Source organism: Misgurnus anguillicaudatus, chromosome 2 (assembly GCF_027580225.2).
Source record: "Misgurnus anguillicaudatus chromosome 2, ASM2758022v2, whole genome shotgun sequence".
Lineage (NCBI taxonomy): Eukaryota > Metazoa > Chordata > Actinopteri > Cypriniformes > Cobitidae > Misgurnus > Misgurnus anguillicaudatus.
In genome coordinates, this window is record NC_073338.2 from 31,699,004 (window position 1) to 31,764,260 (window position 65,257).

At 36.6% G+C, this 65,257-nt stretch overlaps 2 protein-coding genes and 1 pseudogene across 5 annotated transcripts; 1 reads left to right on the top strand and 2 right to left on the bottom strand.

Annotated features, from left to right (window-relative positions):
• Positions 1 to 11,471: 11,471 nt before the first annotated feature.
• Positions 11,472 to 13,732, top strand: gadd45aa (growth arrest and DNA-damage-inducible, alpha, a). 2 transcript variants are annotated; one of them, XM_055202619.2, is made up of 4 exons: positions 11,472 to 11,668; positions 12,149 to 12,250; positions 12,342 to 12,561; positions 13,044 to 13,732. In XM_055202619.2, exons 1-4 carry the CDS (start codon positions 11,628 to 11,630, stop codon positions 13,155 to 13,157), a joined length of 477 nt encoding a protein of 158 aa, XP_055058594.1. In that variant the 5' UTR covers positions 11,472 to 11,627; the 3' UTR covers positions 13,158 to 13,732. The 2 variants fall into 2 exon arrangements, with proteins under 2 accessions (XP_055058594.1, XP_055058595.1); XM_055202620.2 differs by lacking the exon at positions 11,472 to 11,668 and adding an exon at positions 11,872 to 12,008.
• Positions 13,733 to 15,489: 1,757 nt separating this feature from the next.
• Positions 15,490 to 37,967, bottom strand: gng12a (guanine nucleotide binding protein (G protein), gamma 12a). 3 transcript variants are annotated; one of them, XM_055202622.2, is made up of 3 exons: positions 37,733 to 37,967; positions 16,920 to 17,028; positions 15,490 to 16,816 (listed from the first exon to the last, which is right to left on the bottom strand). In XM_055202622.2, exons 2-3 carry the CDS (start codon positions 17,010 to 17,012, stop codon positions 16,691 to 16,693), a joined length of 219 nt encoding a protein of 72 aa, XP_055058597.1. In that variant the 5' UTR covers positions 17,013 to 17,028; positions 37,733 to 37,967; the 3' UTR covers positions 15,490 to 16,690. The 3 variants fall into 3 exon arrangements, with proteins under 3 accessions (XP_055058597.1, XP_055058596.1, XP_073709549.1); XM_055202621.2 differs by lacking the exon at positions 37,733 to 37,967 and adding an exon at positions 36,610 to 36,650; XM_073853448.1 differs by lacking the exon at positions 37,733 to 37,967 and adding an exon at positions 30,327 to 30,357.
• Positions 37,968 to 39,310: 1,343 nt separating this feature from the next.
• LOC141349711 (protein wntless homolog) lies at positions 39,311 to 54,865 on the bottom strand (annotated as a pseudogene).
• Positions 54,866 to 65,257: the final 10,392 nt, after the last annotated feature.

The window sequence follows — 65,257 nt, forward strand, 5'->3', positions numbered from 1 at the left end:
AATAACTTTACATCTGAGGCGTTTAAAGACTCCATTTGTCCATTAATTTTTTCTAAAGAAACACGAAAATGTATAAAAAGCTCCATTACCATGTATCTTACGTTATGGCCCAGTAGAAGCAGTTTTTGTAAAAATAGGCTAACGATTGCGTCATAACCTGCGACTTTCTGTCGCACAGTAGAGAAATTACCGTATGCACTGGGAGAGAAGCTCACAGCCAATCTTTTACTATGAGGCAATCGGGTGGACGTAAGGGCATAAAGTCAAGGGAGATTATTAATCAGAATACTTACCAAAATTTGCTCCTGTTCATGCTCGCCGTCTCTGCAAGATTCAGTAGCTGATTCAGATTTCCCGTAGCGCGGCTATTAGAAGACTTACAGTTGTCAGACAGGTAGCTCACGTGACATCTACATCATTAAGCTCAGTTTGAGTCTGCGCAGTACGCTCGACACCCAGGAAGTGCGTGCTTCTAATTGACTTCACTAGTCTCCGTGGAATCCAATGGGGTCGCTGTGTCCATTTCTTTTACTGTCTATGCTTGGTACGAGCTTAGTTCGTCCCCTCTATCTCCGTTGGGATCTGCCCACTTTTCTTGCATTTTTCAAATATTGCCAGTGGGTGGAGTCAGGCTCTGACCAGGAGTTTAGTTACGCTTTAAGCATTTAGCCATACACCTTTAAATTAAACTATTTTAAGATTTCAGTTAAAACATTTGATCGGTATTGTACGTGTAAAGGTGCCTAAATATATGCCATAATAAACACTGTTTCTGTAGTGTTCCTGCATCTCAATTTGTAGAACATCATGTTAACAGCGCCAAAGGTCATGGGTTCGAGCCCATGTAAAATGTATGACCTGTAATTCACTGTTAAGTCACTTTGAATAAAAACATCTACTAAATGCATAAATGTCAAATGCTTCTTTATGCCGGATCTACCAACCAAAGACAACTTAAAGGTGCAATGTGTAATTTTTAGAAGGATCCCTTGACAGAAATGCAAAATAATATACAAAACTATATTATCAGGGGTGTATAAAGATCTTTTTATAACGAACAGTTATGTTTTATTATCTTAGAATGAGACGTTTTTATCTACATACACCGAGGGTCCCCTTACATGGAAGTCGCCATTTTGTGCTGCCATGTTTCTACAGAAGCCCTTAATGGACAAACTTTTTTTACTAAGTTGTCTCCGTCAAATACATGTTTTTCCGGTGGCGGCTACCGTAGCATCTCAATGCTTTTCAAAAGCGAAAATAACCCAGCATTTTGGGTTGAAACAAACCAGCATGGGTTAAATTACAACTCAACAGGCTGGGCTCGTCCCTTTTTGACCCAATTCTGGGTTGAAAATAACCCAGCATTTTTAGAGTTTACAAAATAACTAACAAGTCATGGATTAAATTATTGCGATGCTATTGATGATTTTCAACCTAGCAAAGATATATTCGTATACTTTAACTGAAGCAGGTGCTTACCGTAAACATCATTATAACATTAAAGAACTAAAGTCCAATTTTTGGAAAAAGAACGCTTACAGAAACTTTTATTTCCACGGCCCAGTACAGTGTATCATGTAATCAAGAAGACATTAAAAGGAATCTGAGGCTTACTTTGTTTCTCCAGCCTCTCCATCCTCAGTCATGGCAGTAAGCGTTACAAGTCTCTGATGCTATCCATTTGTCTCATGATGAATGTGGCAATCTTCCAGCCCCTTGCCCTGTCCAACTCATTTGTTATGATCTGACATGCCGGCTGCTTTCTGCTTCTTTCTTGCCAGTGGGGACCACTAGCTAAGTAGGATGAGAACTCTATAGCAGACTTTGCCAAACATTGCCTGCCAATTTTTCTTGTTTTTGTCATATCAAAAATGCTTTTGTAACCTCGTTTGCAGTTTTATCTTAAAGTTTCAGCAAAGGAGAAGTCACGACAGCCAGCCCGGGCCAATCAATGTTCAGGGATGGAGAAGTTTTCTCACGAGCCATAAAGGTGATTTGATGCTAATCGTTACTTGATCTTACATAGGCAGCACAAGGAAGAATTGCTCACAGGTGACTTTAATTGAGGGCCCAGCCTGAAGATCTGATCTTTCTCTTCTGGGCTAGATAAAGGCTACACTGTGTATATTAGCTGGAGGAGGTTATTTAGTCGTGGCGCCCTCGCTGTTAGTCCGACGCTCAAGCATGAATCACGCACTGTTGCGACAGCGAAATTTGTCACCTTTTCCAGCAGATCAATGATAATTACCTCCCTGACACGAGTTCAGTTATTACTTTACAGGATCAAGGACAGAGGGGAGGGAGGGCTAGGGGCAATAGGCAGAGTCTGATCGATACTCTCTGAAATATGGCTGCTACAGTCCTCAGCAGCTCAACAAACCATTACAGCCACTGTTCACCACAGCTTAGTGACTGGATCTGCTCTGAGTCCAGCTTTCTCTTCTCTTATACCGCTGCTCTGAGAATCAAACAAACCATAGATGTACAATATTCTCATATAATTGTCCATTTCCAGCAAAATGTATAAGGAAAATATTTTCAAGTTGTTTTACTTTCAACATTTTAATGTGTGAAGTGTTTAAGAATCATATAAGGTTGAGGTTTAAAGTTTATGTGTTTTTTCGATGCTATCTCTTATTCTTATCCCTGTTACTGTAAAAACTGTTACACTGAAAAAAATGATTCATTGAATTTAATCAATTTTTTTAAGGTAAGTGGTTGCAATCAATTTATTTAAGCTACATTTAAACAAAAGTTTTATATTTTATTCTGCTTTACTAATCTTTTTTGTTTAAATGTAGCTTAAATAAATTGATTGCAACCACTTACCTTAAAAAAATTGATTAAATTCAATGAATCATTTTTTTCAGTGTACTTGGATGTAACTCAATAAAATTAAGGCAACATTTTCCAACTACTTTTTGTAAGTTTATTGAACTAAATCATATTTTGAGTAAGGACAACTTAATATTATGGATTTCAATAAATGCGAAAAAGCTTAGTTTCGTTTGGGCAGCTTTAAAGCGCAACATACTTCAGTCATAGAATTTAATCAATTTTTTTAAAGTAAGTGGTTGCAATCAATTTATTTAAGCTACATTTAAACAAAAGTTTTATATTTTATTTTACGTTACTAATCTTTTTTTGTTTAAATGTAGCTTAAATAAATTGATTGCAACCACTTACCTTAAAAAATTTGATTAAATTCAATGAATCATTTTTTTTCAGTATGCACAAGCACCAGTCTTCTGAAGAATGGTAACTACAAAACTCAAAAGAAAAAAAACTCTTCCAAATCTCGAAGATAAATGAACATTAAAACCTAACAAGTCTTTCTTTTTAGTTAAAAACACATAAAATAGAGTTTAAATTCAAATTATACTCTCCAAATGCAGTCCCGTGCAAAGCTTACTGGGAACTACGAAAAAAATGATTCATTGAATTTAATCAATTTTTTTAAGGTAAGTGGTTGCAATCAATTTATTTAAGCTACATTTAAACAAAAGTTTTATATTTTAATTTACGTTACTAATCTTTTTTGTTTAAATGTAGCTTAAATAAATTGATTGCAACCACTTACCTTAAAAAAATTGATTAAATTCAATGAATCATTTTTTTAGTGTAGTTAGTTATGTTTAATAATAAAATCACGTAGTTTCAACACAAAATTATTAAGTTAATTTGCTTCTTACAGATTTAAGTGGATTATAGATAATAAAATGAAGTTGAATTTACTCGATGTGATCATTTAGAATTACTTAAACTATTCAAATTATTATGTTATTTTAACTCATATTTTGATTAAAAAAAAAAAAATTGTAACACAGTTTACTCGTTTTATTTAGTTAAATCTACTAAGGCACAGAAACACTTTTTTCAGTGTATGAGAAGGCAAAAAAGTGTAAGCTTGGCACATCATTACTGGTCCAACAAGGACAACACTTTCTGTTTGTTTAAACACGGAAACCTCTTCACCTTTTTATTCAAACCTAATCTAATGGTAGTATCTGAATAAAGAATGAAGATATTTTTTTCTGTGATGTTTGCTTGGTTATTGGGTAAATATTTTAAGTATTTCTGCAGTAATTTACATTTAAGAAAGATTTTTCGAAAATTCCCACATTGTGCCTTAATAAGACTTAGAAATCACAGGGCATTGTACGTTTTTTGATGTGATTTAAAGGGACACTCCACTTTTTTGAAAATACAAATTTTCTGGCTCCCCTAGAGTTACACATTTGATTTTTACCATTTTGGAATCCATTCAGCTGATCTTGGGTCTGGCAATACCACTTTTAGCATAGCTTAGCACAATCCATTGAATCTGATTAGATTGAATCTGATTGCGCTCAAAAATAACCAAAGAGTTTCAATATTTTTCCTATTTAAAACTTGACTCTTGTGTAGTTACATTGTGTACGAAGACCAATGGAAAATTAAAAGTTGTGATTTTCTAGGTAGATATGTCTATGAACTATACTCTCATTCTGGCGTAATAATCAAGGACTTTGCTGCTGTAACATGGCTGCAGGAGGCGCAATGATATTTTGCACTGCCCAAAAATAGTCCCCTGCAGTGTTGGGGAAAGTTACTTTTAAAAGTAATGCATTATAATATTAAGTTACTCCCTAAAAAAGTAACAGAGTCCATTATTTAGTTACTTCTCATGGAAAGTAATGCTTACGTTACTTTAAAGTTACTTTTAAGTTACTTTTAAGTTACTTTTTCTTACTTGACTGAGGCTTGATGTCTTTCAGGCTTTGCAGGTTTTTTTATGACAGAGAAGTTCATTCAGAAATTACATATTTCGCAAAAATGTCAAGCTCTGGCCTGCCATCTCCGTTTCTGTTCCCGCTCAGCCGCGACGCATGCGCAATTCTATGTTGATTTGTAAGGAAATATAAGAAAATGATGCACACCCAACACCACGTGTGGTCATAAGGACCAGAGTCAATTATTCCTCTATACCATGGTTATCACAAACAGCACTCTGGTGCCTACTTTTTAAGACATTTTACATGTTAGGTGTGCGGTTTACAGAAAAATAATTAACACCTATGGAACATTTCTCAACCAATCAGAATACAGCATTTAACAGACCCGTGGTATAAGTTCAGTTTAATTTAGTACATTTATTTTTTTAATCAAATTAATTAAACTAAAAAGTAACTTGCATTACTTTTTTAAAAAAGGAACTTAAATAATACTTTACTCTACTCGTTACTTCAGAAAAGTAATATAATGCAAGTTACTTGTAATGCGTTACCCCCAACACTGGTCCCCTACCATTAAAAGTTACTAAGGGTAACTGCATAATATCTGGCTGCTGCATAATATCATTGCACCTCCTGCAGCCATGTTACAGCGGCAAAGTCCTTGATTATTACGCCAGAATGAGAGTATAGTTCCTAACCATATCTGCATAGAAAATCACAACTTTTATTTTCTGTTGGTCTAAGAAACAATGTAACTACAGAAGAGTCTCGTCTTAAATAGTTTTAACCAAACTCTTTATTTTTTTAGGGCGATGCTAATGGTCTAATTAGATTCAATGGATTGAGCTGTGGTAGCACCAAACCCGGTGATCAGCTGAATGGATTCCAAAACGGTAAAAATCAAATGTTTAACTCTAGGAGAGCTGGAAAATGAGCATATTAAAAAAGGGGGAGTGTCCCTTTAACTGTGCTACTAAAATTACTTTTAAGCCTCACTTTTCACTGTATGTGTATATTTGAATGCAAATTACATGCAAATAAGATTTTTTTCGTTTTAATAAAAGCTACTGAACTTAATCACTCATCTAATGCCCTAGCAATGTTTTGACACAAATGCCTATGGATATCTGTATGTACAATCTTGCATGGTTTGAATATTATCCCACATGTCCAAGTTCCGTTGCACACTCATTTTTAGAAATTAGAATATTGATGAAAGATGAATGAAATAGGCCACATCGCTCTTTCAAAAAGTAATGTTTTTTTGAGTTTTCTGATTTAGAGCGCTGTATAAAAGCATATTGTATTTTTAGACTCCCGCTTCAACACACACACACACACACACACACACACACACACACACACACACACATAGTCCCCTTTCACTGCCACACTCTATAGAGTGAAGTCTTTCTCCCTCCCTTTATTAAATGACCTGTCTGCCTGTTTTTCCTGTCTGTCCCTAGTGGCGCTGTATGTTAAATTCTATCATTAAAACCCATTACTGAGCTATCAAAACCCTCTGTAATTCCAGCTAATGACCTCATTTCCCTAAGTGTCACCCATGTCAGTCAGCAGTGGGGCCGCTTGCTCTGGCAAGCGTTCAAAGTAGTGTCACATTCTTAAGGGACATCCCCCCACCCTGCTTTATTCGGAAAAGAAAAGGAAAAAGCTCAGAGGAATCAATGGCTTTGGAAAATGACAAAGTTCGGTGGTATGGAAACCCACGTGTGTCCGGATATACGGATTGACCTATAAGTCTAATACGTGCAGTAATCAAAGCAGAGACAGCTTTTGATGCGCTAAGATGCCATTTTACATTATTTCCTGGTGTTGCCTTCTAATGAACTGAAAAAATATACAAAGTGGGATAGTGAGAATTATTTTCCACTTTAATCTACATTCCTTTCTTCTTTGCCATGAGTTCCCCTACTTCTACATTGCCAGAAAGTGTCCTCCCGATAGGAAAAAGGACCCTACGGCCACTGGAGCACCAAGCCCCTGTTTCTTCAAGGGATGGATAATTGACTCCCTTCGCTTGGTAATTTATCGCTTGCATATGCCAGCTAATACATCAGCAGGCAAAACAGTGCTGACCTCCCAACCTTGTCCAACAACTCTACCACTACCAAAACAAGCCCAAATGCCCACGCATGCACACACCTTGCCCGGTCCACCCCCTTCAATAGAGCCAGCAGCCTAGAAGTGAATTGGAAAGAAACGCTGGCAGAGGAAAGGAAACCAAATGATAGATGGGGTGCATTGTGGCATTATGAATGAATTATGCTGGCCAAATACCTTGAGCAGAGCAGTGTGTCAGACAGTGTCTATACTAATCTTAGACAAAGTACGGCTGTCTCTATATTAAAGAGTGCAGCGCAGAGTGAGCTGGTGAATTAGTTGAGCAATCAATCCATGACAAAGACATATCTTAGGTGGCATTATGTAGTGGCCCACATTCATCAGTCTTACATTATATCATAGCCAGCAGTTGGTTTGTTGTTTTAGTAGTCTCTATCAGTGCCTGTCACCTGCATTGCCACCTTTACTCTAAACTACTGCACTGTTTATCATAACACCAACTTAAACAGATTTTTGTAACCAGTATTGTAAATTTATATGTGAGTTTATCTACTATATTTTCTGAAACATGACTCTACAATTAATGCAATTTTAAAAAACAGTTTTCTCTATTAACCTGAACCAAACGGAAAAAAGCATGTTAAAACAGAAACAAAGATAAAGATTAAAATAGCATTTTCAATCACAATAGCACATTTCAAATCACTGTATTTTGTGTTCAGCATTGTCCTTGTTTTTAACACGAAGAGTGAATTTCATTACGGCAAGAAAGAAAGAAAATGTTTCATATTAAATTTTTCAGCATACGTTTTTCTCCTGATTCAATTTTATTATGTTCTGTAATGCTTTAATTTAAATTTAGGTGTTTTTTTCTAAATAGACCTACATTTTATACTTGTTTTTTATTTTGAAATTCTAATGATCTAATGATTGATTTAATGGAAATCAATACTGTCTGTGTATTATGTGAATAATTAAGTTATTGTTGTTATTATTTATAACATAAGTAAAGCTCAGAATGCATTTAACTTCAAAAATTTGATTAATTTGATTTAAATAGCAAGTTAATTAATTCAATTAAATCTACAAAACTTTATTTATTTGAGGAGAATGGATTGGGGGAGGAGTGTCTAGTAAATAGGTATTTTAAAGTCAATTTCTGTAGAGGGACATACGGTAGGCTACTTTATACTTTATATTGTATAATCTTTATACAATAATTTTAACATTAATTAATTTAATTTAGTAATTTTTAATAAAACAGCAAAATGTGAAACATAACAAAATATTAAACCATTGTTCAACAAATATTGCTTTGCTAAACTGATTCATAACATACCAAATGTGACCAGGTGACCCAACCACAGATTTATGAAACATTTTTGTTTATTTTTACTTGTTTACCCAACACATATAATAAAATGTTATGATATTGAAAGATATTTTTATCATTTTTATCGAATGTAACAAATTCCTGCTGTGTATAACAACTAGCCCCAGCCTCCACTATAAAATATTTTACCTTTATTACGCATAAATGTTTTTATATACTGTTTATTTCCCATTTTTATTTATTACTAAATTATTATTAATTTCATTAGAGGCACGTGTTCAAATTTGACACTATATTTATTTAGTTAATTAGCGTTTTCATCCCTTAATTCGTTTTAGTATAAAGCAAAGCAATTATGTCTTCATGGGGAGTCTGAGAGTATCAGTGTCTATTAACGATTTTGGGAAAACTGAGTTACATGTTTTACTCCGTATCTTTCTAGCATAGACATTTGACACGGCAAATTTTTTTCTAGTCATTGGTTTAGACTTTGATGCCATCTAGTGTTTAATCGGTAAACTACAACTCTCAGTCTGACACAGTTCACCCAAAAATTTACTCAGCCTCGTGTTGTTTTAAACCTGTATGAGTTTCTTTAATTCTGTTTAACATAAAACAAGGTATTTTGATAAATGATGGTAATCACACAGTAGACTGTACCCATTGACTTCCATATTATTTGTTATTCCTACTATGGAAGTCAATGTTGGATTAACTATCCCTTTAAGCACAGTTTGACTTGATTATACGGTTTATTGGAAGAATTTAAGATATTTTTTTGTAAAGTAGCCTACATTCTAACAATTAAATGCAGCTATACAAGTGTGTGTGAGGGAAATGTTCGAGTTTACATCGTTTTTTTATGTAAGGGGATTTTAAGGAACATGAAAACAAAGACAACGTAGGTGTAACTTGATCAAAACTAACCTTTTCATTTAAGTAATTTTAAGAAAAGAGTCAGGAGTTTGAAATGTAAAAACTGTTGGTAACTTTACGGTAACTTATGTGTATTAAATGGTTATCTGTAATATTAAGTTTCACATCGACGGTTCAGAATTCATTTTTGTGGGAAAATTCAGAACGTGATTTGTCGTAAATTTCTCACCTCAGAAAATCACAGCACTCCTGTCTGTGTGCACCGTTCTGCTGGAGTCAAGAAAGCGATTTACCCTGCCCGAGCATAAACAAACTAGACACGCATTAGTGATGTTACGTTCGTGAACGAATCGTTCTTTTTGAACGAATCTTTTAGGTGAACGAATCGTTCTCGTTCACGCCATCCATTGACTCATATTTCTCGTTCACTGAAATTTTCCTCCCTTCTTGAGGAGCACGGACAAATGAAGCGCGGCTTTCTTTCCGCCTTCAAAGAGTGACAAAACTACGAGCCAATGGCAATCGAGTATAAGCTGTGGCCGAACATATAATTGGCTCAACGTACTGAATGAATACGCCCTTCACTGACCGAGCCGCTCTTTTGAGTCTGAACGAACGGGAGAGAGAGACAGGGATCTCGTTCGTAAACAAACTGAATGACTGGTACAAGTTACAACCTAATGAATGAGAGGGATCGTATAGAAAGCGAGAGAAACGTAAACAATATTGTGAAAGAATCATGTGGTTTTATTTTAGTAAAGTTATAGTAACCATGTTTAGGCGGACTATTTACCTTAATACAAATGATAATCAAGGTAATTACTGTTGAAAAATTTGGTATTTCTGTTTAATATAGTTTTATATATCTATATAGTTTAATCCACCCTTTCACTGACCCTAAATCAGTCATCTGCGTCTGAACGAAGTCTTGAACGACATGACCGAAATCATATGATTCGTGAACGAGGATCTGAGGACTGACTGAACCAGAGGAGGCATGCACGGGAGTCTTTATTTATTTACCACAAATCCAGATTAGATGTACTATAAATGTACGTGTGTCTTAATATATTCTGTAGCTTGATAAAATTATGCTTAGTATTTCACAATTTGAGCTTTATTAAAAACTAATGAGTTTTTGCAAGTCTTTCATTGTCTTATTATAACACATAATGACACACATCTTCGCCACCTATTGGCGTATTTGTGTAAAATTAAGAAATGGTCACTGAACGAATCAGTGAACGAGTCACCTAAATGAACGAAAATTTCCATCACTAGACACGCATGGTAACTCTTCGTTAAACTTTACCCTGGATTTCATATCTTAAGAAAAACTATTTGTCCTCAAGGTGTCACTGTTGGGTAACAGATCATACCAGCACAGCTGATAGCATAGATCAGGAATTTCAAACTTTATTATGACAAGGACCCCCAAATATCTTTTGTGAGAGACCCCATGCCTAATACATAATTTATAAATTGTATGTGTAACAAAAATATTATGACAATGACCCCCAAATATGACGAATCTTTTGTGAGAGACCCCATGTATATAATTTATATATTTTGTGTAACAAATATAATTGCCTATACTTAGAATAATACTAAATGTATAGAAAGACAAAACTTTTCAATTTATTTGTACTGCAGTAACTTTGACAATAGAAAATATAGTTTCACAGAATACTGCCAACAAACCAGTATGTGGTTACAGCAAACTGTAAGTTAAAAGTAAAACTATAATAGATGCAAAGCAAATATGAACAATTATTGAATATATGTAGCAAGATATCAAGGATAACACCCAATATATAAATGTGTATAATTTTTGTCTTTTCCTCTGGGGACCAGGTTCTGGGGAGGCCTGACCCCAGTTTGAAACCCCCTGGCATGAATGACAGTGAATTGCATCATTTACAACATCCAATAGTTTTGGCAAAAAAGAAATTGAGTTCGTTCATCAATGGCAAAAATGTTTATGAATTTATGTACGCAGGGAAGGAGGCCGTTTTAACAAACAGAGTAAAACGTAACCTTAAATTCTGGCAAAAAAAATTTAAACTGTAGCTGACTGTCCAACACCCTGAAAGCACGCAACTGTTCCTGATCATTATTGATTGACTGAGGTGATGTACGCTAACCAAGTTGCATGTTACGGGTTTTCCAATGATAGAATACCGAAGTTTGATATCTCCCTAATTTAAGTATATCTGGTTAAACCCATGCTTCCCTGTCCCTTCCCCAGTGTCAGCATGTTTGTGAAACTGAAAAGTTTTCAAGTCCAACAAGGTTATAACAACGTCACCCAGCGTGACTGGTAAGCGATTGGCCACGCCCTGACAACTTAGATGGGCCAATGCGAACTGTCGATTTTTCTTGGTGCGACTTAGGCAACCAATCACAAAGTGTTTTAATTATTTCGATTTGCATGTGTCCAATAAAGATTGGTTGGCATTGAGCTTTCACTTCTGTTCTCAGGACAATTAAATCTAATGTAACTCCGCGCAAACGTCAGATTTGCCGGTGACAGTCAGAGAGAAAGCAACGCGAACACGTCTGGATTTAATCTTTCAAAAGGAAAGCTATTACATTTCGTGCTGGATTTTACGTGCAACATGACTTTTGAAGACATTAGTGAAGTTTACTCGATTGAAAGGTAATTCGTCCGTGGCAAGTTTTTTACAGGACCAAACAATATTATAACTTGTATTTGCAAATAATTTAACATGATCCGCATACAAAAACACATGTAAAAGAAATTGAAAATATTTAAATGTAGAAAGTGTTTATTGATTTTTTTATTTAAAAATGTTGATTAACGTTAAATGAGTTTTGTGCATGCGTCAGCTGTCATCGTCAGGAGCTCGCTCACGAGATTCGAGTCTCTCACGAGATCCTTTGTGCTTTACATACCTTGATTGATCTCAAAAGTTTTTTTTGAAATGATATCTGCTTATTTGGCTAACTGTTAGTTAGTCACCATATTATAAGTAATTGTAAGTAGTAGTTTAAAAGTTTACTTATTATTTTACATCCTCAACGGTTTAAAACTGGATGCACGAGCCGTTGCCATGAACACGGAATTCTCCTTTTTTGTTAAAGACCTACGTTAACTAACTTTTTTTACTTTTTACAGGATGGATTCAGTATCTAAAGCTCTAGAAGAGGTCCTGCGCTATGCATTGCCGCAGGGGGGTATTACAGTTGGGGTCTACGAGGCTGCAAAGTCACTCAATGTGTAAGTTTTTAGGGTACACAATTCAACAGTAGCATTGTAACGTACTTATTAAAATGAATCAAACAAACTAAATGTCCACTGTTTTGTTTAGGGACCCTGACAACGTGGTGTTATGCATCCTGGCCACTGATGATGATAATGAGGTAAAGGACGTGGCTCTTCAAATTCACTTCACTCTCATTCAGGCTTTCTGCTGCGAGAATGACATCAACATACTACGGGTGAACAACACGCGCCGCCTCGCGCACATCCTAGGTGGCGTCGGCATGCACGGGAGTGAACAAATGGATCTCCACTGCATCCTGGTCAATGTACGTAATCTACTAGTTGCGTATATGTTGTTAGCGTCAAAACTTGTGCCTAGGGGTCTAAATAGGTTTTAAATAGAGAATGAAGCACGTTTATTGGTGAGGTCTCATTAAGCACATCCGCTTTTAAGTGGTGACAAAACATTTTATAACTACCTGTGCCATCACTTAGGAATCACTAAACAGCACGTGAGTGTCTCAGTTTAGAACTTGTCAAGACATGCCCAGGTGTAACTGCCACACAGCCACCTCCACATATCCTGCTTTGTGCTCATTCATATTCAAATAGAGGTCTTTTACAGATTAATTTACCTGGTTGATCATTACTCTTTTGGAAGAAATTTACATCTTTCATATAATGTGTCTCAAAATTTGTAATATTTTGCATTCTCCACAAATCCATTGCAAGATCAGATCAGATTAGTGTTTGGTCAGAAAACATGTTTTGTCTAATCCAAACTAATTTCCCCTTCTTACATTTGCAGGTTCCACATGCAGCCACACGGAAAAACCCAGCTCTGGGTAAAGTGAACCGCTTCTGCAGAGAGAGTCGCTGCATGGATCAGTGGGTGCCCTTTATTAACCTTCCCGAACGATGAGGATTACCTAAACCAAGAGCCAAAAACATGGATAAAAATATCTAAACAAAAAGATCATAAAAGCTAAAAGCGGTCACAGAAAGGACAGATAGTCGACACCTGTGGAACTGGGAACTTACCTTCAGAATGAAGTGGAGGAGGAACACATTTATGCAATCTGAAATGATTCAGCAGTTCTTGGCTTTGTGGGACATTTTAAGGATGTCAGAGGCTAATAGTGAATGGAAGTGAGCACTTGCGTATCTTGTGAGATTTATTGGTGGGTGGCATAAAGCACATCAGTTATTTAAGTGGTGACAAAACATTTGGTTCTTTTGAAAACCGGCTGCCTTGGTTTTATATCTACCCTTGCCATCACTTTAAATATTATCCTTACTTGTTTATTAATGTTGGAAAATAAATTATTTAAAGGGATTTGTTTCTGAACTACTGAGAATAGTTTTTACACACAAATAAATTGTTCCTTTGTGTTAAATTATTATTAAAAATATTTATGTGAAAACTTTTATACTATTACATGCAAACGTGAAGACAGCGATGTATTGTGTGCTGTAATAAAGGTCTATTGAACATGAGATGGAAGTCAAGTGAGTAGTCTTTCTTTTTAGAGATCTCTGGAAAAGCAGAGAGGACTAATAGAAAATAACACAGAATTGACCTGACAATGCCATACACCCCTGACCCCTCTCATTTCAGATCAGAGGGTTCACTCTGGACCCGGTGGCCTTAGTGACTCCATATTACAGAGAGACAAAAGCCATCCATGCTTTTCTTTGGCCTGTTTAGTTAGCGTGACCACTGCGTCTATTTATCAAAGCAGGTTCCTTTTACAGCTGAAATGAACTGCATAGGCTTACTGTACATGTGGCAAAAAATATTGAATTTTGTTTGTGCGATTTTTACATAAAACTAGTCTATAGCTGAATACTGTACCAAAAAACATTACACAAACCCAACTGGAGAACAGAACTGCCTAAAATGGCCTCTGTATTGTGTACTATTTTGGCCTTTAGTTCAGAAGGCACATGGCTGGCATCTACCATATTAGGTCAGTTTTCCAGAAGACCAGTTATCAATTGTGTAACCCGCTTGGCTATAAAAATAAGATGAAGCAAGGTTTGACTGATGTCAGAGTTATGCAAGGCTGGGAAACCCCAATCACAAGACACCAGTCATCTTTATACATATAAACATTCAATGGAAGTGTTGTTGTCTTTTGACACAGAAGCTTTGCATCAGCTGCTCACGTCTTTTAAGTCTTTTTAAAAGCTATTTTTAGAGCATAGGTATCACAGGAAGTATCAGTGATGTAATAGCGGTTTTGTCACAACTTACGTCAACACATACCACTCCTAACCCTTAGAATAACATACAGCCCACATAACTTCATCACCTTTCCTTTGTGATCGTTTTTGTCAAGCAGTCTTGAAAAAAATTATCTTTAAGAGAATATTATATTCAGGGTTATTTTTGATTTTTTATGTGTTACTAGTGTACTGTGTTATTCTAAACTACTTGATTGGTTGATTGATGGATAGATTGCTACAATACTTTGATCAGGGTTCCCACACCTTATTTAACTTCAAATTCAAGGACCTTTCAAGGACTTTCCAGGTCCAATACCCTCAAATTCAAGGACTAAATGTGGGGACACATTTCAAGTGAGTGCAAGGTTACATCGTGTTACCTTTTAAGATACATTGTTACAGTTCCCTTTTGATGGAACTCGCGCTGCGTCACTGCGGTGACGCCTCCAGGGGTAAGTGTGTCTGAATGTGTATATTAAAATCAACTAATGGTGAGACTTAACGACAAAGACAGGGTGATTGGGGAGCCAAGAAGTATATCGCTATCTGAAATATTGCCAAAGACGGCATTACAGGGACGCAGGAAGTATGGCAACAGACACACAGCGTCTCGTTCCCTTCTCAGGGAACAACAGTTACATACGTAACCCAAGACGTTTTCATGTGTCAAACACAACTATGCAAAAAAGCATTTTGGTATGAATCAAGATTCGCATAAGCGAACAGTTTAGCACATGTGCTCAAAAAGTCTAGAATTTTTATGATGTTATCCTACCCTACACGGGGAATAATATGGATTTTTTTTGCAGAAAACTTCTTGCATAAAATAGATTCAAGCACTTTCAATGACCTGTAGCTATGTATGTTTATTTTCAAAAACTTCCCAGGGCCTTGATTTTATCCCCCTCCAAACTTTCAAGGACCCGTGGGAACCCTGTTTGATGGACACATAACATTTCATAATAATGATCACAAACAGCACACACATTTATACCGTGGCAAACAAAACACACCGGCATGCAACATTTTTGAAGTTTTACTATTTCACAATTTTAATAAAATCTTTCAAGGTTCAGTACGTAAATAGTACATGTTATGAAGACTCGCAAAGGTACAGAATTAGAAAAAGAAAACGATCAAAAAGAAACTTCACAAAAATAAGGTCACAGGGATTTGGTTGTAAAGAGCAGGATCACAAATACTGCATAACTTCTCGGATGTCTCCAAAATAACAGACCTTGCAGCATCAAGTTCATTTGAGGTTTGAATGTTAAACGTATGTTTGTGACCATCCTAAATATGCATTAAATTCATATGCACTAGTGGAATCAAACAGCAGTGGTCTTCGTTTTGGAAAATGTGCCTTGACAAAGGGATCAAGTTTAAATCAAAGAATAGGTGCTCTTACATTGAAAATGTAAAAAAAAAGAAAAACGGAATAAACAACTTGGTCAGGGTCCATTAAGACAAAGCCTCATTGAATACATCTAAAACCAATGAGAAATGCTAGATCATCAATAACCAAAGGCACATAGGATTGAAAATAATAATAATAATAGTTATTATTATTAGGATTGAAAATGCAGGATACAGTATTGGAATCAAGTTTTTATCCCATTAAACAATGCAGCCACTCCAATACTTCTTCTGCAATGTGTTTACACATATAGTGGTGCTACTGCATTCCACTGAGCACAAATAGTATCACTTTCTATATTGCTTTATTTACCCAGCACGCACTTGAATTTCTTTGAAATACATTTATGTCAATCCCTTTGCTGTTAAGAAAATCTTATGTGCTACTACAGAAAATTGATAACCCACATCTACGTCTTGGATGTTAAGAGGCATTTAACCATATAGGCGGTGTAGTCGCAAGCTCTTACATAAAAACTGCTAAAGCAACAGTTTGGTAAAAGATCTATAACTATCTAAAATTAGCTTGAATTATGAGATTATGTTGTTGGAATGACTTTAGTTGGGCTCAAACCACCAAACAAACTGCAAGGGATGTTGGTAAAAACAAACTTCCAATAGCTGTGCATTGCTAATAATTACCAAGATGGCAATTAATTAGTACTGAATGATGTTTATTTACAGTAATAAATACTGTAAGAACTAGATATAGTTAAAACATGGCACAAAGTTATACTAAAGAGCTAAAATTGGACTTAAGGCAAAGTTGAGTAAAAGTATTTAAATAAGGCGTTTGTAGTGCATGTTCCACTACAATATATTGCAAGGCTTTTTGTCCTTGAAAGGGTTTTCTGATGTAGGGATGCCCATGAGCAGAGGGTCATATTTGGCGTGCTCTCCGCAGTACCGCATGAGGTCCGCTGAGGCTTTCGATATCTGGAAGTGTCAGGATGTAACAAAGGTTTTTATGATGCATGTGCATTATCATTGGTTTAACTCATTTAAATTTCTAATGTTAGAAAAACAAAATGAACTTTACCTTTATCCTCTCAATACTGGCCTCAACTCTCAGTTGCTGTACCATCTTCCTTGCATGTACCAGGTTGTTTGAGCTGGCCATTTTAGAGGACATTTTTAAAACCGTATAACTAGAAAGAAAAGAAAAAAGTGCAAAACATGGTCAATTACAACATTTACAGTCAATCAGGCTATTACCCTGTAACCAACCACAAGAGAACAAAACATCTTTGACGTACTGAAGGAAATTATTACAACACTGTATTGGCAAATCTTACTTGTATCTTACACTGACATATACTCCCTAAGGGGCGCGGTTTCCCGGACAGGGTTTAGATTAATCCAGAAGGAGGCCTTATTTATATTAGGTCATATAAGAAGATTTTACAAACATACATTTAAAAAAAAAAACACTACAGGTGTGCATATTGAGACAAAACAATGTCACCGATATATGTTAAAATTAGTCAGGACATGGTGTTTTTAAATTAAAGCAGCTCAAACATGCATTTTAGTCTTTGACTAGGATAAGCCCTGTCCGGGAAACCACCCCTAGTGTCTGATAACATTTCTTACACAAACTGTGAGTTTAAGTAGGAAATCTGCATTTAAAGGTGAAAAAGATATTTGCAGTAAAATGTCCTAAAACCACTAGGCCAGTGTTATATATTTTGTCCAGCTGATTACTATCAATATCTGTAATGTTTTCAACTACTTGTAAATCGTGAGAAAATTTCCATTCAAAACATTGACACGGGGCAGTGCAGTCTCCTGTCAATGACGTTAATATCCATGTGACTAACGTAAAAACCACATGACAACAGTGGTCGAGTTCGAAAAAATAAAATGGCGGCCAAGAAAGCGACTGAAGCACAAATTTAGTGTAAATAAAGATATATTTTCACTTTTTACACATCTTAATTGCATTTCTAGCGAGAAATTAGTATTGTAGTTTTCAAATGTGTGATTAGTTATCACAAAGGCGCTCTCTGTTTATATTTCAAACATGCTGCCTTTGAAGTGCATCCAAAAGCCTTTATCTGAGCTGCCTTCATGCCTCCGAAGTCATTTCCTCATGAGGCAGCGAGGCAACAAGCCTTGAGTTTTCGGATGCAGCCAGTGTCATGGACTAATGCGGAACTATGCGTTAGCGCCTTTCGGGCTACGTGCTTGCCATATGGACTATGGATTACTCTTTACCAATGTCAGCAAAGACAGCTCCCGTAAGCGTACGGGCCAACCAAACGACCCAAAAAGAGTTTGGAACAAAACGAGAGAAAGAATGAGGATCAATTTGGTGTTGCATCTGGATAGAGAGAGCTTCACGACAACATTTAACTAGACAGAGATTCTGATCCTGCTGTGTTTTACGCGATGGGTGAGTTGTTTTGATTCAAAAAACGTATGCTATTATATTGATCACAACATTAGTGTGTAGATTGTAATCAGCACGTCTTCCCGCGGACGATATGCATTATGCACATCAATAGGTATTGTACAGCAATATAAATGGTCATTTTAAGACACTTCACAATAAGATTTGTACTGTCAATACATTATGTGAAAAATCATTGTAGATTGTAAGTTGAAAACTTAATTCTGTGCTGTGTTAACCGTCGAATTGGACTAATAGTGGACTTTGGACTAATACTATGACTAACAATTTCGTTTTGAACATCACATATTAACTTACATAATGAAATAAACAATGTCATCAAACGCAACATTTATAAGACTTGATTACCTTATCCGTCAACGTGATTTCTCGTTCGCGTCTGATTGATGGCCATCAGCGGTTGAGTTAAAGACTACAAATCCCATAATTCCACACTGCTTCAGAGCGTCATTAAACAACGGCATTATTATTGATTTGATCTGGCGCCATCTAGCGCGCAGATACTACAAATTGCATCTTTAATGGATAAATCTTATAAAAATACAATTATGCAATATTCTCTGGAAGTAAAGTAAATACATTATAATATGACAGCATTATGTCAATGGTATTTTTTAACACTGTAAGGGAGCATCATTTGCATTTTTAAGGACACACCCACACGCGTTTTGCTCAGGCCTACAAAGTAGCATTTTTAACATGCTATAATTAACTATCTGTGGAGTATTTTGAGCAGAAACGTCACATACGCACCCTGGGAAAACCAAATATTTATTTTACATCTTTTAAAAAAATCTCATAATATGACCCCTTTAACACACACACAAAGTGATGGGTATAAGTTGATGCTCATATATTAACTGTGTGCAGTATGTTTATTAACAACACAAGCAGACATAATATTAATATGTAAGCGCTTTTCCAGGTATTTCAGAGCTATTGATGAATAACTTTCACACGCTTGCAAAATGAAACTAAAATGAAAGAGGCTGAAAGCAGTCTCTTTAGTTTTATCAATGATAGTCTAAACACAATGGGTTCGCACTAGATGTCAAGACCGATGTAAAAACATTGTCCTCGTACATCAAACATTAGATCAATAGGCGGGTCTTTTCAATCTGGTCGAATGCGTTTTTGACTACCTTAGAATTTGGTCAAAACAAACGTGGATGATCTGAAAGCGTTTTGCACCCCCTTCACACCTGTATTTAGTGTCATCCATTTGGGATCTGATCGACCAAAATGCATCATAATAGGGCTTTAAAGACACAAAAGTGATTCAAGTCTATAGCCTGTTTTCTGTCATGGTGCATTTCTGTCATTCCATGCCTACATTTCAAATATTTTTTGCTTGCTCATTCAAATCTATCCTGAAAGACCTGAATCTTTAAAGTTGTAGGATTAAATAAGCCAGTCAGACTGGACAAGGTTGATCCATCTGCAGAGTTAGTTCATTCAAATGTTCATTTTATTATTATCTATAATCAGCTTCCATGTTCCTGTATTGCCTGAATAGCAGTTGGAATGCGGATTATTGCATTACTTTACGAGCAAAGGACAATGTGGCAAACATATACTGTCACACCTGAACAATTTAATACATGAGAAAGCAGACCAAAAATAATGGCAAAAGGTTTACTGGAATGCGCGTAGACAAGAGGAAACATTACAGCATTATCCTCTTGTGTTTTAGGTTACTGGCCTAAAAAGCTTTTTGAATCAGAAGGGAGACGCCTGGTTTGGTTTGCTTTGCCTTACCTGCCTTGAGGAAGTTGGGTAGTGACATTATGTAACACACTGACAAAAGTATGTCATTGACCCTACATAGGGTCAAGTTACAGAAGCACTTTCCCAGAATATCCTGACCACAGGCTATGAAAGAAGTTGTTATTAAGCATATGACTACAAAGAAGAAATACAAGATGCTTTTCAATAATCACTGCTTTATGTAAACTTATTGCATGGCACTCAAAAAAATCTTGATTCTGATTGGCCAGCCACAACATTCCAACAACCGCTCAAAATGAATAACACATGGCTGCAAATCATTTTGACAGGTACAGTTTAAAGTGCACCTATTTCATTGCTAAAAACTAACGTTATTTTGTGTATTTGGTATAATACAATGTGTTCGCGTGGTTTATGGTTAAAAAAACACATTATTTTCCACATACTGTACATTTTTGTAGCTCCAGATATACCTCTCTTCCTCAAACGCATTGATTTTGTACAAAACTTATCAATCTGAAAAGCTCTGTTTCCCTGATTGGCCAGCTAATCTGTACATTGTGATTGGCCTGAATACCTCTGACATCAGCCGGAAATGTGACGCTTCTTACCATGTTTGAAAGATTCACTCACAATGCAATACTAACAGGAGTAAACTTACAGGCTGAGTCTAAAGCGGGAGGAATTTTGATCATGTTGTTCATTTCTACATCACCAATCCCAAAAGGTAAACTGTTGACTACAATCTGTGTGTTTGTTGTAGTCCAAGAAAAGAGATTTACGTTGGAAACGATAATTCGGTCATCTTTTACTTTGAGATTTATATCTTTGCATATCATTAACATGTACTAATACACACTTACACACCAAAGGAAATGTAAAATTATGAATCGGACCATAGCCGCTCTTTAATATTACCCAAAAATTAAATATGAATGTCTTTTAATAGCATATATTTAACATTATATTTACAAATGATTAAACCAAATAGTGAATGTCTTATCTTAAAATCGAAAGTAAACAGGTTTTCCTTGTGGAAGGTTTGCATTTGTTAAAATTGAGCCAATAAAATAATTTCAAATCAATATTTAATGTTCCTTACCTTGCTTATGGGCGTGTTACAGAGTATTTCTGTGCCGAATGCACTTCGTCAGGGTTCGTACAAGTTTTGGGAAGTTTTTTTTTTAATTACAGGTCCAGCTGACGTTTCTGGGGTTTCTATACGTATCACTTCTTTATATGGGCACTTCCCCCGGAAAACCCCGCCCACCCGTCAATCAGCGGGAGGGGCTAAAACTAACAAACATCACATCACGCGACAGCTTTGTTTAATTTCAAAACTCAACAATGGTATGAAAGAAGAAGTGTGTTTTTTATGTAAGGAGAAGAAAGCCAGCCTTATGGAAACAAGGGATATAGTTTATTATCCGGGGTAGCAGCGGAGTTTTGCGTGTATGTTTAATGCACTGGATTTCATTGAAAAGTTGGGTCATGAGTTGCATGCGGTAAGTAAGACTTCTGTCCTATGTTGGAAATATGTAGTGAATCATAAGTTAAACAGTGTTGTAGTTGCATGACTCGTACTCGCTCCTCCCGCGGCTCCTCCCGCGGTACTCCTCCTTTTTTATTTTTCATATGTTATCAGAAAGATTTGGTAAAGCTAATCTTTCTTTTATAAATCTGATTAAACTAAAGACTCTTCGGAGATATAGAGTAGTATTACATCCTTTATAGGTACTCCAAATTAACATCAGCAATGCAGAAACAGCTTGTGTTATGTGAGCTTTATAAATTAAATTTTTTAGCAAAAAGATTAAATAATTGCATTTTTGTGAAGGAATATTGATAGAGATCAGATGTAGAACGATTATCAAAACATACAAAGAGTTTAATATTAGTAAATAACGTTTTGGCTGCAGTTTTTTTATATATTGGGTAAGTGGATAATCGCAGTATTGCAGATTAACCAACAAAATTTATCAGGACACTTTTTTATGCAAATGTTTCTCCTTAATTTTCCACTGTTTCAGAGTTCAGGATTTTTTAGGCGGGCCTAAAATGGTGGCTCGATGATGCACTTGAGCCACTAAGCATAGCCCTGCCTCTAAAAAAATATTGAGCATCCATTTAGGTTGCAGCGGTACTTGAAAGTTGAGAGAGACGGCAGCTTTCCAGCGAGTGGGCGTGGATTCAGCGACGACAGCAGGCACGACAACAGCAGATGCGACAATAGCAGACGCGACGACAGCAGACGCGTCGTCAGCGCTTTAGACCAGAGAATGTGACATATTTTCCAAGATTTTGATAACTTATTTTATTTACATTGCATTCTTTCCATCATTCAAATTTGGTTGAATAGTTAACAACAAATTTTTCTGTGGTGTGACAAACTCAGAACACATTTATTATCTGACTTTACTTCTAGCTCTGTGCAGTAAAGTTTTAAACCAAACTGCTATCGTCTGCGTATCAGTGGATGCATATCAAAGATTGGGATGCATTTTTGCACTGTATATTTTGATTTGATTGGAATAGTAGCAAAGCAAGGTGGAGTATACAGATGCTACAAAAACAGTAGAAAAAAATCCATAGCATTGAGCCCTTTAATTGGAAGATTCTGAATAAAAGCCCCCAACAATAAAAATGCTCAATCAATACAGTCAATTTGCAATAGCATTTTTGACCTAAAATCGTATTTTACAGCCTACAATATGAGGTGTTAAGGTGATGTCATGCACTTGCCCAGCCATTATACTGTATTAATGGCCGAGTCAAAAATAGCCACAGTGTAGAGACTCCCAGCAGATGGGAATATGTGAACAATCCACAAAACAGCCAATCCATAGTGAAAAGCGCAGGGCTGAGGCTACAATAATGGGCCATTATCAGCCAGTGCCTGGAGCTTAAACAAACACTAGCTCTTGGAGATAATGTCTCATGTACGTCAGCATGCATGCGGCCGATAACCAGAAGCTACGTGTTGGGGTTTCACCCTTTGGAAACAAATGGCTTTGTTGTGAGGGGAAAAATGGTTCAGAGGTAATTCCCAAAGTCAAGCAACCCAGGAAAATTTTTGCGGTTTGTAGAGAAATAATTAAGGAGGATGCAGCTGCGGCCAAGAAGTTGTGCGTATTTGCTGGCATGATGCCAGATATGCTGGTGCAACAGAGGTGCAATAAAACTCGTAACCATTGTGTTCTCTGCCTGCCACCCCCTGCTAAATGCCTCCATTCATCCCAGCAGCTGAGAAATGCACAACTATTCAACTCTGAACAACAAACTCACACCAACAGTCCTCTGCGTTCAGGCTATGGGCCTAAAACAAAGCAGTCTTTATGAAAGCACAGGCACGGGTAGCTGTATAGGAGTACATCAGATTATATATCACTTTTCAAGGCCAAAGGTCTTGGTTTGGCTCCTCCCAGTTAATATGCTGGTGGGTTCAATAACAGGGAAAACAGTAATGTCACAGAGCAGTGCCTGGGTTTGTGTTTTTACGGAGGGTCTTTGTACAGTTTTATTACAGGGGGTTCCCTCTGCGGAAAAACAAGCAGAAGTTAAGAACGGGAACGTGTAAGACTTGAAAACAAGCATGCATGTTTTAAAAGATGGCCAGAAATTCAAAGCTAACTAATAGACAGTAGAAATAAAAATGAGAATAGTTTCACTCAAGCAAAATTGTACAGCAGGCATCTTAAAAAGCTACTAGAAAGGGAAAATAAACAATGCATTAATAGTAAGTGTAAGACTTGAAAATACATGCTACCAGTGCATTGTGGGTGGTTGCCAGGGTGTTGCTATGCAGCTGATTACTTGCTCTGTTCTGGTGAAGGATTTTAAGGTGTTGGTATCATAGATATGTATAATAAAGGCTAGATGTCTCGCCCGTGCTGCTGGCCAATTGAGTGGAACGTCTGCATTTGGCGGCCATCTTACCACAGGGCGCTCGCTCACTCGAAGCATTGCGTTTGATTGAGCATGTACTTTTAAATTAACATAATACTATGGAAGTCAATGGGGCTCATGAACTATTTGGTGACAAACATTCCTCAAAATATCTTGCTTTGCGTTCATCAAAACAAAGAATTTATACAGGGCTGTAACAACAGGAGAGTCAATAAATGATACATTTTCCTATTAAGTGATATTCTTGAAATGCTGGGTTAATTTGAACCCATTGTTGGGTAAAAAAAATTGATGAGCCTATAGCAGCTATGTTGAAATGAACCCAGAAAAGAGTTTATATTTGACTCAACAATGTGTTAAAACAACCCAGCATAGGTTAAATTATAAATTTTGTCCCAATGCTATAAATAAAAAAATACCCCGCTTTTTTATGTAGATATTGCTTAGACCCTTTTAATGCAAGTCACAATTTTTTACCTGTCTTCGAGGTTTAAAAAATGTAATCACTCATCTATCCTCAACAAGAGTCATACGATTTTAATAAGTGTTTGTTTCCCATATGAATATCATGGAATATCCCAGCAACCATGACTGAGTAAAGCCCTGATCTCTGTGTGGCAGGGCTGTCTGTAAAGTCATGAGAAACCAGAGAAGCTGACGAGGGTGATTTGCGTGTGAAATACCTGAATTGCCCATGACGTATGAAAATTAAGAGTACACATGAGAATAAAGAGGAGCAAAGACAGTACACACAAACAACCCGGCAACAAGCAATAACATGAAGTGAGACAAAGAGAGTCTGACATGCAAGACAGGCGATTTGCATGTATTTGCATAAACCTTTATATTTACCTGAGGTGGGGAACCAAAAGTAGTGCCCATACCTTAAATGGTAAAACTTAAATGAGTAATGTTCCATTTAATAACACTAGTTAAGTACATTATTTAACATGAAATAACGATAAACGAAGTTCTAAACGTCCGTGAGGAGCCTAAACATTCAAATCATTTTAAAGAGCTTATAAGCAGGTCAGTCTCCAGGCCTCCTTCATTGCTCTTTGCCTCTTTGGACATTTCTCCTACTGGTGGGTTGAGCTTCGAGGGCGGATTTGAGCCCGTTCAAGGACAGCAAGCCAAGTTTGTTTACCAATACCATAGCTAAATGCGCAGGTGAACAATACTTTTACAGCAATTATTAATTTCAGTATGTTCATTTCACCATTTACCAATGCATATTTAAAATCAAATGTTGGATCTGTTAACACAAGTTAATGCACAATTAACTATCAAGAACGAACAACGAACAATTGTATTTCTATTAAAAGGGGGGGGATCTATGGTATTTCATGCATTCTGACCTATTAACACAGTTATAGAGTTGTTTCCTCATGCTAAACATAGTCAAAAAAGCAGTTGGACGTGTTACAGAGTATTTCTGTGCCGAGTGCACTTCGCCAGGGTTTGTACTAGTTTTGAAAAGTTTTTTTTCGAATACAATTCCAGCTGACATGTCAGGGGTAAGCCATAAGTATCACTTCTTTTTATGGGCACTTCCGCCGGAAAAGCACGCCCACATGTCAATCAGCAGGAGAGAGAGAACTGAGGATGCCAAGTTACAGGCATCACTTCATGTGACACCTTTGTTTTATATATTATAAGTGTGTTTTTGGATGTAAGGAGAAGAAAGCCAGCATTATGGAAACAATGGATATAGTTTGTTTATAGCAGTAGAGTTTTGCGTGTGTGTTTGTTTAACGCTGGATTTCATTGAAAAGTCCCAACTGGGTCATGAGTTGCATGCAGTAAGAAAGACTTCTGTGTTATGTTGGAAATCGGCACGTAAGGGGGCGTGCACTCCAACGCTTTTACGCCCGCGTCCGGCGCATGTTTTTAATTCATTTCAATGGAAACTCTGCGTTTTTCAAATAAGCCAGCAGCTAGCGGTTTTCTTCCGCGCTGAAAACCGGCGCCCGGCGATTTTTCCGCGCTCAGTGCTGAGCGCCGAGAGTTGAGACCTGTTCCACTTTGGACGAAAAGCTCCGCTCGTCAATGTCCGTTCTCACACGGCCGTCCAATCACCGGGGAGGTGGGGCGGGACACGTATCACAGCAACCAACCGTCTCACAGCTGACGTATCAGAGCTACCAAAGCGGAAAAACCGCTGGCATTCGGCGTTGTCAAAGCGTTTTCAGCCGCGCTTAAAAGTTTTGGTGTGTCCAGCCCCTAAGTGCATATAATGTAAATGGCACGAACATGTAGTAAATCATAAGTAATCCAGTGTGTTGCTTGGCTCGTGACTCGCTCCTTCCAAATATTTTGTAAGTTATCGGAAAGAATCGCTAGAGCTGATCTGTCTTTTATAAATCTGATAAAACTAAAGACTCTTCGGAAATATAAAGGATGTATTACTACTCTATAGGTACTCCAGATTAACATCAGATATGCAGAAACAGCGTGTGTTATATGAGCTTTAACTAATATTAATAAGGAATTATAAATCCTCTAAAATTGTTTGCCCATTGTTAGTTAATGCATATAATAAACAAGAACTTATTTGTAACTGTGTTACCTTCTAAATTGGCCTGTAGACAGTGAATTAAGTCTATCTTTAACAAAATTCACACATTTAGTGACAATCATATTTAAGCCAGCTTTACACTTCTGCGTTGATTGTACGACGTAGCCTGCAGAGATGGGAACCATACGCAGTAGCCTACGGCGTAGCCTGGCGTGCACCTCTCCCAAAATGTAACAACACATCAATGCCCACAAGCACTGTGGTTGGTCAGCTAGTACCCCCTCCTGAGGCTTTTGCCTTGATACTGTACATGCCCGTGGACTTGGCCTTCTAGGGATCTGCATGTGTAATTGCACAACAACAATGCAGATATATGAATGAAAACTGAGGCATAGCCTAGAGGCTATGTTGTAGGTCCTACACAAAACTAGAAAGCCAGCTTAAGTTTCACATTTATACAGCAAGGTTGAAAACGTCTGAACTTCCCAATTCTCATACTTTGCAGGCTTTAGTATTTCAAAGAAATTCTGTGTAGCTGCCGTCCATGAGCACAGTTAGAGGAATTCCACACATGAACGCCTCCGGATTCTTTTGTGTGTCACATGAACTGTTGTGTCACCAGTGGATCAAAGATCCTTTCCATGAATTCATCAGCACATGACAACACCCTTATGATAAATCACACTGCTAGGGGTCAACACTGGTCCCAGAACACAGAATAAAAAGCCTAGAGGATAGTACTGTATCATATTTACCTGCATTAATGTGAGGGGATTTCATACATTTATTAAGACTCGCTGTGCTTTATTTGTAGATGGTGAGATCAGACAAAAATCTTTTTAATAGGCAAATGCTTTGCATTTGCTCATGTGGTTGTTTTCTGCCCCAAGTACATTATTATTACATGGCAGACAGTTTTATACAAGTTTTATCCGACTTACAGTGCATTCAAGCTGTACATTTTAGCAGTATGTGTGTTCCCTGGGCATCGAACCCACAACCTTTTCTGCTGCTAACGCAATGCTTTACCAGTGGAGCTACATGAACACAAGCCACAAGAGCTGACTAATAGTGTCAATGATATGCAATTTTATTTCCAGTGGCACAAAGGTCAAAGTTTTTATTTGATGTAGTGTGGAGCAAGTTTAAAATAGCCTTAGGAAAGACTACTAATTATTGGCTCTATGGATATGTGCCCAATAAAAGCAGCATGCATGGCAAAGTAAAGCAGTGATCTTGTGACTTGCTCATGGAAATAGACTGCTAATATTACACGCATACAAAACATATAATTAAAGGAAAACACCACCGTTTTTCAATATTTTTTCCTCAACTTAAAGAAATTAATACATACCTATTTTTTTTCAATACGTACAATTAAAGTTTATACAGCGCATCGTGAATGTGTTAGCATTTAGCCTAGCCCCATTCATTCCTTAGGATCCAAACAGGGATGGATTTAGAAGCCACCAAACACTTACATGTTTTTCTTATTTAAAGACTGTTACAGGAGTAGTTACACAAGTAAGTATAGTGGCACGGTTCCCACACCTTAGTTAACTTCAAATTCAAGGATCTTTGAAGGACTTTCCAGGTCCAATACCATCAAATTCAAGGATGAATTTGATGGAGAGCAAGGTTACATCATGTTACCTTTTAAGATACATTGTTAAAGATTCCTTTCGAGGGAACTCGCGCTGCGTCACTGAGGTGACACTTTGGGGACGGCTCCAATGGTAAGTGCGTCTGAATGTGTATATCAAATTCAACCAATGGTGAGGCTTAACGACAAAGGCAGGGTGACGCGGAAGCCAGGAAGTATATCGCTATCTGAAATATTGCCAAAGACAGCATTACAGGGACGCAGGAAGTATGGCAAGGGAGACGCAGCGTCTCGTTCCCTTCTCAGGAAACAACAGTTACATACATAACCTAAGACGTTTTTAAGTGTCAAACACAACTATGCAAAAAAGCATTTTGGTATGAATCAACATTTGCATAGCATTTAAAGTGAACAGTTTAGCTTAAATAGTCTAGAATTTTTATGATATTATTCTACACTAAACAGGAAATAATATGGACTTTTTTCACAGAAAACTTCTTGCATAAAATAGATTCAGGCAATTTCAATGACCTGTATCTATGTATGTATATTTTCAAAAACTGCCCAGGGCCTTGCATTTTTTTACCCAAATTCACAAACTTTCAAGGACCGGTGGGAACCCTGCTTTAAGAGCTTTGTGTGATATCAGAAAATAAAATAGACTTGGTGTCAGATATCTATAATGGGTCTTTTTACCCTTTATAGACAAAGTAATTGCAATTTTATGGTTGAAAAGGAAGAAAACTGACCTTTGGCATACTTTTGGTTACAGGTAAGAAGACAAAATCAAGGACAAATGTCGATGCATGTGACTGGGAGGAGCTACACAAAGACTTCAAGGACCTTCAAAGGGTGAATGAAAAGAGAAAGCACTGATTCTAAAGTGAAACTATATGGGGTGGAATGCAGTACCCAATATTGACAAGACAATATTAAACAGCATATGCTTCCCTGGGAAATCACACATAGGAATTTTTCTTATATCATTTTCTATTTAGTTTTCAAGAGAACTTTTCTTGCAATGTTGCTATAGAGGGCAAAAGGCCCATAAAATAATTTGTGGATGGTGAGACAAGACTAAAATGTTGTTAATAGGCACTTTGCTAATGTGTTCAATGTGGATTTTAGCATGTGTTGTCTTTGCTTTCCTAAATACAGCAATCTATAAAATCTTTATTACATAGAACCATTTTAGATTCGTGTTCCCTTCACATTTGAAGTAAGAAACTAATAATATTCTTGTCAATTTCTTTGACCTCTTGTTTTCAAATGCCCTTCAATCTATAATGAACACTTGCTTTCTAGCATCAAGTCCAATTGAAGGCTGTGCTGACAAAGCAGGAAGAGAAAGTGAGATGATCGTCTGGACACAGAGAGCACTTGTATAACTCTGTGCCACCTGCAAGCCCCATCCTGTTTAAAGAGGAACCAAGGACAAAACATAGTGGGGCCCAACGGCCACCCTGAGCTTTTCCCACACAGAATCTTTCCCACAAAACTCCCATCACAAGCATCCTCAAACCTCAGTTGTTTGAGGAAGCTACCCAAACTTCTCACAAACCCAGCATTGTCCCATCTAACAGTGAACTTCCCCTCCGGCTTACACGGAGCTTTGTTTGACAAGTTTGTCACTACACAGAATCCCAGGCACCTGAGACCTGTTTACTGCAACAAGCACTTTCTCAGTTTACCGCATGAGACACCTTGCAAGATCAATGTCTTCCATTCATCAGCTGACACATACAAAAGCCACTTCCTTGAATCTTACCCCTCCCGGCTCTCATGGAAAATCGATACTTTCCCTACCTGCCCAGCAGGAAGTCATTTCGGGAGAGAGACCGGAAGTTATGTCCATGTAAGTACAGGTAGGCTGTCATATATTGCAAGGTCATTGCAGGAAAGCCACACCTATTACTTTAAAGCAGGCTGTGCTTGGGTTACAGCCCTCAGGAATGCACAAAAAGGTGGAAAACCTTTTACTCATTTGCATGAAGTTTATATAGATAGAAGTGCCAAAAAAGCATCTCACCACTAGCAAACATAGCACAATAACCAAATCTCTTTCCATTTTGGTGAAACACTCCCCTATTGATCTCTTTTAAAAAATGCTCATGTTTAACAGATAAAGTTACACATACATAATTGTTCTTAAAGAGAACATCTGTGTTACTTAGAAATTTATCAGGATTGCGTGAGTGGTGGTGCCTGACAGCAAGCTGATATCAACCAATGTAAACTTTGCCCAACTGGTCTCGGTTACGTTGAAAAAGGGACATACCATTATCCCCATCTGTCCGTGTTAATGGGTGTTCATAATGTGCGTGCCACAGGTCTGACCCCAACAGACCCATCAACAATGGAAAACTCTTGTCAACAGGCAGCTTTTACACAATAATCTATGGCTTAGCTCTACAGCATTATTGAAAGTCGCTTACGCCATCTATTGGAGAGATATGGTCACAAATCTGTTAGCGTCAGGAGGACACCCACCTAAATACTATTTTGACAATCCAGAAGACCAGGTTAAGGTTGTCAAAATCAACTTGACACATCTTAGAAAGTCTGATAATCTAAATTTTGTTAATCGATACATGGAGTGCACAGCTGCAAAAGTTAAAGGGAACATATCATCAAAATTTGACTTTTTCCATGTTTAAATGGATAGTTCACCAAAAAATGAAAATTCTGTCATCATTTACTCACTCTCATGTTGTTACAAACCCGCATAAGTTTTTTTGTTCTGAAGATATTTTGAGAAATGTTTGTATTTTTTCTACTATTACAGTGAATGGGGTCCACGAATGATATGGTTACAAACATTTCTCAAAATATCTTCATTTGTGTTCATCAAAACATAGAAATTCATGCAAGTTTGTAACAAAATGAGAGTGAGAAAATGATGACAGAATTTTCATTTTTGGGTGAACTAGCCCTTTAAGTGCTATAATTGGGTCCCCATGTGCTTGAATCAACCTAGAAAATGTGAAAAAGATCAACCCAGTAACTTCGTTTTGGTAAACCATTCTCTGCAAGCATGTGAAAACAGTGAAAACTCAGCGAAATTTGTGTCCCGTTGTGACGTCAGATGGGGATAATACCGCCCCTTAATCTAACCACGGCACTGCCATTTGTTGCAAAGATCAGCTCATTTGCATTTTAAAGACACACCTACAAAGTAGCAATTTTAACATGCTATAATAAATTATCTATATGGTATTTTGAGCTAAAACTTCACATACGCACTACTCTGGGGACAACAAAGATTTATTTGACATCTTGCAAAAGTCTGTAAAATGTCCCCTTTAAGAAAATTCTGGTCTCGTGACATATTCACCTTGCCAATGCATTTTTATATTTACATTACAGCAGTGTTTCCCAACCACGGGGTCAGGGCCCACCAGCATTGCAATCAGGGGATTTTTTGCATTTACTGTTTTTGTCTTTTGTCTGTAAGAGCACAAACATCACTGAGCATTTTAAACCAATTACCCTATTTTACTACTGACATATTTCTCTGTATTACACTTACAATGCCTTTGTTATATGTATTTAATGTAGTAATAATAGTGATTATGTATAATTAAATGCAACTATCCCTAACCCCATAGTAAGTAATGTTGTCAATTAATATTACTTTGTACTTAATTATACAATTCCACTGTAACAAAGACACCTTAAAATAAAGTGAACTCGATTTCTCTAATAAAACTAAATAAATTAAGGTATTTCCATAAATACACTAACAAATCAATTGTAAAACAAATCAATATGGAGATGCATATTACCATTAGATGGCACCAGAGTGTTATAAGAACTAGGTTTACAAAAATCTGGCAAGGAATGTCCCTTTCAAAAACAAAAAACAAAACACAGAGGAAGTAAAAATATTATGCAGAGATCTTTCATTCAGATACAACAAACTTTATGACCTTTTCTGTATCTACAAAACAATTCAGTCTGTTATGCTAACGTATTTGAGACATAAACACTTCTGACAGTGGAAGCACATGACAGCTTCAACAATAAATCAAATTAAATTCAAATTATGCTGGGATACTGGACAACACCTTTACAAATGTACAAATTCTCATTAATCTTATATCCATTAGTCTTAGTCTAATCTTATGCACGGGCATCAAATTTACTGCACGGTGCAAACACTAATAACATGCATTTAAAGCTTAAATGATTAACCAAGTAGGTCAAGGAAAGTCAAAGTGTAACATAAAGGTTAAAACATTCTTGACTACTATATTTTCTTTAGTATTTTCCAGTTGACAGAACTGCCACAAGACTAACAATGACAGATGGACATGAAATGTTATGATACAGCTTATCTGCAGACTTACATTGTTCTAAAATTCTAGTGAAGTCATGAGAAAGATACAGATAATGGTACTGCATGATGTCAGCGATCAGGTTCACCTAAGTGGTGTCCTTGTGGCACAATCGCTATTCTACAATCTTTGAAATGTTTACAATGCCTTAAACAGAAGTTCATGAACTGATGAAACATTGCAAGAACAGATCTTTGCTTTAAAGCCAGCTCGCGGTCTTGTTCATTGATAAATGTTGATGTGAAACATGTGTCATTACAGTAGTACTCTTTTTCTCTATAGATCAATGTCTTCAAAAGGCCTCTAACACAGTGATATTTAAATGCAATACTGTAATTTTGTCATCATTTTTAAATATAGCACCAGCACATTTTTTGACTAATGGACAGTATGGACATGTTATGCATAAAAAGTAAACTGTGCAGAAAGTTAGACACGACAGAAATGTCCAACAGAGAGCAGCAGTTTCTAGACTATATTTTTTATTATTAGATCCAAACTTTGTAAGTTATAAAGTGAGAGTCATATTAAAGAATAGCTCAGGCAATAAAAAATGCTGATTATTCATAAAAATGAAAAGGCGGAGTGCATGATTTCTGAAAAATGCTTTGGAAAAGGGAGTCGGGGCGACTACCAAAACACACTTGTAGCCAATGAGCAGTAATGGGCGTGTCTACTAAATGACAATGTTGCCTGGGTTGCGTATGTGTGGGGCGGGTCTATCAAAAGAAGGTCCAGATTCTATTGGGGTGGGGGCGTGTTTGTTTAGATGATTTTAAATGTCAACATTGGCTTTCAGATATCATGGACCCTGCCTTTAAGTCATATGAAGTCCCAAACCGACTTGACCTTTTGTTCAGTGTATGACAAAATGAAAACTTTTAATATTGACTTCCATAGAATTAACATGAAGAGAGTCTGATAGCTTTGTGTGGAAAACAAACCAAAATGGGAAAAGGTAGCAATTTTCTCTCTGCGCACCAAACAATTTTAAGTCAGACTTTTTTAATGATCCGGTTCACTGTCGTTAATGAAATGAACTGATACATTTCTGTAGCCTATTTCAACAAACTGATCCAATTATTCCATTACAGCGGTTCATGGAGGGACCGACTACAACACACTAAAAATCAAAAAACTTCATTCAAATAGACCATATTATAAAGCTCCTGTATCCTTCCTGAAGATTAATCCACAAGTACAATTCTTTAGAATTTCTCATTATGTGTACAGATGACATACAGGCATATGAGTAAACCATGCTTTTAAATAAAGACAAATATGGGATATAACAGCTTGTTTGGCTTGTGAGGAAACCAAAAGGGTGCAACACATTATTTCTCAATCAAATTGAGAAAGGATATAAACTATTGCAACAATTGGGAACATAAAGTACCTAACTGCTAACAACTTTTTATGATATTATATTAGGATCTATTAAGAGTTTGGTTCGAAAAACGCAATAAATCCATTTTGACTAATTTCAGTAAAAATGTGCTTTTTATAACAAGAAAGTGACAAGATGAAAACCACTATTTTCTGTTACAAACTTATACATAGCTTCTTTGGATTATAATAACATTAAAAATTCAAATCCATAATTTGAATTTCAAAGATTTATTATAAAAACTAAAATAATTTTTCAGCAAAATGCAATAAATCCACTATGCAATGAATCTATTGAATAAATATATAAATGTGCATTCATCTTTGCCATGTTATATTCATTTAGTTGACTAGTAGTGTACAATGATTAAAAAAAAACATTAAAGGGATAGTTCTCCCAAATATGAAAATAATGTTATTAATGACTCACCCTCGTGTTCATCTTCGGAACACAGTTTAATATGTTTTATATTTAGCACGAGAGCTTGTTTACTTGTTTACTGTCCATGTCCAGAAAGGTAATAAAAACATCATCAAAGTAGTCCATGTGACATCAGTGAGTCAGTTAGAATGTGTCAGTCGAAAATACATTTTGGTCCAAAAATAACAAAAATTAAAACTTTATTCAGCATTGTCTTCTCTTCCGCGTACGATGCGATTGATGGTGCGCCCCAGCTGTTTTTTTTTTTGTACACCCGAGCTTCATTTACAGTCTAAGTAAGCTGTAAGTTTGAAAAAAACTTTGCAAACATGTCTGAGGATAACACATCCGCGTCACTGCAGTCACGTGACTTTAGTCTCGCGCATGTGCTTCACAACAGACACAAAAGAGATTACCTTTCTGGACATGGACAGTATATCTTACATAGATTTTCAATGAAGGGTCAACATATATAAAATAGTGCTGCCTCACGATTAGTCGCAACTCATCGTTTGCAGAATAAACGTTTTTGTTTACATAATATATGTGGGTGTACTGTGTATAATAATTATGGTTAAATACACACACATACATGTATATTTTAAGAAAAAATATATTTATTTGAAATAAATATTTATATATATATATATAATATAGATTATAAATATAAACACGTATATACACATGCAAGTGTTTGTTAATTATATACTTGCGTGTATGTGTGTGTATTTATACATAATTATTATACACAGTACACCCACATATATTATGTAAACAAAAACTTTTATTCTGCAAACGATTATTTGCGACTAATCGTGAGGCAGCACTAATATAAAACATCTTAAACTGTGTTCCGGAGATAAACGGAGGTCTTACAAGTTTGGAACGACATGAGGGTGAGACATTAATGACATTATTTTCATTTTTGGGGGGAAATATCTTTTTAATGGCATTAACCAAAACTTACTTTGTCATATTAAGACAACTGTCATTGCTGCAGTCATCCTTGGGACGTCGCTGAACGTCAGTTGTAAAATGTTTTGGTCCTGCTCGATTTTCGTTGACTTCATGTAAAATAAAGCTTTTCATAAGTTCCCCTGGGGTCAATGTGTTAGCATGACAGAAGCTTGATGCTGTTGGGAGAACAAGCAACAGCCGGCATTTTTCCTTCCCACCCATGTGTCTTACGTAAATTATTAGATTTTATAGCTTATGTTGTTTCTCCCCTACAGAAAACCACCACAGGTTGTTTTTGTTTGTTTGTTGATCACGAAGTACACAGTAGATGAGGAAAACTAGGATTCGGTGTGTATTCAAAGCGCCGCCATTATAGTTTACAATGTGTGGAATGGTGCGCTGTGATTTGTTGAGCGGATTTATTGCATTTTGCAGAAAAGTAGGACTGGCGTATATCACATTTGGGAAAAAAGGGAGAAAAGATGACAGAATAACACTGCGGTTATCGGATTTTGCTTAAAATGAAGAATTTACTTTTTAATACTGACTTGATACAATACTGATTTTGGCGGTAAGTAACTAATTTTTAGAAAAATGGCGTTTATCGTGTTTTGGAACCAAACTCTTAATATATAATAGTAACAGTGGATTGAATACATAAAACCTCCAAAAGACTGAACTAACAAAAGAAAGACAACTAAGCTGAAAAGTAGGTCTGTGCCAAATAATAACTGTAATAATAATAATGTCACAGCTTGTAACTCTATGAAAAACATTTCCTGATCTAATGGGAAGAGCCTGCAGGTTCTGACAGAATTAAAATCTTTTTCTGTGGTTCACAAGTATTTTAAGCATTTTGAGAACTAGCCAGTTCCCAGGAAAGAACACATATAGATAAAAAAATGTATAGCCTGAGCCTCAGTGAATACACTGTTAAGTCACTTTGGAAAAATGCCAAATGCATTAAAATGTAAAACTGGCTGGTCAAGATAAGCTGGACACTGTTTATTTACTTTTAATTGGTTTTGATATAGCATATAAAAGGGCTGAGAGCTTTTTGTCCAGTCACATCCTCTGCCTAACACACACACACAGAGAACATAAACAGTACTGTGGTTAATCACTGCTATGCTAACATTTACCACTAACTCACAGAAAATCCAAGCGACTGAAGTTACTTTTTCTCATGACAAGAAATAGATATATATAATGAAAATGGCGTTTTTAATTATTATAATGTCATTCCAATCATCATAAGTCAACATTCTTTTTACAAGAATCATCACGCAGCTCCATTCAATCAGAGATCGTATATCAAGCTCCAAAAAGGAAATGATAAACTAACATAAAACAGTTACAAAAGTGTCCCAAAACACCAGACAACAGTATTCGTAGACTGATCATAACAATACTAAGTTATAACACACAAATTATATGGATATGATTATATAGATCCTTACCAATCATAAGAAAGAAAGAGCTTCATTAAGATTCTTAATTTTCTCCCTTTTTTCCAGATAAAATAACAGCATTCAGGTTTGGAATGACATCGGACTGAATACAGTGAGAATCACAAAATGTTCATCTTGGGGGAACTGAAAAACAGTACCTTTGCATCATTTCGACGTTGACTATATACTTGTGGGAAGGTTTTCTGATACCATCCAAACACATTTCAACATTGAAAGTATATGGTTCTGTCTTCATACTAAGCTTTTTATTGAACTACAAAGTTTTGGCATTCTGTTTGACTTTACAGATAAACCCTTTTCTTTTTCCAAAAAAGTCCCAAAATGTACACAACTTAAAAAAATATCACATTATGTAAATAAGTTGTCAAATAACTCAATTTTGACAACATTTTTTAAAGTTTTCAACGTATTAAACCTTAAAAGTGAAGATGTGTCAAAAATGATCAGTCTAATTTTTAAATCAATGCTTTATCAAAGTGAAGGCAAGATGAGGCTACTAGAAAGGGTATAACAGACTGCAAACAGTATGGCATAAGATTAGTGATGGATGGACAGCAGCAGGCACTGCCCACCAAACAAAGCCCCAGGAAGCTCCTTGGGGAACATCGATTAGGGCAAAAATAACAGTTTAATACATTATAAAGAAGTATGGGCTCAGAACCCGTGTTTAATGTGTATCATCAGTATGACAACTTAATAGACAAACATAAAAATCATTTACCAGCTGCTGGTGTATCGTCACCTGAATACCAAGTTTACGCTCATACGGTATTGAAATTAACCAATGCTAATATAATACAATTAAAATACGTGAATTTCATAAGTGTCATTTGCAAAGGGTGCATACCAAGCATTGTTTGTACAGTTTGGCAGATTTATCTCGCTCAATCTTTCGCACGACCTTTCAGCCGCAATAGTTTGTGATCTGCTTCACAACTCGACATAAACTCCTCCTTAAACGGTTACGAGGCGACAACTTCATCTTTTCTACACAAATCTGCATCAAAGACACAAAAATAAAGGGTACACCCACCCCATCCAGTCTTATGTACACAAAATACACCCTGAAGTAAAGCTTAAAGCCCATTCGCCGTCGACAGTTTTCTCTTACCTTTAACAAAGTATCGCAGTGTGATCTTTTGATAAATCAGTGTAGAGAAGGCAACATACGTCCTCAGATTGGTTTCACAATGGTCCTTATTAGAAAATGCCAGACAAAAGGGAACTCAAAACAGGTTTAAAGTTGATTTCATTCTTTATCACGATTGAAAAGTAATCTTGTTAGTTTGTGAATGACACCGTTTGTAGCACTTCCACCTACGCTGACCAATCACACTCGCCACAAGGTATGACGACACACTCGACCTTTTACAGAGAGAAGACGCGCAGATTGTTTTTCACCCCCATTTCTCCTTAATTCAGGCGCCATCTCTCTGTAACCCTGGGAACAATACACCTCTCACCTTTACTAGCTACAGTAACAGACCGGTGTATCTCAACCTTTTTGACTTCAAGACCCTCCTATTGCTCAAAACAGGGGTCTCCAACCTTTTTGTGAGCAAGGGCTACCACAAAGGATAAAACAATCTGAAGAGCTACGTTTTGATATGGTCTACTCAAAACTTTTTTTTTTTGTTTTACTTGTTGATTTTATTTTATTTTACTTGTTTATATGTTCTAGTATTGTTTAAAATGTTAACATATGTAAACCAAGCCAAGCTAATATAAAAATATGTAATAAATAAATATTACAATTGAAACTTTTTATAGAATGTGCTTGGGTGGGCTACCTGCGGGCACCAAGTTGGAGGCCCCTGGCCCATAACAATATTTTAAGCTCATCCTACTCTCAATTTCTGCCCAAACACTAAGAAAACACTTATTTTAAGAAAGTTTGTCTTATTTTTAATACTTTTATAGTTCTCTTGAGGACCCTTGGGCATTTGTGAGGGTCCCTAGCTATAGACAGACAGCAAAGATTATCATCTTATTGTCTAGTATACTGCAGATTTTCTGGTTGCCAGGAATTTGTCATTGTGATTATTGTCTATTTACAGTACCAAGGTTTTACAGTCCAAGTAAAGCGAATGTATTAATGATTTCCCTGAAACTATATGGTTCAATAAAATTAATGGTCCACTTTTAAAACCCATAGAAATGTTTGGTTTACATATTAAATGATTGGCTTAATATACTCTGTACTTCCATAACTAATACATTAAAAAAATGATTTTTTTAATTACATCATTGGAGCACTGGCCTGCACCTGGTCAAAGAAAACAGCAAAAGATTGTTGAGGCTGAGAAAAACTGAAAGGCTGCCTCTGTTGCGTAGATGGACTGAAGGAAGAGAACTGCAGCATACTAAGCATTAAATTGTGTTGGCAGGATTAGCTTTTTCTCCAAGGATAATGTCGTGATTTAGTAAAGGACATTAATGCTATGTAGGACTAAATTGGGCAAACAAACATTCATAAGGCAGGACGCATAAATTGAATGATGTTGCGTGTCTTTGTTTGTTACAAATGCATTAAATCTTATCTGAAGTTTGCATAAGTAAACATTGATAAAATCATAATAAATAAACATTTTTTATAAATATTTACTTGTAATGTAAGGTTCCACTTTGTCTTACAATCAACAAGTGTGTCATTTAAGCAATATAACTCTGTACTGCAAAAAAAACTCTATTATTATGCAAACAGACCTAAACAGTATTTTTTATTATTTTAAATGAGCATAAAAAGCATGACAAAACAAAACCCTAGATTCCACATGTAATACAATTGTACAAATTCGAAATACTTTTTTACAACACAGCGATACACAGCTAATGCTTCCATACCGATGAAAATAAGCACTTTATAAAAAATATATCTCTACATTGTAACATAATGAATGTAGTGTTTGCCATTCAGGCTATGAGAACCTGAATCTAGCGATCTATTTGTATCTCAAGTCCAAAACAATGTTCAGGGAGACCTTTGAACTCAGTCATTTGTGTTATGGGTTCCCTGGGTGTGTTTACATTTGGTCGGGAGTGTTTAAAGAAGTCTGATGAGGAACAGAATCATCTATACCTATACAGTACTGTATGTTGACAGAGACAACGCCTTTTGCACTGCTGTTTGCAATACAAATTACTTTCAAAAAAGGCAAAATCAAAGAGAAACAACTATTTATATATTAAATACAAGATAATAACTTGTTGCTGCATTATAAAAAACAGACCTTGTTTCCATTTTCTCCATAATTTTAGAAATACTTTGCATTGCTCCTTGGAAATAACGGTGTCTTTATCTGCAGTCTGCTTAATTTTCCCACCACCTACAGGATGTACAGCACTGCACACGCAGCGGCTCTTTGTCTGAACATCAATGCAATAGGTCACGTAACAACTCATGTCACCTGTCAGTCTGTCAGAAAGGGGCTATACATTTTTGTTTGAAATTAGAGGGACCGCACAGTGCACCTAAAAGGTATAAGAGATGTATAAGAAGTCTTGATTTCTACTCTTGAGCTTCCTTTCCAATCATTTTGTAGATCTCTGTAGGTCCATCCCCGTGTGTGTGATGGTGGTGGTGAGCTGAGCGTCCTCACTGGTGTTTCCACCCTGATCATCTACTGTAAATGGAAAAGAAAGATTATATCAGGAGTTAATCAACACTAACAGTTTATTATGACATGGCAGGAACAGCAAGACACAGAGACGAAAAGTTCAAGAATGTTAATGCAAAACAAACACGTTATTACAGATATGAAAATGGTGGATAAAAAATCTAGCATACCAAACAAGAAACCAAAAGATTTTCTGTGCGCCAAAACAAAGTGTAACATATTAACATGGTTTTAAAGCCAACTCCAGACGCCTTATAATTTGTACTCGTGTTAAACTAACCACTTTTTGTAATATTTCTTGAAGTATGCAATATTTTCTCATTGAAATGTAAACCAGTATCCCAAGATCAGCTACAGCGCTTTAGTTGGCGAAAAAAATTAAGTTCAACAAGAACAATCCTGTACTGCTTATTATACCTCAGACTATGGCATTCAAGATGACACAAACCAATAAACAGCATGATAAAAAGAATACATCTGTGATCAATAAGCAGTGTAATATAAATTATTTTTACGACGCCTGGAAAATGTCACCGATTTGGAGACTCATCCAATCACGCAAGTTAATGGCCACATGGCGCATAGAGCCTTCAGACACTAAAACAGTTTAAAACCCATAAAACAAAGTAAAAATGTCCAAGTTACAAAAAGAAGCAATGTTTAAGGATCCAGCTCTGGAATGGTCTAATAAAACTGAATGCCATTTGGGCAAGAAAACAGTAAAGAAAGTTTCAAACATGACGTCAAGACTGAGATAGATGGTTTTCATTACACCAGTTTTGGTAGGAAGCCTGGTCTACATTAGAAACACCCACAGTCGCCAAAGAGGCCTATTTCCCCACAGGAAAAACATAAGCCCCTCCCTTTCCTGGCATCAAGAGATCACTGTCTGAAATGAGCTTGTCTTAACACAAACTGAACTTTAATGTATTGCTAAATAAATGTCTTTGCTGTACCATTTGTCATTTTTATGTGCAGAAGACACAAATCAGCATTCCGGAGTCAAAGCACTGTTTAAAAATTGCAGGTATTAACAATAAAAAGTTATTTTAATTAAGATGTAATTTTGTATGCAGCATAATAAAAGAGTTTGTAAAAGTAATACACACGCATTTCATATTAAAGAGCCCATGAATCATGCATCTGTTTTTAAAACTGAATGGTTATAGGGTGTGCCTCACTACGCGGATTCTAGTTTGCCTGAAATCCAAATAATTTTCAAGCCATTATAGGCAGAGTTCATTTTTGTCTCACACAGCAAAAAATATGTAGAGCATGCGTTACACCATTAGAGATACATCATGGAAAAAGTACCAGATGTAAAAAACTATTATTATAATTCCTATTTAAATGACTAAACTGCAACAATGAGATTGTTTGGCTTATGCTATAATCATGACGGCTACAGTAACAAAAGCAATATGATCACTCAACAAACAAACAATTATTCAAGTGCACAAGAAATCAGTATAAAAGTATATATGTGTGTGAAGTCTCAGCAGGAGTCTTACCGCTTGACTGTTCATCCCCATAACGTTTGTGAGATGGTGCGTACAGAAACATGAGGGCAAACACATAGAGATTCCACATGCCATAAATGCCAGTGAAGAATGCACTGTTGACTTGAACCATGTACGCACCCCAGTGCCAGTGGCCCTCGTTCACCTATCACAAAACAAATGAGCTCATTGAGGTTTAAAACAAACAACACCATCTTGAATAAATCACTGCTAGTTTGGCTCGTGAGACTTTCCTTTAGAGATAAAAAAGTATATAGTTGTTACAGAAAAAAGGCTGATGATTAATACTGAATTATCCATCTATACTAGAATTTTATGTAGAAACAAGTGGACAGATGTATACCTGACTTAAGATGAAGAAAATGACAGTCATGGCAGCACATGCCAGTGTGACCAACATCAGGGACTTGAAGCGAAAGATCAGGCCCTAAATTAAAGATGAGAAATGTTTATAACAATTCATTAAATATATTTTTTTAATGGATTTTTAAAGAGATTTTAAAAACATGGAAAACACAGGTATCACGTTAATATAAACTAAAACAAAGCTATTAACTACAAGTCCCCTTGTGGTGAAAATTTCGTTTTTATAACCCACAAGGCTTGATATTCTTATAAATATCAAGCAGTGGTGGCTCGTGACTGCTCATCTGAGGGGTGCTAATTCAAAATAAGTGTTCGGAGTGTCATGTGTGTTGCTTGCGTTTTATGTGCTTGTTGCATCACGTGAACCATGCGCATCACGTGTTTTGTCAAAATAAGTGCCTGCTGCACACGCTTCAAAACAGTTTATGATAAAAGACACGCAAGACACTCCCTTAACAGTAAACTCTGATGATGCATGAGATTATGCGAGTATCTGGCAAACGCGAGCGTCTCTTTTATCATAAACCCTTTAGACGCGTCATGATGGGCTACATACATGTTGTGACGAACTTCACATCGAGCGCCCTCGAAAAAAGAAGTCACTGGACGCCACTGATATCGAGATGTTATTGGCATCTAGATTTGTTTTTATTTTTTATATAAAGGTTAACACCAGACCTCATAGTGCAGCCGACGAGCCTTCGTCCTAGCAGGCAGGGATGAACTTTTTCCCACTAACATTTCTGAAAGCTTGAAACACCATAAAGCACAGGAACAGAAAGTAGAGACATGCACAGAGTCCCACCACAATGATGAAGGCCATCTGCATTAACCTCAGTCAAGGTAGATAGTTTGGTAATTTCCATTGTGTTGAAAGTACAGTACAGCACAGTTATGTTGCCTAAAATCAGCTCATTTCTCCAGAGTAGCAAATCATTTTAATAACTATTTACAGTGCTTGAGAGCAAAAAAAAACCCAGTAGCCCATTATTTTTTAAGGATACAGCCAGCTCAGTCCCAACATCTGATGCCCAAATACTGAAGAAAGGGTTTTTCAGCTGTACACCTCTGTAAAAAAATTAATTTTGTTAATCAGGAAAAACCCAACAGCATCAATGCCAATCACATCCCAAAGACAAAACGCCAATGAAAAGACTGTGGGCATCTCAACATCATCTCACCTCTCACACATGTCAAAGATGAAGAGACAGAAGGAGCCAAACATAATGGGTCCAACCTGTTTCCAGTACACAGAGATGCAGTTTCTCTCAGTCTTGTCCTTGAAGAAGAAAACAACACAACAACAAGGTAGTATGAAGTTACATTTTGAGTAAGCCAAGTTGCTCAGTTTACCATAAGTTTGTTAAGGCAACTTAACTTAAAGCTGCAGTGTCATTTCATAGCCACTAGTGGCACCAAACAGTATTGCAAAAATTGCCATCACCATGAAAATGCTTATTTAGATCAATTTAATGCACAATATGTAATACAATAGGCACAGCTTGGTGATGTTGTGAAGAACCATGCTGGGTGGAATGATGGGAATTGTAGTCTTCATTTCCACTGCTGATGTAAATCAGGACTCACAATCATGTTCATGGATGACATAATACAAATACAGTTTTATACCCATAAGCCAAGAGAGTGGCTTTACAAAAATCAAAGTGGGCTATGCTAGAGGCAACATCTACTACTATGCATGTTTTAATAAGACAGACTGTTTAGCCATTAGATATTTTTAACTGTTTGCGGCCCGGTGCATGTCATCAAAGTGCTTTCGAATTGATCTCGTGGCAATTTGATGTCATCCACCGATTGGCTGTGGAAAATGTGGAAAACAGAGGATATGCGAACATGACATCATTGACCTGCCACAGTATTTTGATATTAGCTTTACATCAGAATGTTTAAGGATGGGTTGTGGACACCTCATCTTAGATGTACACAATGCAAAAACATCCACAGAACCAGTGCAGGGACATTTGTACAGTATATATATAGATGTCAGAGTGACTTGTCCATGAGATGTTCTCCACAGAAGATGATCCAGAAGGAAAGCAGCATGGCGTAGAAGATGCCCTGACGGATGTCACCAAACAACAGCATCCAGGTCCAGTCAAAACCAACTGAGAACCATTCCACAGGAATATTGATGAAGGTCATAGATATTCCCAGAGCAAAAATAATTCTGAAAGAATCACAAAACATAAGCTCTTCATCCTAGCAGGCATTATAATAAATATATGAGCTCTTGTTCCGTTTAATAACAACCTATGTGAGAACATAAGAAACATTAATAAAGGTCAAACAGATTTAGCACTAGTACCCAACAGGCAATTTCGCATTAAAATCCAACTAATAATCATCCAAACACAGCCCATATGTCTAGGCTAAAGCAGTCTAAATCTAACAGACGTCTTATCATAGCCAAAAAAATAAATAAAGCTGAAAACACCCTGTAATCATTGTTAACTTTGCTTTATGATGGAATATCCTCCGAGTTACTTTGGTTAGAAGTGGGTTACTCATAGCTGAACTTTATACAATTAACCTATATGATGAAATGATGGCCATTGCTTGCTGGGTGTTGTCTTCTTTGTTCTCTAGTGTTGTATGAAATGCATGCCAGGACAAGCTAATTGGTGAGACTGAGCTGAGGAGGCAAATCTGACTTCAAAAGCCCGAATCACATTCCATCCTGCCAGATCGTCTCTGCATGTTAAACATGAGGGCAGATAGAGACCATATTGTGTTGGAATGCTGGGAATGCCATGCGAGTTCAACTCAAGCAAGCGTACGAAGGAGCATTTGTATCAGTGCTACCAGATTTCAACTAAGCCAAGTGCCAAACTGCCATTTAAAGAACCTGAAGAATAAGAGAAATATTATTTCTCAAATGCACCAGAAGCTACCGTGCTAGCATCCACAACTAAAATAAGCTATTCCCTAGAGACCTGTGTAGCTCTTATGTTTGCAGGGTTATGGTCTCTGTCAGCTCCACTGGCATTCAACTTTATTTAGGCATAATTCCAAAAAAGGACATATTCTGAAATATAAAAAGCGGTCTTATTTCCATCAATGTAGAAGTCAGCTCAGCAAAGCTTTTACAACATGAAAAAATAATCATCCAGTGAATGACTTGAGAGCTTCTGGTCTTCTGGGACCACTAGTGCCCAAACAGAATGTGGGCCAGATGGATGCGTTTCATTTGTAAAGAGGATACAAGATCAAAGACCACCACTTACATTTTCTCCTAAACATCTTAGACAATTAGTTTTATCTTACATGACATTGTTTGGTACATGATACATTATTTGAATGTCTAACAAACTGTGTTAAATGAACGGCATAATCATGTTACTCGTGTGTGTATGTGTCTATAACTTACAATTGAGGAGCTCAGATGCAAAGCCACTAAATGCCACCTACATCAAAAATGAGATAATGATTTTAAACAAACGCTTTTGGTACATATTATATGTTCATCAAATACTTCAAATCCACTTAATCCCACTCTCAGGCCATTTAGAAATACAGTTTTTTTGGCAGAATCCATTAAGAGTCTGATAAAAAAAATGCAGATTTACAAGACAACATATCAGATGCACTTAGAGGGTTTTCCATCTGAGCTTTTCAATTCCTCTTTTCAGAAAAACAATAAAACCAGACGAGCATTCCACTCCTTTTTTTTGCTACTTCTGACTTAGCAGCTCGGTTTTAGTTTGTCCAAGAAAGATACAGAGGAGCAAAGCCTTACTTTTCCAGCAGGACTGGTGGTCTGGTCATTTGGGTGATTCTCTTCCAGTACCAGATCATGATAATGAGGATGCTGGGAGTGAGAAGTGTCTTCATAGTGAACCACACCTTTGTGAAGCCACCGTTCTGATGAATGCCCTGGAAAGAAGCATGAAAATGAAGTCAAGACAAACACATTAAGTGGGGATGCACTGAATGTTTGGCAAACAAAGCTATTAGTCCGAAAGTAGCAATAAAAGCCTTTTCAGGGTTTGGACAAATAGCAACCAAACATGTTGGCAGTGTGAAAGCATTTTAAAGTACCTGAGAAAGAGTTTTTTGCTATTTTCGGCTGAATAGTTTTGTTGGCTGAACATTCAGTGCATAAGGGTACAACCTCAAACTAAACATCAGAAACATGTGCTAATTATAACATTTACATGACATATACATTCATGCATTTGACTTTTATTCAAAGCGACTTACAATGCATTTAATCTATACATTTTGTATATCACTATAACATTACATCATGACAAGCCAGGACAGGGCCAAAATCTTTTAACACAAACTGAAATCCAGTCGAACACATTAGTACAGTTAAAGAACTCACAACAAGTCGGAGGTTTTTGATTTCCCCAATCCCGATGTTGACTTTTTTGCGTTCGCTTACGGGGAGTCTGATGTTGACAAGATAGTATTTATGGGAAACGCTGCCAACCTCCATAAAAGGCAATAGGTCACAATCATAGTAGCGCCCATTATTCTCTGAAGTCTGAGAATTAAAACCGTTTTGGGTAAATGCAAGTAAATTTTTGATTTTGAAAAAACAAGGCCACATAAATTTAGTGTTTACCTTGGATTTGGTGAAACTGCACTTCAGTTTGCGATGCTCGATGGAATGGGCCATCTCAGTCCATTCACTCAAAAGATCATCCCTATAGGCTAGTCGAACGTCCATCGTAACCAAACCTTCATTATCTGCATCCAAACACACACATATACTTGCTTCAGATTGGTTTATTTGAAAAATACAAAACAATTTAACCAGAACAGTTGCTCAATTATATTGCATGCACATCAAAATAATCACATTTATATACAGACTATGGCAAGAACAAAAACAAACAGCGATAGTGCAGTAAGGGACAGATTGCACAAAAATGTCAATTCTGAACATTGCGTTACGTTTTTTCAAAAGCGACTTCCAGTGCATTAACCCTCAATCGGTCCTTGGGGTCTATATGACCCCAAACGACATTTCAATAGTAAAAAAAAGGTTCCCTTCATCTCAGAGATATAAACTTTGTGACTCTTCATAAATAATCAATCTTTACATAAACAAAAAACTGGGCTTGATTCGGTTGTTCTAAAAGTATGTCAAATTTTTTTTTAATAATCTGTCCCTTGGGGTCAATATGACCCCAGCTGAAATTTAAAAGTGAATGGGAAATGCAAAAAAAAGTGTACTTGATGTACTTTCCTGATCTCACAGACAGTGCCACATATGTAAAGCTTTACACCATAAAAGTAAAAAACTTAGGGCGGTCACAAGATTAATCGCAATATTGGATTCAAAATAAAAGTTTGATTTTGCATAATCTATGCGTGTGCACTGTATGTAATTATTTTGTATATATAAATACTCACATATGCATTTATGTATTATTTATATACATTTTTTTAATTATACATAAATAACATATTTCTTAAATTTATACATGTATGTGTGTATTTATATATACATAATAATTACACGCAATGCACAAACAAACTTTCATTTTGTATGCGATTAATCATGATTAATCCTTTGACAGCCCTAAAAAATACATATCTAAAATCTGCTCCAGATAATCTATGTAATTGTTTACATAGCATTAAATTAGGCTTATTCATAGGTGTTGTTACAGTTTTTTACAGACGCTAGGACACATTTCTCAATGCTTAGGTCACTTTTGCAAAACTCTTCACACAGTGAGCACAACAGAAGTCTGTGTGGGCTAAACTGAGGATCAATTATCATTGCTTTGACACAAAATGTATGCAATAACTACATCTCTCAAATTTCTTGAATTCTTTTCTCACTCAGACACAACAACTGCCAATTTGCACATGCTTACATGCACATTGCACATGCACATGTTTTCAAAACTGTTAAACTTATGTTCAAAACAATAACACAGAACAAAACTGAATAAGACAGCAATTTGCTACATTTCTACGATAATTTTTTATGAGATTTATTTTAAATCTTAAAATTAAATGCTATAAAAACAATTGGCTAAATGGAGAAGACCGAGTAGATTAGCATTACTATTGTATCTGTATAAGTGGATGGTGTGTATACAAGTTCTTGTATTTTGGAATTACTCAGTACCAAAAAATTTAAATAAACTACATAAAATATTGAAGAATTCTGCATCATGTCTGATTCCAGTAACATATATTGCAGTGAATTATTAACAGAGATGTGTCCTTGTTTTACACAAAAACATTGTATAATTCTACATGTTGTTAGGTCATTGTTTTTTGTGTGACAAAGTGTGTTTGTCGGCTGTCAACCTTTGCTAGTGTTCTGAAGGAATGAGTTGATTTGAAACCTGAATAAAGTGTTTTGGTAGTTGTAGTGCATTTTGAATGTGAAATGAACTGCTTTGCCAAGCTGAATGTTGGTGAGTAGAACTGTGTGAAGAGTTTTGCAATAGTGACCTAAGTATTGAGAAATGTGTCCTATAGCGTCTGTAAAAACTGTAATAAACCAGAAAGGAGGCTTTGATAAAACTGTGTTTATAAAGTTTATTTGCATTTGTTGAAGTTGCAGTAAAAATCCTCTCTCTATGCAACATTACCTGACTTTGAACAAAACGACTTTCAAATGCTGAACAGTATGCCTATAAATAGGAAGTAAACTTGTGATGGGTAAATGTTTATTGTTAAATCCCAGTTGACCTTGTTAGAAGAGAGTAAGATTTTGCTCTGGAAACAGACTCTGCAGATATAAACAGCTGGCAGAAGATCACAGGTTGTGGCAAACATCTAACATCTGACTGAGGAGCAGGGCCGTGCACAGGGGGGTGGCCCGGTGGCTAGAGCAACTGCCCTTCTGCCCTAATCGGCTGAGGTGCCCCTCTCACTAACCCCAGTCAAAGTGTTCTGTTACCGCTCGTCTAAAGATCCACTGTTTCTGGTAATCCACTTCGTGATTTCCCGCCCGCTCCGCAGCATCTCTCACATTCTGTGTCCACTCTTTGAAGGGCGAAGACGTTTGTTGTATTAACAGGTAGATTCATTACATTACCTCAGTTGTTGAGCTGCTCAATTAGTAATTTGGTAGTTTGAAGCCGAGAGAGGTCGTGTTCTATATTTATTTTTGCTTGCTTTTGTTCACTACTTAATTTTCTCGTTATCTTTTAGCTTTAATCACATCACAAGAACACAACTTTTGTTATGTCGAGATCACGAGAAAACAAGCTGCTGTTTTCTCGTGATCTCGACATAACAAAAGTTGTATTCTTGTGATGTGATTAAGCTTATACGTGTGTACTCAATAGAACATAATTTTTAGACAGCAAAAGCATATTTAGCAAATTAGCATGGATGAACAAATGAGATTTTACTTCAGGGATTCGCTCAAGATGAAACAGATTTGCCAATAATTGACCATTTGATAGCACAGTGAATTTAGGGACCGTCTTTAAAGTACTCCACTTACGTTTCTACTTTAAACAGCATTAAAATGGAATAACTTAAAGTCAACAAACAGTCACAAAACCAACTGTAAAGTGTTCGTGGTTGTCAACTATAATGCACACTTTTTTAGATGTTTTATATTTATTGAAGTAAACTGTGAAATACTATAGAAGATAGAAACGTGTACAGTGCACTTTAGAGATGGTCCCTAAATTCACGAACATCAAACTTTATTTATTTATTAAGTCTATCGACAATTAGCTACGCGTGGTATCGGGGATGACTCCATATGCATCAGCAGTCCACTTCAAAATAAATGAAATATTATGGACAGGAAATTACATTATGGCATTTGCATTATTATGTCTGGATAGCTAGAAAACAACTTTTGTTATCTCTAGATCATGAGAAAACAAGCAGCAAAAATAAAAATATGGATGACCTCTCTCGGCTTTCCTATATTTTTGTATTTCTGTGGATGATTTGCTCTCTGTCTTCTAAAGTGCTAACAACTTAGCAAACATTTTTAGAATTACAGTGATTGTCTAATGAGTACCCGATGAGATATAATATAAATAACACCAAATTTGCTGTTGTTGGCACACTTTGTCGACAAAAAAAAAAAAAAAACAATGTTTTTAATAAAAAGACAGAGTTGGAAGGGAGGCTGCAAAACTCTTCAAAATTGCAAACATGGATTCAAAGCTTCAGCATGTAAATCATATAGAATATTAAGAAGTTTTGTCACACTCTAAATCTTGTTATAAAGTCTATTTTCCATTATAATCACTTATATTATTTGATACTAATCTATAACACATCATATTGTTAAAACCATATAAATTGTGCCCCCCTTGCCCCCTTTTTGGTTTGGGCCACTGCCCCTCAAAATGTCTGTGCACGGCCCTGCTGAGGAGGCTCATTTAGGTAAACATATTCCAAAACCTGCCGCAGTACTTTAAACAGTACAAAAAGTGTCTTCAAGTACAAAAATATGTGAGTGAAAGACTATTAAAGTGCATTTAAAGTGTGTCATTTAAGGTGCACCTCTTTTTTTTATAGTTTCTGCACAAACACGTGCTTTTGGGGTGGGGAAGATTACGGCAGAACCATGGCAGCGTATACACTAGCATTTAATGCGTTAAGAACTCCTCCCACATTTCTCAAGACATGAATAGCCAGCAAAAGCCCTCCTGTTGCTGGAAGGACCCGGCGTTCCGATCACTTTCCCATACTGCTCTAGCTCGACAATGGCTCTTCATTAGTGGCCAGTGTTATCCGCTTAATCCTTCTTTGAAAGAGCAAACTTGGAGACGTTCCAGAGCACCACCCTCCCACAGCCAGACGATATTGAATGGCAACAATACTACGCAGATCCACACGAAAGCCTTCAAGTTGAAACACATGCATGTACTTAGCAAGATGGAATACAAAAAGATGAACCAAATTTTTAAGTGCTGAAACCTACAAGCACTCCACAAAAACAAAAAAAAGATTCCTTAAAGTACAATGTTATTTTTACCCGAGTACCAAATTTGCAACTTGATACAAACTTACACGTTTTCAAACAAAATCTAAAAACGTTTTCTGCGCTTAAGTTCCGGCTATAGCAATGACATTTTGAGTCCTGAAAATGCACATTTTACAAACTTTTGGTTTTAAAGTTCAATTTTTTAAATAAGACACGTTATCATTTCTACGTTAAATACAAAACCGCTAATCTGTAAAACAAACTGACGTCACGCGAATGTGTGTTCAGTCTATAGGAATAATGATTAATCATGATAAATCTATAGCAGAATAAAAGTTTTTGTTGACATCATGTATGTGTGTGAACTGTGTTTAATAACTATGTATATATAAATATGCACACATGCAAAAACTTATTCTGCTATAGATTAATCGCGATTAATCGTTTTGCATCCCTACGTTATACAAAAGGACATTTGCCTAGCCTACTAGCCTGGCATGCGCTATACAGTTTTTTTGTTTGTTTGTTTTTGTGATCCATGTGAATGTAAATCATTTTGTCATGAGTATGTAAAACTTTTCAAAAACGTAAAGGAATAACATCAGTTTTTTTACTACATTGCTGTCATGTAAACGTGGCCACTGAAACCAAATGGCAGGTTTCACTTCTAATTATTATCCTCCAATTGTCTGAGTCAAAGCCTTGAGAAGTTCCCCCCTACCTGCATGTTGACTAAATCCGTATTAAGGTGCCACAGGGCTTCAGTCACAACAAAGAGAAAACAGACCATCCATCATGGTTAGTCCGCTCACAGCATGTGAGAAATCCAATCTACTTTTGGGTGAATAGAATGGGAAATTCCTCTGGGTGTTCATGCATCCCCTTCAGTGCTCTCAGGAGGATAATAGCAATGTTACATCACTTAAGCTTTTACTACACGAGTCACACTATAATCAAAAACACTCACCAATTGGGTTTTGCGTGTGGAAAGCAATTTCAAACTGGAGGATCATCAGAATAAACTGGAACCAGGGACTCATCTCTTGGTTGGCAAAGGGAATGTGGACTGCAAACACAATATTATTGGCTTCGATTCTCTTGGCCGTGGCCTCATCAAAGTCTTTAATCTTATTGCACTGGTCAGGGCCCCAAGGCATGAACCAACTGGGGCCCTTGGTTTTCGCATTCTCCACGCATTTGGTGGCCAGGTAGTCGATGGCTGTAGTGGGACTCGGAGCTGCAGAGACAAATATAAGAATACAAAAACGTGAGTGTGTATTAGTTTACATATGTCAGTGCACAAGCAGGATATAACAAACACAACACAATCGATCTGAAATGAGTTTTTCACCAAAATAAGATATCCCAATTTTGTGAACTTTGAGTCACATCAAGCATCAATGAGTCACAATGTTCACATTTTTAAATCAAATGCCAAATTGAAAAACATCACGTACAACATCAGCAGAACAATTTCTCTTTAAACTGTTTACAAATCATGTTTTACAACATGTGTTCATATGACATTTAATGCTATATGAACTACTTGCCTTCTAAATCCTTCTACTCGTGTTTTAACGGTTTAAGTTTATAAAGTGAACCAAAACAATGCTATCTGTGAGAAATTTCATTGAGAAGGCAAAACATGAGCAATGAGACAGAAAGGCTAATTAAACGAATACAAGACTCGTAAGGTAAAAGTGACACAGCCTTACAATGAGGGGGTCATTATGAGACAGTAAGGACATGTTTCCTCTGTTATTCAGGAATCTGATGGTGGCAGTTTAAGTGCGAATTAACAAAACCCTTCCTGGTCCAGTGAGGACATCTGAAGTTTGTAAATGACCAGGAAGTTAGAGATAATGCGAATCAGACTATGGCTTGAGGACATTAGCCAGGTTTTTTTAAAGACCAATCTCAAGTGTTTTCAAGCAATACAACCAATTAGATACAAAGAGTCTAAGTAACATGTGTAGTACTCAATTGGGAAATAGGATTAGGATCTAATTCAAAGGCACCAGCATGAAAGAAATATTACTTGTAAATAAACAGATGAACCAATAAATGTTCAGTAAATGTCTAAAAAAAGCAAGCAAAGAAAATTAGCTATTCTAAATCAAGTTCAATTATTCATTGACCCACAATCCTGGGAAGAAACACTCTTCAAAACTCCAGTGCAAAATAATTGTGGCCTTTCAGCCCGGTGACCTCATGTCCCGTTCAAGATGTCCAGTAACAGGAACAGCGCGTGTCTGCTCAATTACCCTGACAGCCACCAGTCAGCGGGCAAACACAAAGGAATCCTGCTTCATTAAATCAATCTCAGACGAGCAGAGCCAAAACTAACACGTTTATAAGCAGTCATTTCAACTTTTAAACAAAAAAATATATATTTTTGCCTAACATGTGTGCACTGGAAACAAATGAAACAGTTTTCTTGGGTGTCAAATGGAAAACGCAACATGGAAAAAGATATTCAAACCACAAGATGGAGTGGAATTTTCTGACAGCTCTTAAAACAGCAAACACAACTAAATTAAGGAGGTGTTTGTCAGAATGGAGAATGTTTGGGGGCAAGAATGGGGAGGAGAGCCTTTGGGCAGAAAGATAAAAGAAGGGTCAGAATAGAGAGGGGGTGGGTTTGTTGTCTGTAAGATCAAAGAAAAGTTTTAGAGATGTACCTCATTTAACCCCTTATTGACTGATGTGAAGTGGACTGGCTTTCACAACAGACTACTGGACTGGTACTAGATTAACCAAAAATCCACCTGGTCAGTTCCTTGAACTAAAATTAGCCAACTTGAGTTTGCAAGAGACTATACACACGGTTGATACTAAAAGACAATATGAATTTTTTTTGTACGAAAAAAACTTTAATACCAATTGAAACACTAAAAATAAGTTGTTACATAAAATATAAACGGAGGACTTAAAAAGTTAAATTATATCAGCAAGGGAAAAACTTCTCTCTTAAAGGTGCCTAAAGGGGTTTTAGCAGAAGAAAAAAATTTGGTCAAGAATCTTTAAGTCAGGTTCTTAAAATAACCATGTATTTTTTGTGTAACAGAAAGGCTCTTTAAAGAGCTATATACAGCCCGACAAAGAACCTTTTTTTACAAACCTGGCGCGAATACAATCGCGGCACTAGAATGTGGCTGTATTTACTTAGTGTAAACGATTCCGAGCCTCAAAACTCTTCATGGTCAAATTCAGGCTTAAGTGGGTTTAGGAAAGCCTAGATTGTTCTCCGCCTCGTTTCCTCGAGGCATGATCTTGGAACCGGGACAAGATGCACCAAGAGTAAAAATCCACATGATCGACTTCAAAACTTACACATACAAGCGAAACGTGAAAGCACAAAGCCTGCAGTCGACGCGGGTGAAAATAAGCGCCCATTTTTGACACTACTCACTACTGTAAAAGCAATTCCTCAACTTTTCACTCCAACACGGCTTCTCATTGGGTCTTGGTAAGTAAGATTCTTATTGTTCGAAAGTAGTCCTCCTGGTTAGGTCCAATAACATGCACTAAGCAATATTTAAGACATTACTTATGTGTGTACCTAGGCGGATTTGTAAAACTACTCACCAATCAATCCTCCGACCATAAAGAAGAACGCCTGGAATAAAAGCAAAATGACTCCCACGATCACCAACTTTTTGGTGCTCATGTTCTCTATAATAGCGCCTGCCATTTTCAAAGCAAAGTCTCTTTTGGCGGTGCGACAAGATAAAGTGGAAAGAAGAGCAAAATCACGGCATCCAGGTGAACCAGTGCGCTATCCGAGATTGAGAGCGCGAGACGGGGCTGCGTCTCAAACACTAGCGAGCGCCTGCGTTGAGCTCCTGATAGGGAACTATAGGGAATGATCACATGACCCACCCTGCATCCGAGAAGACGGCATGTGACGTCACGGAGGTCTGAGGGTGCAGAACTTCTAGCAAAGATTCATTGTTTATTTTTTCTCTATGCTTAGCTTTTGGCTATTTTGTTTATATTTTCTAAGTAGCCTATGTCATTTAACAACAATGAAAAACAAATATAGGCTTATAAAGTACAGTTTAGCTAAACTAAAACAAAACTCAAGTTTTTTTAGAGCTATACTTATAATCTTTGTGTATTCTTTCAATACAAAAAATAATTTCCTATGCTTTTAAAGGACACCTCTTATGCAAAATCCAGTTTAACAAGGTGTTTGGACATAATGTGTGTTGCCAGTGTGTGAACACAACCATCCTACGATGAAAAAATCCACCCCCTCCTTGTTTTTAATTCCAATTAAACCAAAGCAGTCTCAAGACATGCCGTTTTGATTCTTTTATCAATGTGAGGTCACATTGATAAGAGAATCAATAATATTAATATTAGTCTGTGCTATCTGCTTTTCACTATTTACAGATATTCAGCTGCTGATCCCTCTATTGTGGATATCCATCTCTCCGCTGTAGAATTTCTATTTGCCTGTTGATTATAAGAGACTGTGATCCTTTCATAGACTTTGCCTTCTGTCTTCGGTCTTCACAGCGAGCAGCGGCGGAGTGTTGTGCCATGAGGGTATGCCCGTTTTGCGGGTCCTTTGTTAACTGTGCTCTCTCTCTCTGTATCCATAGACTGCCATTGCATCTGCTGTATGCCCATCTGGAGTCGTTCACCAGCACCGCTGTTTCTCCACCTGCTGTGCCCCTCTGCTGAGGCTTGGTAATCCGATTGGCATCTCCCCTGTGCCTGGGTTGAGAGGTAGCCGTTTCGTTTAGGCTTCTGCGTAGCGGCGCACGCAGGAGCGGCCTACGTGCCGCCCCACATTGGGGTTCAGATACCCCTGTGTAGCCCCCCTTGCCGGTGTCTGGCCGGGGCATCTTCTATCTCTATTCATCATAGAGATGTATTAATACACACCCATCTTTTTCAATGCATACAATTAATTTTTTTACAGCGTATCGTGATTGTGTTAGCATTTAGCCTAGCCCCATTAATTTCTTAGGATCCAAACTGGGATGAATTTAGAAGCCACCAAACACTCCCATGTTATCTCTATTTAAAGACTGTTACATGAGTAAGTATGGTGGCACAAAACAAAACATGGTGATTTTTTTTAAGCGGATAAAAATGAGACCTATATTGTAAGGCGGAAGAGCACTTAGTTTGCAGCACTTCGACCTCTGTGTGCAGTAACATCATCACTCCTGACTACTCCCCCTCTCGCTCAAACTTCCGTCAATATTACTGCGCCCGTGTGAATGTACCGTAAGTCTTCCGCCATACAATATAGTTCTCATTTTTATCAGCTTAAAAAAACGCTTGTGTAACTACTCATCATGTCAACATTCTTTAAATAGGGAAAACATGGAAGTGTTTGGTGGCTCCTTAAATCATACCTGTTTGGGTCCTAAGGAATATATGGGGCTAGGCTAAATGCTAACACATTCACAACGCATTGTACAAAGATTAAGTGCATGCATTGAAAAAAGATAGGGATGTATTAATTCGTCTAAGTTGAGGTTAGAACATAATAAAATATTGAAAAACGGTGGTGTTTCCTTTTAAGAGCTTTGTGTGATATCAGAAAATAAAATAGATTTGGTGTATAGAGGCAAACACCCATAGCTGTCAATCATTAGAATTATGGATGTAAATGTTTTATGTATATGGCAGATGATACAAATGTAGTGGTTTGTTGTTTAGTTCTCAAAGAACTTGATCTGCCTGCCAAAAGAGATCATTTGGTAAGTGTCAGATATCTGTGATGGGTCATTTTACCCTTTTTATCCTGCTTTGTCAGTTGTTTGAGGAAGCTTCCCAAACTTCTCACAATCCCCGCATTGTCCCATCTAACAGTAAACTTCTCCTCCGGCTTACACAGAGCTTTGTTTGACAAGTTTGTCACTACACAGAATCCCAGGCACCTGAGACCTGTTTACTGCAACAAGCACTTTCTCAGTTTACCGCATGAGACACCTTGCAAGATCAATGTCTTCCATTCACAAATATGGGATATTACAGCTTGTTTGGCTTTTGAGGAAACCAAAAGGGTGCAACACTTTATTTCTCAATCAAATTGAGAAAGGATATAAACTATTGCAACAATTGGGAACATAAACAACTTACTGTATTTTATTATATTATATTAGTATATATGAATAGTTTGGTTACAAAACGCAATAAATCCATTTTGACTAATTTCAGTAAAAATTAGTTTTCTATAACAAGAAAGTGATACTTTGATTTTCAAAGATTTATAAAAAAACAGATTATTTTTTCCACAAAATGCAATAAATCCATGACAACTTTTTTTCAAAATGCTATAAATCTATTGAATCAATATACAAATGTGCATTCATCTTCACCATGTTATATTCATTTAGTTGACTAGTGGTATACACGGATTAAAAAACTAAACATTAATGGCATTAATCAAAACACTTACTTTGTCATATTAATAACACTGTCATTGCTGCCGTCATCCTTTAGACGTCATTTCTGAACTTTTTTGACAGCGATCAGCGATACATTTTTTTGGCCCAGCTCGATTTTCGTTGACTTTGTGTAAAATAATAATAAAGTTTAAAATAAAATTGTGTAAAGTAAAATAAAGTTTTTCATAAGATCCCCTGGGGTCAATGTGTTAGCATGACAGAAGCTTGATGCTGTTGGGAGAACAAGGAACAGCCGGCATTTTTTATTCGCACCCGTGTCCCTCACGAAAATTATTAGATTTTGATGGCTTACGTTTCTTCCCCACCACAGAAACCCACCACAGGTTTATCAATGCCATCAAAATTTTGTTTTTGTTTGTTTGTTGATCACGAAGTACAAAGTAGATGAGAAAAACTAGGATTCTGTGTGTATTCAAAGCGCCACCAAAGTGTTTACAATGCGTGGAATGGTGCGCTGTGATTTGTTGAGGGAATTTATTGCATTTTCCAGAGAAGTAGGACTGGCGTTAATCGCGTTTTGGAAAAAAGGGAGTAAAGATGACAAAATAACACACTGGATATCGGATTTTGCGTAAATGGAGAATTTACTTTTTAATACTGACCTGATACAATACTGATTTTGGCAGTAACTATTTTTTTTTAAATGGAGTTTATTGCATTTTTGAACCAAACTCTTCATATATAATATAACAGTAACGGTGGATTGAATACATAAAACCTCCAAAAGACTGAACTAACAAAAGAAAGACAACTAAGCTGAAAAGTAGGACTGTGCCAAATAATAACCGTGTCACAGCTTGTAACTCTATGAAAAACATTTCCTGATCTAATGGGAAGAGCCTGCAGGTTTGACAGAATTAAAATCTTTTTCTGTGGTTCACAAGTATTTTAAGCATTTTGAGAGCTAGCCAGTTCCCAGGAAAGAACACATATAGATAAAAAATGTATAGCCTGAGCCTCAGTGAATACACTGTTAAGTCACTTTGGGAAAATGCCAAATGCATTAAAATGTAAAAATGGCTGGTCTAGATAAGCTGGACACTGTTTATTTCCTTTTAATCCGTTTCGATATAGCATATAAAAGACCTGAGAGCTTTTTGTCAAGTCACATCCTCTGCCTAACACACACAGAGACACACAGAACATAAACAGAGAACATAAACAATGTGGTTAATCACTGCTATGCTAACAATTACCTACTAACTCACAGAAAAGCCAAGGGACTATACATATATATAAGGAATAGTTTTTTTCCTAAGTAAAAATGCTGCTTTTAATTATTATAATGCCATTCCAATCACCATAAGTCAACATTCTTTTTACAAGAATCATCACGCATCTCCATTCAATCAGAGATCGTATATCAAGCTCCAAAAAGGAAATGATAAACTAACATAAAACAGTTGCAAAAGTGTCTCAAAACACCAGACAACAGTATTCGTAGACTGATCATAACAAGACTAAGTTATAACACACAAATTACATGGATATGATTATATAGATCCTTACCAATTATAAGAAAGAGCGAGCTTCATAGAGATTCTTCATTTTCTCCCTTTTGATAAAATAACAGCATTCAGGTTTGGAATGACATAAGACTGAATACAGTGAGAATCACAAAATGATTATCTTGGGGAAACAACTCCTTTACTGAAAAACTGTACCTTTGCATCCTTTTGACGTCGACTATATATACTTGTGGGAAGTTTTTCTGATACCATTCAAACACATTTCCACCTTAAAATTATACAAATCTGTCTGAATACTAAGCTTTTTAAGATGTTGAAATTCAAAGTTTTGGCATTCTGTTCGACTTTAAAGATAAACCCTTTTTGTTTTCCAAAAGAAAGTCCAAAAATGTACACAACTTAAAAAATATCACATTATGTAAATAAGTTGTCACTGACAACTCAATTTTGACAAAAATGTCACATATAACCTTAAAAGTGACGATGTGTCAAAAATGATCGGTCTAATTAATTTTTAAATCAATGCTTTATCAAAGTGAAGGCAAGATGAGGCAACTAGAAAGGGTATAACAGACTGCAAACAGTATGGCATCAGAGTAGTGATGGATGGACAGCAGCAGGCACTGCCAACAAGCTCCTTGGGGAACCTTGATTAGGGCAAAAAAAAAATAGTTAAATACATTATAAAGATGCTTGGGCTCTGGCTTTCATAATAGTCAGCTGCAAATATGGTTTGACCCTAAAAAAAATATAACAAAAGGTTTCTCTGTGGTTTATAGTAGTATCAGATGTACATAAATACATACTAAAAGTTTACCAAAGTTTGACTTCAAGAAAGGCTCTATTTTCAAAATGGCGGCCATCAGGTCTTTAAAATGACCATTACTCTATTGTATTCCCCCTAAACCAGGAGTTTTGACCATGTAATATTTTAATAAGCATATTTGAATAATAGATGAGTGATTAAAAGTACAATTATATATTAAAGAAATTGGTTACAAACATATTTATGCGAAAAACAAGTACAAGACATTGCATATTTCTCCTTTCTCATAACATTTTGCCTAGTGTTGGTGGTTTCTTTGGTTCATAACCATTCTTTTGAATCTAATAAAAATACATTCATTAGAATTGTGTTGGTACTGTAAAATTAGTCAAAACAGGGCTGCCACGTGAAGGCTCAGTACCGTTAACCGCTTTTATTTATTTATTTTTAACATTTTAGAATGTGTTTTTTTGGCCTTTTTAAATACTTTTCTTATTTATACATATCTTTTTTATTTTCTTCAGATGTTTCCTCTTATTCTGGTTTATTTTGTATACTTTTTTGCACTGTGACCTTCACTAGATTTACAGATAGTTGTCACACTCTTTCTCCCATAGAGGTTGATTATAGTGATTCTCACAATTCTCAACTTGACATGCTCCAACATGTAGACCATATGCCCTCCAACTGCACGGTTGTGTTCAGCAGACAGTTGTGCAATTACAGTGGATCATCTGCAGGAGGCTTTCTGGAGTAGCAGTCTTTCCATTGCATAGACCCCACAGGTCGGGTCGTGCAAGATCACTTTACTTTGGCTTGGTTAGCTTTTAAGTAGTACCACTTCAAAGTGGGTTTGGTTGTGCTGGTTGGGAGTACATTGCAGTAGTTCAGTCTGGACAGGACAAGAGCCTGGGACTTGTGTAGCATGGTCAGATAGAAAAGGTCTAATTTTACTAATGTTGTAGAGAATGAATCTACAAGAGCGGGCGGTGCTAACAACATGCTCTGTGAAACTAAGCTGACCATCACTGACCAAACGCAGGTTTCTGGCTGTCCTGAAAGGCGTAATGGTCAAAGAACCAAGTTGAATGAAAAGATTGTGATGAATCTTAGGGCCAAACGATATAACAAGCAGTTTTGTCTGTGCGAAGTTCAGCTGGAGATGATAATCCTTCATCCAGAGTGGCAGAGCAGAGGTAGGAAAAGCCATGTTTCCGAATGATAGAACCCAGGAATGTCATGTCAATGTCATAGAAAAGATCAGTGGTCCAAGCACTGAGCCTTGAGGTACCCCAGAATTGAGACGTTGGGGTTCAGAGACGTCACCTCTCCAGGATACTCTAAATGACCTCCCTGAGAGGTAAGACCTAAACCATAGTAGCGTGGTGCCAGAGACAACCATATCCTTGAGGGTCGACAGGAGGATGTGGGGATTGACAATGTCAACATTGGCAGATAGATCCAGTAGGGTTAGTACAGATTATTTGCCCTTGTCTGCCTTTGCTGCTCTCAGTAATGGAAGCTCTCAGTTTCAGTGTAGTATCCGCTCTTTAAACCAGACTGGTTGCTGTCCAGGAGGTTATTTTGTGTGAAGAAGGAGGAGAGCTGGTCTAAAACCACACGCTCAAGAGTCTTGGCAATGAAGGCAAGGAGAGATAATGGTCTGTAGTTTTCTAACATGGCACGATTAATTTTGGGTTTCTTCAGCAGTGGTGTTATCCGGGCCTCTTTAAAAGTTGTGGGGAATGTACCAGTGAAAAGAGATGAATTAGTCATGTGGGTGAGAGCAGGGATAACCAATGGAGGAATGGCCTAAAGGAGATGGGTGGGTATGGGATCTAGCTTGCAGGTAGTCAGGTGGTTATAAAGCAAGATTGTGGAAACATCTGGTTCCCCTAGAAAAGAGAAAGAGGGGAGCGAGCATGCATCAGGAGTTTGAGCATATCCAAGAGGTGACAGCGCAGAGAACGGACTGCTGATAGTTTTAGCTTTCTTCACAAAGAAAGACGCAAAATCGTCAGCCATTAAGTCAGATGAAAGTGGGGGCGGTTAAAGTTATATTTAAAAATATAACTTTTTAAAGTTATATTTTTTGGCCTTTTATTTAAACAGTGATAGAGAAGAGGACAGGAAAGTACAGGATGGAGAGAGGGTATGGAATCGGCAAATGACCACAATCAATCTCGGGTCGCCGAAAGTGCGAAAGCACCACATGTTGAAGCGCTGCCACCTACACCATCGGCTCTGACGGAAAAACAAATCTTGCATTTAGTAGTGACGCTGGTAATGATGATTCTCTCGGACCAATCAGTTATCAACAGTGCTTTCACATCACGTTAAGCATCAGATCAGCTGGCTTGGAACCTCAACTGAGGTTGTACTAAAAAAGTTTTTTGTACGTATGTACCCAGTAAAAGCCCCCAAAAGTGAGCTGAAAAGCTTCATCCTGGTTGTCCACCAGTTTCCATCCCCAAATCTGGGTGGGAGTGTGTGGTTTAAGTAGTCAAGGATGTATTTAGTTTTAACAAAAATGGAAAACACTGTGCTGCCAACAACATTTCAATGAGGCAAGCAATATGTCAGGATTCTCTTCCAATTTAGTTTTGTTAGGTTTAGTATAATGCTACTTTTACACTCAAAATATCTTTAAAAGAAGGAATTACATATGTAATACCTTATTCAAATTTAAATGAATGACCATTTTAGTGGGCTCACACACAGACCTCTGTTCAGGCTAATTCAGAGTTGTTTATGATCAGTGTTACTCAGCTCCAATTTAAGTTATTTTTGGGTGCAATAACTTTTACATTGAATGTCAAGTCTGTGTTTTAGCAAAAAAGTGTATGTGTCTAAAACACATATTGAGTAGGAGTTACGTGGCATAGGCTACATGATTTACCCCAAACTATGATAAAACCTTACACTAATCTCACAAAATCATGTATTCCATAAGTATGTAATCATGTCAGTGCTTGTAGTCCAATGTATTCATAGACCAATATATCATGGGGTTAGACACCAATATTACTTGGCTAGGTCTAATAATGAAGGAGTTGAGATATTTTAAGGGCTTCCTGTTTTGGACGCCATCTTGAAAATTACACCTTTCTAGTGGTCAAACTTTGGTAAACTTTTAGTATGTTATTAGGGACACGTAATACTACAAAAAACAGCTGAGAAACCTTTTTTTTTTTAGGGTTAGGTGTATTTTTTTCATATATGCAGCCGCCTATAACCCGTATTGAGTCTGGATTATCCGCATACAAGTTAATAGACACACTTAAAATCAAGTATGTATTTACCAGCTGCAGGTGTATCGTCACCTGAAAACCATGTTTATGCCATTTTATAATATAAGGCTAATATAATAAAAATTAAAATACGTGAATTTCATAAGTGTCATTTGCAAAGGGTGCATACCAAGCATTGTTTGTAGATTTGGAAGTTTAGCAGATTTATCTCGCTCAATCTTTCGCACGACCTTTCAGCCGCAATAGTTTGTGATCTGCTTCACATTCACAACTCGACATAAACTCCTCCTCAAACGGTTACGAGGCAACAACTTTATCTTTTCTTAACAAATCTGCATCAAAGACTCTTGAAAATAAACGGTACACCCACCCCACTGACGTCACGTATGTCTTCGGTGCGCATGCGCAGAGTGACGCATGGTATGTCTTTAATATTGATGTTTTTTAACGACGTGTGACACGCATAAAACAATTATAGGGAATTACAGAGCAAACTCAGCTTTATCGGTTGTATTTTAAAGTTACTTTTTTTTAAACCTGTGTGTACAGCGCAAACTTTATTTTGTGTACTGGAACAGTGAACATTAATGACACCTTGTATATATTTTAATCTTCCTTCTGACATATGGTTCTTTAATGGGTTTTATATGTTGGGGCATATTTGTTGCTTTCAAAAAAAAAGTTAGACATTTATGTAATTTAAAGTTTAATCAACTACGTACAGTATGTTTTCTGTCTCCGTATCTTTAATTTTGGAAGGCACATCAAAATCTCAATGATAATACAATGTTACCTCGTTTTATAAACAGGACACATGAAACTATACATATATAGGGTATAATACACTGCATTCCAAATGATTATGCAAATGCCATTTTTGTTTATTTTTCCAATACAGCCAGTAAGTTTTCAAATTGTATTTCACCCTCAACAGTTATATGACAGTGAAAAATATGCTGTTCCATAGTATAGAGCAAGTTGTGGTCTAAAATATAAAAAAGTATAAAAAAGTGTGCATTATCGTAAAAAAGCAAATTATTTTGTATAACAATTTATATTTGGTGGACCTAAACAGAAATCATTGAACTATTATAATTATTCATGAGTGATTCACAATAAAGAAAGATTTGACTATAAGGCTTTTTAAAATATATTTTTAGGAAAATATTTAAAAAAGGCATCATTAAAAAAAACACAGGTAAGAAGCAAACATGTATTTAAACCTGCTGGTGTCTCTGGAATCCCAAGAACCTCTCGATACAGGATCCTTCAGTGCATAAAGCTGTATTTTTACCCCTCCCCAGTGGTGTAGTGCAGGGTATACGCAGGTATTCGGAGTATACCCACTTCTTTATTTGATGGCATTGGGTATACCCACTTCTACTTTAAAAGAGCAGGGGCATAACTTAAGAGTAAACCACTTCTTGCAAACCACAACTTGCAAAAATGAGACATTTGATGTGAGCTAAGAATACACAAAGACTATTTTAAAACAGTTTTATTTATCGACATGCAAAAATACACTGAATAATGTAGGTGAATGTCATTCTGGATTATTGGTTAATATGTTCAAACATTAGGGAGAGGTGATAGAGTAATGACTTTGACTGGAATATTGGGAAGATGGTAGGTCCCTTTATAGTCCCTGAGGGGGTCAAATGGACATATAGAAGATATGTAAAGTTCCTAAAATATCGTTTTCACTTTGAGATAGAAGGAATTTTGTCTTCTGAAATAAATTTACTTTCATGGAGGATGATACACCATCCCATACTGCAAAAAGCATCACTATTTTAATTATTATGGGCATAAAATAAGAAAGAAATCAAGGTGTGACCCCATCATCATCTGACCAAAGTCCTACTTAAGAGCCTGTTTAGCATCATAATATGAAAGATATGTGAGGTAAACTGTACTATAATTCGAAACATCAACTTAGGGATGCAATACTAGCATCAAGTACTATTAAGTGAAATAAAGACAAAACCTATACTTGTATACTTTATACAAGTAGTTTAATGAATAGGAAAATAAAAAAGTCATGTCAAATGCTCATATATTATTATGTAACTTGTCTAAATCTTTTCCGTTTGTTTTTTGTTTGACAGATATCTGGTTTTTGATAATTATGATCCATTATATCATTATAAATTTGTATAAAGTGCATTCTGCATAATAATTTGGAAAATAACATTTTGTTATTTTATTATTAGCTCGAGCTGTCTGAACCATTGCTGACGGGAGATAAAGTGTTTGTCTGAACTTAAAACATGACCTGTTTCACAATGGAGTGGTTTATAGAGTGTTATTTTGAACT

What these genes read in the sequence shown, in the direction of transcription:
- gng12a (XM_055202621.2), bottom strand. Translation starts at nt 36,635, where the DNA reads ATGAAGCTCTTTCTTTCTTATGATTG. An exon ending in CTCTTTCTTTCTTATGATTG is followed by an intron (nt 17,029 to 36,609) that starts GTAAGGATCTAT and finishes TTTTCTTTCTAG; the next exon opens with TTATACGGTTTTAAAAATGT. An exon ending in CCAGTATTGAGAGGATAAAG is followed by an intron (nt 16,817 to 16,919) that starts GTAAAGTTCATT and finishes TGACACTTCCAG; the next exon opens with ATATCGAAAGCCTCAGCGGA.
- gadd45aa (XM_055202619.2), top strand. Translation starts at nt 11,628, where the DNA reads ATGACTTTTGAAGACATTAGTGAAGTTTACTCGATTGAAAG. An exon ending in GAAGTTTACTCGATTGAAAG is followed by an intron (nt 11,669 to 12,148) that starts GTAATTCGTCCG and finishes TACTTTTTACAG; the next exon opens with GATGGATTCAGTATCTAAAG. An exon ending in GCTGCAAAGTCACTCAATGT is followed by an intron (nt 12,251 to 12,341) that starts GTAAGTTTTTAG and finishes TGTTTTGTTTAG; the next exon opens with GGACCCTGACAACGTGGTGT.